At 37.7% G+C, this 72,089-nt stretch overlaps 1 protein-coding gene and 1 non-coding gene across 2 annotated transcripts; both read right to left on the reverse strand.

Annotated features, from left to right (window-relative positions):
* Nucleotides 1-26,831: 26,831 nt before the first annotated feature.
* Nucleotides 26,832-26,939, reverse strand: LOC112792936 (small nucleolar RNA R71). The gene has a single exon (XR_003197653.1). It is a non-coding gene; the product is annotated as a small nucleolar RNA R71 (small nucleolar RNA).
* Nucleotides 26,940-59,193: 32,254 nt separating this feature from the next.
* On the reverse strand, nt 59,194-66,659 carry LOC112790754 (DExH-box ATP-dependent RNA helicase DExH10). The gene is made up of 16 exons (XM_025833293.3): nt 65,049-66,659; nt 64,587-64,901; nt 64,384-64,488; nt 64,197-64,265; nt 63,783-63,950; nt 63,624-63,695; nt 63,405-63,521; nt 62,973-63,155; nt 62,712-62,870; nt 61,550-61,639; nt 61,361-61,453; nt 60,885-61,038; nt 60,623-60,771; nt 60,450-60,545; nt 60,046-60,138; nt 59,194-59,750 (listed from the first exon to the last, which is right to left on the reverse strand). Exons 1-16 carry the CDS (start codon nt 66,048-66,050, stop codon nt 59,640-59,642), a joined length of 2,976 nt encoding a protein of 991 aa, XP_025689078.1. The 5' UTR covers nt 66,051-66,659; the 3' UTR covers nt 59,194-59,639.
* Nucleotides 66,660-72,089: the final 5,430 nt, after the last annotated feature.

Raw genomic sequence — 72,089 nt, forward strand, 5'->3', positions numbered from 1 at the left:
CTAATTCAGGCTTAAGCTCAAAGTTGTTTGCTCCAATGGCAGGGATAGAGATGCTTCTCCCATAGAAGTCGGGAGTAGGTGCAGTAAAGTCACCCAGCACCTTCCTTGCATTGTTGGCATTGTTGTTGTTTTCGGCTGCCATGGGTTCTTCTTCTTTGAAGATTTCTGTTAGGTCCTCTACAAAGAGTTGTGCCTTGGCTTCTCTTAGCTTTCGCTTCAAGGTCCTTTCAGGTTCAGGATCAGCCTCAACAAGAATGCTTTTGTCCTTGCTCCTGCTCATAAGAAAGAGAAGAGAACAAGAAAATATGGAATCCTCTATGTCACAGTATAGAGATTCCTTGAGGTGTCAGAGGAAAAGAAAAATAGAAGGCAGAGGTAGAAAATTCGAACTTATCAAGAGAGATGGAGTTCGAATTGTACATTAAGGAATAGTGTTAGTCCATAAATAGAAGGAGGTGAGAAGAAGGGAAGTAACTTCGAAAATTAAGTAAAAGATTTTGAAAACATTTTGAAAAACACTAATTGATTTTCGAAAACCAAGAGTGAAAAAGAAATCAAGTGATTTTTGAAAAAGATTTTGAAATAAGAAATTAAAAAGATATGATTGAAAACTATTTTGAAAAAGATGTGGTTAAGAAGATATGATTGGTTTTAAAAAGATGTGATTGAGAAGATATGATTTGAAAAACATTTTAAAAAGATTTGATTTTAAAGTTAATAACTTGGCTAACAAGAAAAGATATGATTCAAACATTAAACCTTTCTCAACAGAAAAGGCAACATACTTGAAATGTTGAATCAATTCATTAATTGATACCAAGTATCCTTAAAAATGGAAAGAAATCAATTTGAAAACATATGATTGGAAAGATATGATTTGAAAAATATTTGAATTTGAAAAGTTTTGAAAACTTGAAAAAAATTTGCATTGAAAGCAAAATCTTCCCTCTTGTGCCATCCTGGCGTTAAACGCCCAGAATGGTGCACATTCTGGCATTTAACGCCCAAAACTCTACCTTTTTGGGCGTTAAACGCCCAGCCAGGCACCCTGGCTGGCGTTTAAACGCCAGTCTGTCTTCCTCACTGGGCGTTTTGAACGCCCAGCTTTTTTTGTGCAATTCCTCTGCTGAATGTTCTGAATCTTCAATTCTCTGTATTATTGACTTGAGAAGACACAAAAAAAATATTTTTGGATTTTTAATAGTGAGGAATAATCAAAATGCAACTAAAATCAAATAACAATGCATGCAAGACACCAAACTTAGCAGTTTGTATACTACTGACACTAATGAGAATGCATATGAGACACATAAACACTCAAGTCAAGAGAATTCAAAGATCAGAGTAAGAAATCATCAAGAACAACTTGAAGATTAATGAAGACACATGCATGAGTGCAAGAAGAACAAAAACATGCAATTGACACCAAACTTAAAATGAGACTCTAGACTCAAACAAGAAACATAAAATATTTTTGGTTTTTATGATTTTGTAATTTTTTTGTGTTTTTTTCGAAAATTAAGTGGAAAAAGAAAATAAAGGTATCAAAATTCTCAATGAGAATTCCAGGAATCATGCAATGTTTAGTCTAAGACTTCGGTCCAGGAATTAGACATGGCTTCACAGCCAGCCAAGCTTTCAAAGAAAGCTTCGATCCAAAACACTAGACATGGCCAAAGGCCAGCCAAGCCTTAGCAGATCACTGCTCCAATAGCAAGATTGATAGAAATCAACAAGCTCTTGTGATGATAAGTTGAAACCTCGGTCCAATAGAATTAGACATGGCTTCACAGCCAGCCAGACTTCAATAGATCATCATGAAACACTAGAATTCATTCTTAAGAACTCTGAAGAAAAAAATACCTAATCTAAGCAACAAGATGAACCGTCAGTTGTCCATACTCGAACAATCCCCGGCAACGGCGCCAAAAACTTGGTGCACGAAATTGTGATCATCAATGGCGCCATCAACATGGTACGCACAATTGTAATCTCACTTCTTTATCACAACTTCGCACAACTAACCAGCAAGTGTACTGGGTCGTCCAAGTAATAAACCTTACGCGAGTAAGGGTCGATCCCACAGAGATTGTTGGTATGAAGCAAGCTATGATCACCTTGTAAATCTTAGTCAGGCAAACTCAAATGGTTATGGGTGATATACGAATAAAACATAAAGATAAAGATAGAGATACTTATGTAATTCATTGGTGGGAATTTCAGATAAGCGTATGGAGATGCTTGGTCCCTTCCGTCTCTCTGCTTTCCTACTGTCTTCATCCAATCCTTCTTACTCCTTTCCATGGCAAGCTTATGCAAGGGTTTCACCGTTGTCAGTGGCTACCTCCCATCCTCTCAGTGAAAATGTTCAACGCACCCTGTCACGGCACGGCTATCCATCTGTCGGTTCTCAATCAGGCCGGAATAGAATCCAGTGATTCTTTTGCGTCTGTCACTAACGCCCCGCCTTCAGGAGTTTGAAGCTCGTCACAGTCATTCAATCATTGAATCCTACTCAGAGTACCACAGACAAGGTTAGACCTTCCGGATTTTCTTGAATGCCGCCATCAGTTCTAGCCTATACCACTAAGACTCTGATCTCACGGAATGGCTGGCTCGGTTGTCAGGCGAGCGCTCGGTTGTCAGGCGATCAACCATGCATCGTGTATCAGGAATCCAAGAGATATCCACCCAATCTAAGGTAGAACGGAGGTGGTTGTCAGGCACACGTTCATAGGTGAGAATGATGATGAGTGTCACGGATCATCACATTCATCAAGTTGAAGAACAAGTGATATCTTAGAACAAGAACAAGCGGAATTGAATAGAAGAACAATAGTAATTGCATTAATACTCGAGGTACAGCAGAGCTCCACACCTTAATCTATGGTGTGTAGAAACTCCACCGTTGAAAATACATAAGAACAAGGTCTAGGCATGGCTGAATGGCCAGCCTCCCAAAGTGATCAAAAGATCTAAAGAACAAAAGATTCCAAAGATCAGAAGATTCCAAAGATCCGAAGATTCAAATACAATAGTAAAAGGTCCTACTTATAGAGAACTAGTAGCCTAGGGTTTACAGAGATGAGTAAATGACATAAAAATCCACTTCCGGGCCCACTTGGTGTGTGCTTGGGCTGAGCATTGAAGCATTTTCGTGTAGAAACTCTTCTTGGAGTTAAACGCCAGCTTTTGTGCCAGTTTGGGCGTTTAACTCCCACTTTGGTGCCAGTTCCGGCGTTTAACGCTGGGAATTCTGAGGGTGACTTTGAACGCCGGTTTGGGCCATCAAATCTTGCGCAAAGTATGGACTATCATATATTTCTGGAAAGCCCAGGATGTCTACTTTCCAACGCCGTTGAGAGCGCGCCAATTGGGCTTCTGTAGTTCCAGAAAATCTACTTCGAGTGAAGGGAGGTCAAAATCCAACAGCATCTGCAGTCCTTTTTAGTCTCTGAATCAGATTTTTGCTCAGGTCCCTCAATTTCAGCCAGAAAATACCTGAAATCACAGAAAAACACACAAACTCATAGTAAAGTCCAGAAAAGTGAATTTTAACTAAAAACTAATAAAAATATACTAAAAACTAGCTAGATCATACTAAAAACATACTAAAAATAATGCCAAAAAGCGTACAAATTATCCGCTCATCACAACACCAAACTTAAATTGTTGCTTGTCCTCTGGTGGACGAAATTGTGATCACATACTCTTTGTATTTGTATGAAATTTAATAATTGGCTCTATTTGAAGTCACAACTCCGTTCAACTAACCAGCAAGTGCACTGGGTCGTCCAAGTAATACCTTACGTGAGTAAGGGTCGATCCCACGGAGATTGTTGGTATGAAGCAAGCTATGGTCATCTTGTAAATCCCAGTTAAGTGGACTCATAAAGTCAAATGTGATTAGATTAGATAAATAAAGATAAATAAAATAAAAAGGGATAGAAATACTTATGTAAATTAATAGTGGGAATTTCAGATAAGTGTATGAAGATGCTGTGCTCCTCTCGAATCTCTACTTTCTTATTGCATTCATCCAATCCTTCTTACTCCTTTCCATGGCAAGCTGTATGTAGGGCATCACCGTTGTCAATGGCTACATCCCATCCTCTCAGTGAAAACGTTCCTATGCTCTGTCACAGCACGGCTAATCATCTGTCGGTTCTCAATCAGGTTGGAATAGAATCCCTTGATTCTTTTGCGCTTGTCATCACGCCCAGCCTTCAGGAGTTTGAAGCTCGTCACAGTCATTCAATCCCAGAATCCTACTCGGAATACCATAGACAAGGTTTAGACTTTCCGGATCCTCATGAATGCCGCCATCTATCTAGCTTATACCACGAAGATTCTGTTGGGGAATCTAAGAGATACACATTCAAGCTCTGTTGCATGTAGAACGGAAGTGGTTGTCAATCACGTGCGTTCATGAGTGAGAATGATAATGAGGGTTACTTATCATCACATTCATCATGTTCTTGGGTACGAATGAATATCTTGGAATAAGAATAAGAGAGAATTGAATAAAAGAAAATAGAATTGCATTAATACTTGAGGTACAGCAGAGCTCCACACCCTTAATCTATGGTGTGCAGAAACTCTACCGTTGAAAATACATAAGTAAAGGGTTCAGGCATGGCCGAATGGCCAGCCCCCATGTGGTCACAAGACCGAATGATCAAAGACATCTAATACAATAGATAAATGTTCTATTTATAATAAACTAGCTCCTAGGGTTTACATGAGTAAGTAATTGATGCATAAATCCACTTCCGGGGCCTACTTGGTGTATGTTTGGGCTGAGCTTGATCAATCCACGAGCTGAGGCTTCTCTTGGAGTTGAACTCCGAGTTATGACGTGTTTTGGGCGTTCAACTCCGGATCATGACGTTTTTCTGGCGTTTAACTCCAGACAGCAGCATGTACTTGGCGTTCAACGCCAAGTTACGTCGTCATTCTTCGAATAAAGTATGGAGTATTATATATTGCTGGAAAGCTCTGGATGTCTACTTTCCAACGCCGTTGAGAGCGCGCCAATTGGAGTTCTGTAGCTCCAGAAAATCCATTTCGAGTGCAGGGAGGTCAGATTCCAACAGCATCAGCAGTCCTTTTGTCAGCCTTCTTCAGAGTTTTGCTCAAGTCCCTCAATTTCAGCCAGAAATTACCTGAAATCACAGAAAAACACACAAACTCATAGTAAAGTCCAGAAATGTGAATTTAACATAAAAACTAATGAAAACATCCCTAAAAGTAGCTCAAACTTACTAAAAACTATATAAAAACAATGCCAAAAAGCGTATAAATTATCCGCTCATCATCCTCAAGCAACTGAAAATCAAATAAGATAAAAAGAAGAGAATATGCAATGAATTCCAAAAACATCTATGAAGATCAGTATCAATTAGATGAGCGGGGCTTTTAGCTTTTTGCCTCTGAACAGTTTTGGCATCTCACTCTATCCTTTGAAATTCAGAATGATTGGCTTCTTTAGGAACTCAGAATCCAGATAGTGTCATTGATTCTCCTAGTTAAGTATGATGATTCTTGAACACAACTACTTATTGAGTCTTGGCCGTGGCCCAAAGCACTCTGTCTTCCAGTATTACCACCGGATACATACATGCCACAGACACATAATTGGGTGAACCTTTTCAGATTGTGACTCAGCTTTGCTAGAGTCCCCAATTAGAGGTGTCCAGGGTTCTTAAGCACACTCTTTTTGCCTTGGATCACAACTTTATTTCTTTCTTTTTCCCTCTCTTTTTTCGTTTTTTTTTTCGAAAATTCTTTTTTTTTGTATTCACTGCTTTTTCTTGCTTCAAGAATCATTTTTATGATTTTTCAGATCCTCAACGCCGGATTCATGCTTGTTTTTGGCGTTGAACACCAGGAATGAGCATGGTCTGGGCGTTTAGCGCCAGCATTATTCCTCTCTGGGCTCTGATTGTCCTCAGAGGGATTTTGAGTGGCTATTTGTTCATTTCTTGGCTTCCTGCTGCTTTGAAGTGAAGTATTTAATGTTTTCCCACTTCTTAATTGAACTGCTTGGCATTCTTCTGCTATTTGTTTTGACAGTTGCTTTTCTGTTTGCTTTAACTGTACTTCCATGTTCCTGTTAGCCATTCTTGTTTCCTGTAGTATTTCTTTGAATTCGGCTAGCTGCTGGGTTAGAAAGTCTAATTGCTGATTGAATTCATTAGCTTGATCCAGAGGACTGAGTTCAGCAATTACTGTTTTAGCTTCTTCTTTCATGGAAGATTCACTGCTTAGGTACAGATGCTGATTTCTGGCAACTGTATCAATAAGCTCTTGAGCTTCTTCAATTGTTTTTCTCATATGTATAGATCTACCAGCTGAGTGGTCTAGAGAAATCTGAGCTTTTTCTGTAAGCCCATAGTAGAAGATGTCTAATTGCACCCACTCTGAAAACATTTCAGAGGGGCATTTTCTTAGCATCTCTCTGTATCTCTCCCAGGCATCATAAAGGGATTCATTATCTCCTTGTTTGAAGCGTTGGATGCTTAGCCTTAGCTGTGTCATCCGTTTTGGAGGGAAATAGTGATTTAGGAATTTTTCTGATAGCTATTTCCATGTTTTTATGCTGTTCTTAGGCTGGTTATTTAACCATCTCTTAGCTTGATCTTTTACAGCAAATGGAAACAGTAATAATCTGTAGACATCCTGATCTACTTCCTTATCATGTACTGTGTCAGCAATTTGTAAAAATTGTGCTAGAAACTCTGTAGGTTCTTCATGTGGAAGACCGGAATACTGGCAATTTTGCTGCACCATGATAATGAGCTGAGGATTCAACTCAAAGCTACTAACTCCAATGGAGGGTATACAGATACTACTCCCATATGAGGCAGTAGTGGGGTTAGCATATGACCTCAGAGTCCTCCTGGACTGTTCATTTCCACTTAGTTCCATGATGGAATAAAGGAGATGATATGTATGTTGATATTATTTATTTTATAAAAATTTATTTTATAAAATAAAATAAAAACAAAATAAACAAAAGAAATTGAAAATACTTTGAAATTGAAATCTGAATTTTTATATAAAAATTTCGAAAATATAGTTTAAAATTAGTTAGAAAAGATATTTTTTTTTGAATTTTGAATTTTATGATGAAAGAGAAAAACACACAAAAGACACAAGACTTCAAATTTTTAGATCTAATGCTCCTTATTTTCGAAAATTTTGGAGGGAAAATACCAAGGAAACACCAAACTTAGAGTTTGGCACAAGATTCAATCAAGAAAAATTATTTTTGAAAAAGATTTTAAAGAAGATACCAAATTATCAAGAACAACTACTGATGCTCCAGCCAATTGGGCAGTAACTTCAGTGTTGATTTTAAAGATGTATTAAATTTATGGATAGAAGTATAAATTTTTGAAAGTTAATGTTTTGAAAACGCACAAGAAAAACAAGAAAAGACACAAAACAAGAAAAACTCAAGATCAAACAAGAAAAATAAACAAGAACAACTAAAAGATCAATGAAGAACAAAGAACACAAAGTTGAAAATTAAAGGAAAATATAAAATATGCAATTGACACCAAACTTAGAACAAAACACTAAACTCACGAAAAAAATTGAAAATTGATGGATAAAAATAATAATTTTGAAAAATTCTTTTTGAAAAGGGAATAAAGGATTAAAGATTTAATGACTCTGTAGCAACAAAAATAAATTATTCCTAATCTAAGAAATAAAATAAACCTTTAGTTTGTTCAAACTCGAACAATCCCCAGCAACGGCGCCAAAAACTTTGTGCACGAAATTGCAATAACACTTTTTGCAATCTGCACAACTAACCAGCAAGTGCACTGGGTCGTCCAAGTAATACCTTACGTGAGTAAGGGTCGATCCCACGGAGATTATTGGTTTGAAGCAAGCTATATTTATTTTATTAATCTTAGTCAGGATGCCAATAAGGTTATTTGGATTTAATTGTAAGAAGTAAAAGTATTTGGAATAAGGAAATTTTACTTTATTAATGGAGAATATGTTGGAGTCTTGGAGATGCTTTGTCTTGATTTATTCCTGTAATGTAATATTCCATCCATGGAAAAGTGCAAAGTTCCCTCCATGGCAAGCTGTATGTAGGGTGTCACCGTTGTCAATGGCTACTTCCCATCCTCTCAGTGAAAATGGTCCAAATGCTCTGTCACAGCACGGCTAATCATCTGTTGGTCCTCAATCAGGTTGGAATAGAATCCAATGATTCTTATGCATCTGTCACTAACGCCCAGCCTTCAGGAGTTTGAAGCTCGTCACAGTCATTCAATCCCGGAATCCTACTCGGAATACCATGGACAAGGTTTAGACTTTCCGGATTCTCATGAATGCCGCCATCAATCTACCTTATACCACGAAGATTCTGATTAAATAATCTAAGAGAAGCTCATTCAATCTGATGTAGAACGGAGGTGGTTGTCAGACACATGTTCATGGATTGAGGAAGGTGATGAGTGTCACGGATCATCACCTTCTTCATAATTAAGCGCGAATGAACATCTTAGATAGGAAGACACACGTTTGAATGGAGAAATAGAAACAATTGCATTAATTCATCGAGATGCTGCAGAGCTCCTCACCCCCAACAATGGAGTTTAGAGACTCATGCTGCCAAAGAGTGTATAATTCAGATCTAAAAATGTCATGAGGTACAAGATAAGTCTCTAAAAGTTGTTTAAATAGTAAACTAGTAACCTAGGTTTACAGAATATGAGTAAACTAAGATAATTGGTGCAGAAATCCACTTTTGGGGCCCACTTGGTGTGTGCTGGGGCTGAGACTAAAGCTATCCACGAGCTGAGGCTTTTCTTGGAGTTGAACTCCAAGTTATAACGTGTTTTGGGCGTTCAACTCCGGATCATGACGTGTTTCTGGCGTTTAACTCCAGACAGCAGCATGTACTTGGCGTTCAACGCCAAGTTACGTCATCTATCTTCGCGCAAAGTATGGACTATTATATATTGCTGGAAAGCCCTAGATGTCTACTTTCCAACGCCGTTGAGAGTGCATCAATTGGACTCCTGTAGCTCCAAAAAATCTATTCCGAGTACAGGGAGGTCAGGATCCAACAGCATCAGTAGTCCTTTTTCAGCCTAACTCAGATTTTTGCTCAACTCCCTCAATTTCAGCCAGAAAATATCTGAAATCACAGAAAAATGTACAAACTCATAGTAAAGTCCAGAAATATGATTTTTGCCTAAAAACTAATAATATTCTACTAAAAACTAATTAAAACATACTAAAATCTACATGAAATTACCCCCAAAAAGCGTATAAAATATCCGCTCATCAATATTCCAATGGTGCGCGCGGTTGGAACACACACACCGGCCGCACACAATGGCAATCACACTCTTAAGACAATTCAAAGTTCAAAACTTCGCAACTAAGTGCTTAAGTTGCACACATGAAACACAGAAATGGAAGCAACTTCAAGCAAGCACCAAAAAGGAATTGTCAATTGTTCATCCTCAACATGTGGTAATCACATATACAATGCTCTTAATCGGAAGCCAAAAGATGCTTGATCAAGACATCATCAAAAGTTGAACATTTATAAAGTGATTACTCATTATAATTTCCAAGATGAACAATGAAACTCATATTCTACCAACACAATGAATTTACTATTAAAGTCATCCATTAATGAGGTACACAATCTTGGAAAACATGGGTGGTTGAAATCAAAGTATACCAAAAATGAAATGCATTGGAAAAACAATGTGATCAACATCAAAACCCATAAATGAAGTTGCACAATTCATACAGTATGCCTAACCAAAGATAAATCAAAAACATATTATGGCCAAGTCATATGAATCAAACAAGATGTTCATTGAGGCATTTTATCAAACATGTGGTATGCAATGTGCAAGTGCATCACAATTAAGCCCAAAATTGATCAAAATCAACCCAATAAACAAGCAACAACACTTTGCAATACAAAGAAATAACTAAGAAAGCAACAAGTTTAATCTAAGCAAACATAAAGGAAAAGAAAATAATTACAAAAATATAAACATGAAAAGAAAGGAAAGACAAAAACCTTAGGTATAGAGGTTGAAAAGAACAAGAACTAGGGAGGAACAATGGCACTTCTTATAGCCACTCCGAAATCACGGTGGTCGGGTTCGCCAAAAAGAACACCGGAGGAGAAAACTCACCGGTGGTGAAAAGAGAAAAGATAAGAGAGGGAAAGAAAGAAAGAAAAGAGAAGAGAAGTAAGAGAAAGGGAGAGAGATAGTGGTCACTGGCGGTGGCCGGCGGAGCTGGGCGGAGAAGAGAGGGAGATAGCATCCACGGAGAAGAGAAGAAAAAGAGGTGACTACCTCTCAACAGGGCAACCTGCCCTGTTATTGCCCAGAACACGACCTGTGCGGACGCACAGAGACAAAAACTTGGACGGGTGTGAATGCACACAGTGTGCGAACACTGCGACCAGAGAGGTTGCAAAAGGATGTGCGGGCGCACAAAAGTGTGCGAGCGCACAGAGGGACTCTCTCTTCCTTTTCTTTTTTTTAACTTGTGGACGAAAGCAGGTGTGCATTCTCACACAGGTCCATGTGAACGCACAGAGGATGAGAATAGGGGAGGCTGTTCACACGCACAGGCTGTTCTCTCGCCCCCACTAGAGGGGCTTGCAAAAGGTGTGCGACTGCACAGATGAAGCGCAAAAGGGTACTTTTGCATATGCACACAAATGTGCGAACGCACAGATTAGAGAAAAGGGGGTAGCGCGCATGCACAGACTGTGCTGGTGCTGTGACCAGAGGGTATGTTAAGGTGTGTGCGGACGCACAGATTAGAAAAATGTCACCATAGTAGGGTGTCTCCCACCAAGCACTTTGGTTTAGAGTCATAAGTTGGACTTGCATAGCTTCATTGGTCACTTAGGAACTTCCCCAAGGAGGAAAATATCTAACTCCTTAGCTTGCTTTGGTTGAGCATGATAAAGCTTCACTCTATGACCATTAACCTTGAACTTGACTCCATTGGTAGGGTGAATCACCTCCACTACTCCATAAGGTTTGACATCCACCACTCTAAATGGCCCATCCCACCTACTTCTCAATTTACCAGGCATCAAACGCAACCTTGAATTGCACACAAGTACTTCATCACCGATCTTGAAGTTCTTCCTCCTAATATTTTGATCATGGACTGCCTTAGCTTTTTCCTTGTAGAACTGAGCATTTTCATATGCTTCCAACCTAAGGCATTCTAATTCATCCAATTGGAGCTTACGTTCCATTCCCGCCCCTTTTAAGTCTGGATTGCAATTCTTCACCGACCAATAGGCTCTATGTTGGATCTCAACCGGAAGATGGCAGGGTTTCCCAAAAACAATGCGTAAGGGGCTCATTCCGATTGGGGTCTTGTAAGCGGTCCTATAGGCCCACAATGCGTCTCCCAATCTTGAATTCCAGTTCTTCCTCTGTGGGTTAACCACTTTCCCTAGGATTCTTTTGATCTCCCTATTGGATACTTCCGCTTGCCAATTGGTTTGGGGGTGATAGGGTGTGAAAACCTTATGAATGACCCCATACTTTTTCATCAATGCCTCGATTTTCCTGTTGCAAAAATGGGTTCCTTGGTCACTCATGATTGCTCGTGGTGACCCAAATCTACAAATAATGTTATTTTTCAAAAATGAAGCAACAGTATTAGCGTCATCACAACGGGTAGGAATTACTTCCACCCATTTCGAGACGTAATCCACTGCTAACAAAATGTACACAAACCCGTTGGAATTTGGAAACGGCCCCATGAAATCCATGCTCCAAAAATCGAAAATCTCACAAAAATTCATCGGTTGTTGGGGCATCTCATCCCTTTTTGAGGTATTTCCAGATTTCTGGCATTGATGACAGGATTTGCAAAATTGGTTGGCATCCCTAAATAAAGTGGGTCACTAGAATCCACAGTCTAAAACCTTCCTCGCTGTTCGTTGCGTGCCAACGTGACCCCCACTCTCTGAGGAGTGGCAAAATTGCAGGATAGACTAGAACTCAGATTCTGGCACACACTTTCTAATTATTTGATCCGCCCCACGTCTCCACAGATGTGGATCATCCCAAAGATAGTATTTAGCATCACTTCTCAATTTATCTTTTTAATGCTTTGAAAATTGTGGGGGAAAAACACGAGCGACCAAATAATTAGCTATCGGGGCAAACCAAGGGGTGCTTTGGGATATTGTTGGTGCACGAAATTGTAAATCACACTATTCATAACTCGTACCAATAACCAGCAAGTGCACTGGGTCGTCCAAGTAATACCTTACGTGCGTAAGGGTCGAATCCCACGGAGATTGTCGGCTTGAAGCAAGCTATGGTTATCTTGTAACTCTTAGTCAGGATAATAATAAATCTCAGTTTTAATTGGTAGTAAATAAAAAGCATGTATTAAATGATACTTGTTATGTAGTAATGGAGAATATGTTGGAGTTTTGGAGATGCTTTGTCTTCTGAATCTCTGCTTTCCCCTGTCTTCTTCTTCACGCACGCAAGGTTCCTCCTATGGCAAGTTTTGTGTTGGTGGATCACCGTTGTCAATGGCTACCATCCGTCCTCTCAGTGAAAATGGTCCAGGTGCGCTGTCACCGCACGACTAATCATCTGTCGGTTCTCACTCATGCTGGAATAGGATCCATTGATCCTTTTACGTTTGTCACTATGCCCAACCCTTGTGAGTTTGAAGCTCGTCACAGTTATTCAATCCCTGAATCCTACTCAAAATACCACAGACAAGATTTAGACTTTCCGGATTCTCAAGAATGCTACCAATGGATTCTAGCTTATACCACGAAGACTCTAATTAAGGAATTCAAAAGATACTCATTCAATCTAAGGTAAAATGGAGGTGGTTGTCAGACACGTGTTCATAGATTGAGAATGGTGATGAGTTTCACGGATCATCACATTCATTATATTAAAGTGCGAATGAATATCTTAGATAGAAATAAGCGTGTTTGAATAGAAAATAGAAATAATTGCATTAATCCATCGAGACACAGCAGAGCTTCTCACCCCCAACAATGGAGTTTAGAGACTCATGCCATCAAAGAGTACAAAGTTCAAATCTAAAAATGTCATCAGGTACAAAATAAATCCCTAAAAGTTGTGTAAATACTAAACTAGTAAGCTAGGTTTACAGAAAATGAGTAAACTAAGATAGATAGTGCAAAAATCTACTTCTGGCACCTACTTGGTGTGTGCCGGGGCTGAGCTTTGAGCTTTACACGTGCATAGGCTGTTTCTGGAGTTAAACGCCAGGCTGTAACATGTTTTGGACGTTTAACTCCAACTTGTAACCTATTTCTGGCGTTTAACGCCAGAATGGAACATGGAACCGGCGTTAAATGCTAGTTTACGTCATTTATCTTCGAGAAAAGTATGAACCATTATATATTGCTTGAAAGCCCTGGATGTCTACTTTCCAACCCAATTGAGAGCGCGCCAATTGGACTCATGTAGCTCCAAAAAATCCATTCCGAGTGCAGGGAGGTCAGAATCTAACAGCATCAGCAGTCCTTTTTCAGCCTGAATCAGATTTTTGCTCAGCTCCCTCAAATACCTCAAATCACAGAAAAATACAAAAACTCATAGTAAAGTCAAAAAATATGAATTTTTCCTAAAAACTAATAAAAATATACTAAAAACTAACTAAAACATACTAAAAACTACATGAAATTACCCCCAAAAAGCGTATAAAATATCCGCTCATCACAACACCAAACTTAAACTATTGCTTGTCCCCAAGCAACTAGATAAATAAAATAGGATAAAAAGAAATCAAGAAGCAATAATATCTCATAGTTTTAAGTGAAGCTCAGATTCTAATTAGATGAGCGGGACTAATAGCTTTTTGCTTCCGAACAGTTTTGGCATCTCACTTTATCCTTTGAAATTCAGAATGATTGGCATCCATAGAAACTCAGAATTCAGAAAATGTTATTGCTTCTCCTATTTCAGTATGTTGATTCTTGAACACAGTTACTTATGAGTCTTGGTTGTGACCCTAAGCATTTTGTTTTCCCGTATTACCACCAGATACATAAATGCCACAGACACCTAACTGGGTGAACCTTTTCAGATTGTGACTCAACTTTGCTAAAGTCCCCAGTCAGAGGTGTCCAGAGTTCTTAGGCACACTCTTTTGCTTTGGATCACAATTTTAACCACTCAGTCTCAAGCTTTTCACCTGGACCTTCATGACACAAGCACATGGTTAGGGACAGCTTGACTTAGCCGCTTAGGCCAGGATTTTATTCCTTTTAGGCCCTCCTTTCCATTGATGCTCAAAGCCTTGGATCCTTTTTCCCTTTGCCTTTTGGTTTAAAGGGCTATTGGCTTTTTCTGCTTCTCTCTTTTTTTTTACTGCTTTTTCTTGCTTCAAGAATTAATTTCATGATTTTTCAGATCATCAACAACATTTCTCTTGTTCATCATTCCTTCAAAAGCCAACAGATTTAACATTCATAAACTCCACCATCAAAATTATGCACTGTTCAGGCATTCATTCAGAAGACAAAAAGTATTGCCACCACATATGAATAATTTGAATTTTTCTTATTAAAAACTCAAGAAAAATATTGCCTCCTTATTCTAAAAACCTGCTATTTTATTCATATTTGATGATGATGAGAAAAATAAATTATAGCTTAATTGGAGATAAAATCAAGATAAAGATACTAATTACTACTACTCATATATAACTTCTAAGGTAAATTCCTAATAAGAACAATTATCATAGAGTTAAGGCTAAGATTAGGACTCAACAATCTTTATTTTGGGAGGTGGATGCTCCTTTAGTTTGTGGGATGCTTGGCCCTTCAAGAGATAGCTTTTGACGCTTCAGTTCCTTCAGTTTACGCCCTTACTCTTCTTGTTCCCCAAGCAGTTTGCAAAGCATGCTATTTTGATTTTTCTGTTCTTCCTTTAGTTGGTCCATAGCTTCTTGCAACTTGGTAACAGATGCTTCAAGACGCTCCCAGTTTTCAATTTGAGGGATTTCTGGGAGGAACTCCTGTGCTTTCCTCTTGATGGGGTCATCATGCACTTGTTGTCCTTCCATTGATTTTTTTGTGATTGGTTGCTCAACTGAGATATACTCATTTACTCCCATCTTTACCCCAGCATCTTTACATAGCATAGAGATTAAGCTTGGATAAGCCAATTTGGCATTTTTGGAGTTCTTATTTGCAATTGTGTAAAGTTCACAAGAAATCAGTTGATGAACTTCCACTTCTTTTCCCAACATAATGCAATGGATCATTACTGCTCTTTTGATGGTGACTTCAGAGCGGTTGCTAGTATAGAACGCCCAATGAAATCCACCCAACATCTGGCGACTGGTTTGAATTCTCCTCTCTTGAGTTGGTTTGGGACACCCTTTGTGTTGGTTGTCCACTTGGTTCCAGGGAGGCATATGTCCTCTAGAATTTTGTCCAAGCTCTTATTTGTTCTCATCATTCTCCTATTAAAGGAGTCTGGGTCATCTTGCAGTTGAGGTAGCTTAAAGATCTCTCTTATTTTGTCAAGGTGGAGGTGAACAATCTTCCCTCTGACTAGAGTTCGATAGTCATAAAAGGCGGTTCCAGCTATTCTCTGCCTGTTTGTTTGCCACAGATTAGAGTAAAATTCCTAAACCATGTTTCTTCCCACCTTTGTTTCAGAATTAGCTAGGATTTCCCAGCTCCTGTTTTGGATTTACTCTTGGATCTCCGGATATTCGTCTTCTTTTAGAACGAATTTAACTTCCGGGATCACTGACTTTAGACCCATTATTTTGTAGTAATGGTCTGAATGTTCTTTGGTTAAGAACTTTCCTTGAATCCAAAGTGGTTTTGGAATATTCTCTTTCTTGCCTCTTGGAGTGGTTTGTTTTCCCTTAGGAGCCATGATCTTAGTGGGTATTAGCTTAGTGATCACGGATAAACACACCAAACTTAGAGGTTTGCTTGCCCTCAAACAAAAGAAAGGAAAGGAGAGTGATAGAGGGAGAGCCAAGTTCAAATTGTGGAGGAGAAGAGGGAGGCCGAACGTGGATTTAAAGGGAAAGGGGGTGGGTTTTTGAAAATTTTTGAAAAAGATAGGATAGAAGATATGATTTGTAAAAGATAAGTATGATGGGAAAAAGATGTAATTTAGAATTGAAAAGATATGAAAGATATTTGAAAAAGATAAATCTGAATTTTGAAAAGAAGATATGATGAGTTTAAAAAGATTTGAGAGGAATTTAAAAGAGATTTAAAAAGAATTCAAAAAGATAAGTGAGTTTTGAAAAAGGTTTGAAAATATATTGATGAAAAATTAAGAAATATGTTTAGGATTAAAAATTTTTCGAAATTGAAGTTGAAAGATGAGAGTTTATAAAATGTTTACGCAAGAAATCATGAATTGAAACATGAAAAATGGAAAAAAATTTGAAGTGAAAATGAAGTTACCTTCTCCCCACAATCCTGGCGTTAAACGCCCAACTGCTGCATATTTTGGGTGTTTAACGCCCAGCTGTAGCTTCTGGCTGGCGTTAAACACCAGAAAATCCTTTATCACTGGGCATTTTTCTGAACGCCCAGGATGCTGCAAATCTAGCGTTTAACGCCCAAATGGCTATCCCTACTGGCGTTAAACGCCCAGTAGATGCTTCTTTTGGGCGTTTAACGCCCAAAATAGCTTTTACTGGTATTTTCGCACCAGTGAGCTTCTTTTTGCTATTTTATCCTCTGAATCCTTCTGTAACTCTGTGAATTCATGCAATTGCTATTTTACCTTGAAGATAATTTTATGTACCTGTAAAATTATCATTTAATTAACAAATAAGCTTTGTTAATGGCTGGGTTGCCTCCCAGCAAGCGGTTCTTTATTGTCTTTAGCTGGACTATTACTGAGCTTTTAATCAAGTCTCATTTTTTAGCATTCTTGCTCAAAATTGCTTTCAAGATAATGTTTGACTTTCTGTCCATTAACAATGAATGTTTTATTAGAGTCATTATCCTGAAGCTCTACATATCCATATGGTGACACACCTGTAATCACATATGTTCCTCTCCACCGGGATTTTAACTTTCCAGGAAATAATCTGAGCCTAGAGTTAAATAGCAGAACTTTTTGCCCTGGCTCAAAGACTCTGGATGACAGCTTCTTATCATGCCATCTTTTTGCTTCCTCTTTGTAAATTTTTGAATTTTCGAAAGCATTGAGTCTGAATTCCTCTAGCTCATTTAACTGGAGCAATCATTTTTCTCCAGCTAACTTGGTATCAAGGTTTAGGAATCTGGTTGCCTAGTAGGCCTTGTGTTCCAGTTTCACTGGAAAGTGATAGGCTTTTCCATACACAAGCTGGTATGGAGTGGTCCCTATAGGAGTCTTGAATGCTGTTCTGTATGCCTACAGAGCATCATCCAAGCTTCTTGCCCAATCCCTTCTACATTTAATCACAGTCTATTCCAGGAATCTTTTAAGTTCTCTATTAGAGACTTCAGCTTGCCCATTTGTCTGTGGATGATATGGAGTTGACACCCTGTGGCTAACTCTATATCGAACCATAGTAGAGTAAAGTTGTTTATTGCAAAAATGAGCGCCCCCATCACTGACTAGTACTCTGTGGACACCAAATCTGTTGAAGATGTGTTTCTGGAGGAATTTCAGCATTGTCTTAGTATCATTAGTGGGTGTTGCAATAGCCTCCATCCATTTGGATACATAATCCACTGCCAACAGAATATAAGTGTTTGAGTATGATGGTGGGAAAGGCCCATGAAGTCAATACCCCATACATCAAACAACTCAATCCCCAAGATCCCTTGTTGAGGCATGGCATAACCGTGAGGCAGATTGCTAGATCTTTGGCAACTGTCACAATTACGTACAAACTCTCGGGAGTCTTTATAGAGAATAGGCCAGTAGAAGCCACATTGGAGGACTCTTGTGGCTATTCGCTCACTTCTAAAATGTCCTCCATACTGTGATCCATGGCAATGCCAGAGGATCTTCTGTGCTACTTCTTTAGGCACATATCTACAGATTACTCCGTCTGCACATCTCTTGAAGAGATATGGTTCATCCCACAGATAGTACTTTGCATCTGAGATCAACTTCTTTTATTGCTGCCTACTATACTCTTTGGGTATGAATCTCATAGCCTTGTAGTTTGCAATGTCTGAAAACCATGGTACTTCCTGGATGGCAAAGAGTTGCTCATCCAAAAAGTTTTCAAAGATTTCAGTAAGAGGGAGGGATGCCCCTTCTATTGGTTCTATTCGGGACAGGTGATCTGCTACTTGGTTCTTTGTCCCTTTTCTGTCTCTTATTTCTATATCAAACTCTTGCAGAGGCAACACCCATCTTATGAGTCTGGGTTTTGAATCCTGCTTTGTGAGTAGATATTTAAGAGCAGCATGGTCAGTATACACAATCACTTTATACTACTAAATAAGATCTGAACTTCTCAATAGCGTAAACCACTGCAAGCAACTCTTTTTCTGTGGTTGTGTAGTTCTTCTGTGCATCATTTAAAACACAACTGGCATAATAAATGACGTGCAGAAGCTTGTCATGCCTTTGTCCCAACACTGCACCAATGGCATAGTCACTGGCATCACACATTAGTTCAAATGGTAATGTCCAGTCTGGTGCAGAGATGACTGGGGTTGTGACCAGCTTAGCTTTCAGAGTTTCAAACGCCTGGAGACACTCCTTATCAAAGATAAATGGCGTGTCAGCAGCTAGCAGATTACTCAGAGGTTTTGCAATTTTTGAAAAATCTTTTGTAAACCTCCTATAGAATCCTACATGCCCCAGAAAGCTTCTGATTGCCTTAACATTGGCAGGTGGTGGTAATTTTTCAATTACCTCTACCTTAGCTTGATCCACCTCTATTCCAATGTTCGAAATTTTGTGCCCAAGGACAATTCCTTCAGTCACCATAAAGTCACATTTCTCCCAGTTTAAAACCAGGTTAGTTTATTGGCACCTCTTTAGAACAAGTGCTAGATGGTCAAGACAAGAGCTGAATGAGTCTCCAAATACTGAAAAGTCATCCATGAAGACTTCCAGAAATTTTTTCACCATATCAGAGAAAATAGAGAGCATGCACCTTTGAAAGGTTGCAGGTGCATTGCTCAGACCAAATGGCATCCGTCTGTACGCAAATACTCTAGATGGACATGTGAATGCTGTTTTCTCTTGATCCTACGATCTACTGCAATTTGGTTATAACTTGAATATCCATCCAGAATGTAGTAGTAATCATGACTTACTAGTCTTTCTAGCATCTGGTCTATGAATGGTAAAGGAAAATGATCCTTTCTGGTAGCTATATTGAGCCTTCTTGTAGGAACCAGTTCATTTTTTCATTATGAACTACTGTCATGCCACCCTTCTTAGGGACGACTTGGACAGGGCTTACCCAGAGGCTATCAAAAATAGGATAAATAATCCTAGTCTCTAGTAATTTAGTGACCTCCTTCTGCACTACCACCTTCATGGCTGGATTCAGCCGCCTCTGTGGTTGAACCACTGGCTTAGCGTCATCCTCCAATAGGATCTTGTGCATGCATCTGGCTGGGCTAATGCCCTTAAGATCACTGATGGACCACCCAAGAGCTGTCTTGTGTGTCCTCAGCACTTGAATTAGTGCTTTCTCTTCCTGTGGCTCTAAGGTAGAGCTTATGATTACAGGAAAGGTGTCACCTTCTCCCAGAAATACATATTTCAGGGATGGTGATAACGGTTTGAGCTCGGGTTTAAGAGGTTTCTCCTCTTCCTGAAGGATTTTCAGAGGTTCTATTATTCTCTCTGGTTCCTCCAGATCAGGCTGAACATCTTTAAAGATATCCTCTAACTTTGATTCGACACTCTCAGTCATATTGACCTCTTCCACCAGAGAGTCAATAATATCAATGCTCATGCAGTCGTTTGGGGTGTCTGGATGCTGCATAGCTTTGACAACATTCAACTTAAACTCGTACTCATTGACTCTTAGGGTTAATTTCCCTTTTTGGATGTCAATGAAGGTTCGTCCAGTTGCTAGGAAAGGTCTTCCTAGAATGAGAGTTGCACTCTTGTGCTCCTCCATTTCCAGCACCACAAAGTCAGTGGGAAAGGAAAATGGCCTAACCTTAACAATCATGTCTTCAATCACGCCTGATGGGTATTTAATAGAGCCATCAGCAAGTTGGAGACATATCCTGCTTGGTTTGACTTCTTCAGTCAAACCAAGCATTTTGATAGTGGATGCAGGTATTAGGTTGATACTTGCTCCAAGATCACATAGAGCTTTCTTGGTACAAGTACCCTCTAATGTGCATGGTATCATGAAGCTTTCAAGATCTTTAAGCTTCTCTGGTAAGCTTTTCAGAATGACTGCGCTGCATTCTTCAGTGAGGTAAACTTTTTCAGTTTCTCTCCAATCCTACTTAAGATCTCTTTCATGAACTTAGCATAAGAGGGTATTTGCTCAAGTGCCTCTGCAAACGTAATCTTTATTTCAAGCGTCCTGAGATAGTCTGCAAAGTGGGCAAATTGCTTATCCTGTTCTGCTTGGCGGAGTTTCTGAGGATAAGGCATTTTGGCTTTGTATTCCTAACCTTAGTTGCTGTAGGTTTATTTCCTACAGATGTGGTTGGAGAAGCCTTTTTAGAGGGGTTGCTATCAGCACTTGTATGTGTCTGATCCCTCACTGGCATTTAAATGCCAAGGTTGGAAGATGGATTGGCATTGGACACCAACTCCTTACCTGTTTCTGCGTTTGAACGCCAGAACTGAGCTTCCCATGGGCGTTTAATGTCAACTCCTTGCCTGTTTGTGGCGTTTGAACGCCAGAACTGAGCATGGGTTGGGCATTTAATGCCAGCTCTCCACCCTTTTCTGGCGTTTGAATGCCAGAATTATTCCTCTCTGGGCTCTTACTGTCCTCATAGGGATTTTGGGTAGCAGTTTGTTCATTTCTTGGCTTCCTGCTACCTTGAAGTGAGGTATTTAATGTTTTTCCACTTCTTAATTGAACTGCTTGGCACTCTTCTGTTATTTGTTTTGATAACTACTATTCTGTTTGCTTCAACTGTGCTTCCATATTCATATTAGCCATTCTTGTGTCTTGTAGTATCTCCTTGAATTTGGCTAGCTTTCTTGTTAGAAAATCTAATTGCTGATTGAATTCAGTAACTTGTTCTGCAGGACTGAGTTCAGTAGTTATTATTTTAACCTCTTCTTTCATGGAAGGGTCACTACTTAGGTACAGATGCTGATTTCTAGCAACTATATCATTGAGCTCTTGAGCTTCTTCAATTGTCTTTCTCATGTGTATAGATCCACCAGCTGAGGGGTCCAAAGACATCTGAGCTTTCACTATAAGCCCATAATAGAAGATGTCTAACTGCACCCACTTTGAAAATATTTCAGAGGGGCATTTTCTTAGCATCTCTCTGTATCTCTCCCAGACATGATAAAGAGATTCATTATCTCCTTGTTTAAAGCCTTGGATGTTCAGCCTTAGCTGTGTCATCCGTTTTGGAGGGAAATATTGATTCAGGAATTTTTTTGACAGCTGTTTCCATGTCCTTATGCTAGCCTTAGGTTGGTTATTTAACCACCTCTTAGCTTGGTCTTTTACAGCAAATGAAAATAGTAACAATCTGTAGACATCCTGATCTACTTCCTTATCATGTACTGTGTCAGCAATTTGTAAAAACTGTGTCAGAAACTCTGTAGGTTCCTCTTGTGGAAGATCGAAATACTGGCAACTTTGCTGCCCCATGATAATGAGCTGAGGATTCAACTCAAAACTACTGACTCTGATGTAGGGTATACAGATACTACCCCCATATGAAGCAGTAGTGGGGTTAGCATATGACCCCAGAGTCCTTCTGGACTGTTCATTTCCACTTAGATCCATGATGAAGAAAGGGAGATGACGTGGATTTATTTTTTATTTTATTATATTTATAAAAGAAATTTTCGAAATAATAAAATAAAATAAAATAATAACTACACTAAAAAGAAAAAAAAGATTTGAAACTATTTTATGAGGATATTCGAAAAATTGAGGAAAGAGAAAGTGGTTAGGATATTTTTGAAAAAGATATGATTTTAAAAATCTTAAAAGGATATGATTTGAAAAATTTTGACAAAGTCAACCCAAGGAATTCGAAAATTATGAGAAATTAAGGGAAAAGATATCTTTTATTTTTGAATTTTATTATGAAAGAGAAAAACACACAAAAGACACAAGACTTAAAATTTTTAGATCCAATGCTCCTTGTTTTCGAAAATTTTGGAGGGAAAACACCAAGGCACACCAAAATTAAAAATTTTAAGATCAAAACATAAAGAAGACTCAAGAACACCTTGAAGACTCACAAGAACAGCACAAACAAAAGAAAGAACACCAAACTTAAAATTTTTAGAAAACCAAAATAAAAATTTTCGAAAATTAAAGAAAAATTAACAAGAGAACACCAAACTTAAAGTTTGGCACAAGATTTAAACAAAGAAAAATTATTTTTGAAAAAGTTTTAAAAGGAAGATACCCAATTACGAAGAACACAAGCACAACGCTTTAACCAATTGAGCTATAAATGTAACGTGTTTTAAAAAGGTATTTTTAATAAATAAATTTTTTTTTTTTGAAAACTAAAAATTTAAGAATGCACAAGAAAAACAAGAAAAGACACAAAACAAAACAAACCAAAGATCAAACAAGGAAAATAGACAAGAACAACTTGAAGATCAAGGATGAACAAAGAACATGTAATTCGAAAATTGAAAGACAAAGAAAAGCATGCAATTGACACCAAACTTAAGATATAAAACTAAACTCAAACAAAAGACTCAAAGAAAAATTTAAAACTAATGAAGAAAAATAATATTTTTGAAAGATTTCTAAAAGGAATAATAAAAGATGCAATCCTAGTGACTCTAAACCAAAAAGACAAATTTTTCCTAATCTAAGTAAAAAGATAAACCGTCAGTTGTTCAAACTCGAACAATCCCCGACAACGGCACCAAAAACTTGGTGCACGAAATTGTAAATCACACTTTTCACAACTCGTACCACTAACCAGCAAGTGCACTGGGTCATTGATGAGCGGATAATTTATACGCTTTTTGGCATTGTTTTTAAGTAGTTTCTAGTAGGATCTAGCTACTTTTAGGGATATTTTCATTAGTTTTTATGAAAAATTCACATTTCTGGACTTTACTATGAGTATGTGTGTTTTTCTATGATTTCAGGTATTTTCTTGCTGAAATTGAGGGACCTGAGCAAAAATCTGATTCAGGCTGACAAAGGACTGCTGATGTTGTTGGATTCTGATCTCCCTGCACTCAAAATGGATTTTCTGGAGCTACAAAACTTCAAATGGCACGCTCTCAACGGCGTTGGAAAGTAGACATCCAGCGGTTTCCAGCAATATATAATAGTTTATACATTGTTCGAGTTTAGATGACGCAAACTGGTGTTCAACGCCAGTTCCATGCTGCATTCTCGAGTAAAATGCCAGAAACACGTCACAAACCAGAGTTAAACACCGAAAACACATTACAACTTGGCGTTTAACTCCAAGAGAAGCCTCTACACGTGTAAAGCTCAAGCTCAGCCCAAGCACACACCAAAGTGGGCCACGAAAGTGGATTTCTGCACTAAGACTTATTTCTGTAAACCCTAGTAGCTAGTTTAGTATAAATAGAACTTTTTACTATTGTACTAAGGGTCCTTTTCCCTATTTTTCGAATTCATATGTCTTTTGTGGAGGCTGGCCATTAGGCCATGCCTGGACCATCACTTATGTATTTTCAACGGTGGAGTTTCTACACACCATAAATTAAGGGTGTGGAGCTCTGTTGTACCTCGAGTTTTAATGCAATTACTACTATTTTCTATTCAATTCAGCGTATTCTTGTTCTAAGATATTCACTTCTTGTTCTAAGATATTCACTGCACTTCAACATGATGGATGTGATGATCCGTGACACTCATCATCATTCTCACCTATGAACGCATGACTGACAACCACTTCCATTCTACCTTAGAACGAGTGAATATCTCTTAGATTCCTTAATCAGAATCTTCGTGGTATAAGCTAGAAACCTTTGGCAGCCATTCTTGAGAATCCGAAAAGTCTAAACCTTGTCTGTGGTATTCTGAGTAGGATTCAGGGATTGAATAACTATGACGAGCTTCAAACTCACGATTGTTGGGCGTAGTGACAGACGCAAAAGAATCATTGGATTCTATTCTGACATGATCGAGAACCGACAGATGATTAGCCGTGTTGTGACAAAAGCATTTGGACCATTTTTACTGAGAGGATGAGAAGTAGCCATTGACAATGGTGACACCCTACATACAGCTTGCCATGGAAAGGAGTATGAAGGATTGAAGGAAGGCAGTAGGAAAGCAGAGATTCAACAGGAACAAAGCATCTCCATACACTTATGTGAAATTCCCACCAATGATTTACATAAGTATCTTTATCTTTATTTTATGCTTTATTTATTATTATTTTCGAAAACCATTATAATCATTTGAATCAGCCTAACTGAGATTTACAAGATGACCATAGCTTGCTTCATACCAACAATCTCCGTGGGATCGACCCTTACTCACGTAAGGTTTATTACTTGGACGACCCAGTGCACTTGCTGGTTAGTTGTGTGAAGTTGTGAAGAATGTGAGTGAACCATAGTAGTGTGCACCAAGTTTTTGGAGCCATTGCTAAGAATTATTCAAGTTATGAAAAGAGTAAATCACAATTTTGCCTATCAAGTTTTTGGCGCTGTTGCCGGGGATTGTTCGAGTTTGGACAACTGACGGTTCATCTTGTTGCTCAGATTAGGTAATTTTCTTTTCAAAAATTTTCTTCTTTTTCGTTTTTCTAAAAATAGTTTTCAAAAAAATCCCAAAATTTTCATAAAATCATAAAAATCAAAAATATTTTTGTGTTTATTGTTTGAGTCTAGTGTCAATTTTTAAGTTTGGTGTCAATTGCATGTTTTAGAAATTTTTGCATTTTTTCGAAAATTTCATGCATGGTGTTCTTCATGATCTTCAAGTTGTTCTTGATAAGTCCTCTTGTTTGATCTTTATGTTTTATTGTTTTGTGTCTTTTGTTGTTTTTCATATGCATTTTTGCATTCATAGTGTCTAAGCATTAAAAATTTCTAAGTTTGGTATCTTGCATGTTTTTCTTTTCTTGAAAATTTTCAAAAATAAGTCTTGATGTTCATCTTGATCTTCAAAGTGTTCTTGGTGTTCATCTTGACATTCATAGAGTTCTTGCCTGCATCATGTGTTTTGATTCATAATTTTCATGTTGTGAGTCATTTTTGTGTTTTTCTCTCTCATCATTAAAAATTCAAAAAATATCTTTCCCTTATTTTTCTCATAAATTTCGAAATCTTGGGTTGACTTAGTCAAAAAATTTTAAAATTAGTTGTTTCTTGTTAGTCCAGTCAAGATTTCAATTTTTAAAAATCCTATCATTTCAAAATCTTTTTCAAAAATCAAATCTTTTTCATTTTTTATTATTTTCAAAAATTTTTAAAATTTATTTTCAAAATCTTTTTCTTATCTTTATTTCAAAATTTCGAAAACTTTACTAACAATTAATGTGATTGATTCAAAAATTTGAAATTTGTTACTTTCTTGTTAAGAAAGGTTCAATCTTTAAATTCTAGAGTCATATCTTTTAGTTTCTTGTTAGTCAAGTAATCAATTTTAATTTTAAAATCAAATCTTTGCCAAAATATCTTTTTCAAAATATCATTTTCAAATTATATCTTTTTCAAAATCAATTTCAAAATCTTTTCTAACTTCTTATCTTTTCAAAATTGATTTTCAAATCTTTTTCAACTAACTAATTGACTTTTTGTTTGTTTTACTATTTCTTATCTTTTTCAAGACCACCTAACTACTTTCCTCTCTCTAATTTTCGAAAATTACCTCCCTCTTTTTCAAAATTCTTTTTTAACTAATTGTTTCAAATTTTAATTTTTATTTTATTCTTTTTCTTAATTTTTGAATTTTAACTTTAATATTTTTCTTTTATTTTAGTTAATTTTTGAAATTATTCCCTCTCATCGCTTTTTATTTATTTATTCATTTACTAACACTTCTCTTCATCTCAAAATTTGAACCCCATCTTCCTCTCTGAGTTCGAATTTTCCTCTTTTCCTTCTTCTATTCTTTTCTTCTTCTACTAACATAAAGGAATCTCTCTACTGTGGTAAAGAGGATCCCTATTATTATTTTTTGTTCCCTTCTTTTTTATATGAGCAGGAGCAAGGACAAGGACATTCTTATTGAAGTAGATCCTGAACCTGAAAGGACCCTAAGGAGGAAGCTAAGGGAAGCTAAAGCACAACCCTCTGGAGAGGACTTGACAAAAATTTTTGAAAAGGAAGAGGAGATGGCAGCCAAAAATAATAATGCAAGGAGGATGCTTGGTGATTATACTACACCTACTTCCAAATTTGATGGAAGAAGCATCTCAATCCCTGCCATTGGAGCAAACAATTTTGAGCTAAAACCTCAACTAGCTACTCTAATGCAACAGAACTACAAGTTCCATGGACTTTCATCAGAAGATCCCTACCAGTTTTTAACTGAGTTCTTGCAGATCTGTGAGACTGTTAAGACTAATAGAGTATATCTTGAAGTCCTACAGGCTCATGCTTTTTCCTTTTGCTGTAAGAGACAGAGCTAGAACACGGTTAGACTCACAACCTAAAGATAGCCTGGACTGTTGGGATAAGCTGGTCACGGCCTTCTTGGCTAAGTTCTTTCCTCCTCAAAAGCTGAGCAAGCTTAGAGTAGATGTTCAGACCTTCAAACAAAAAGATGGTGAATCCATCTATGAAGCTTGAGAAAGATACAAGCAGATGACCAAAAGGTGTCCTTCTGACAAGCTTTCAGAGTGGACCATTTTAGATATATTATATTATGGTCTATCTGAGTTCTTTAAGATGTCATTGGACCATTATGCAGGTGGATCCATTTACCTAAAGAAAATGCCTGTAGAAGCTCAAGAACTCATTGACATGGTTGCAAATAACCAATTCATGTACACTTCTGAGAGGAATTCTGTGAATAATGGGACGCCTCAGAGGAAGGGAGTTCTTGAAATTGATGCTCTGAATGCCATATTGGCTCAGAACAAAATATTGACTCAGCAAGTCAACATGATTTCTCAAAGTCTGAATGGATAGCAAAATGCATCCAACAGTACTAAAGAGGCATCTTCTGAAGAAGAAGCTTATGATTCTAAGAACCCTGCAATGGCAGAGGTAAATTATATGGGTGAACCTTATGGGAACACCTATAATTCTTCATGGAGAAATCATCCAAATTTCTCATGGAATGATCAACAAAAGCCTCAACAAGGCTTTAATAATGATAGAAGAAACAGGCTTAGCAATAGCAAGCCTTTTCCATCATCTTCTCTGTAACAGACAGAGAATTCTGAGCAGAGCTCCTCTAGCTTAGCAAACATAGTCTCTAATCTGTCTAAGGCAACTTTAAGTTTCATGACTGAAACAAGGTCCTCCATTAGAAATTTGGAGGCACAAGTGGGCCAGCTGAGTAAGAAAATCACTGAAACTCCTCCTAGAACTCTCCCAAGCAATACTGAAGAGAATCCAAAAAGAGAGTGCAAGGCCATTGACATAATCAAAATGGCCGAACCTAGAGAGGAAGGGGAGCACGTGAATCCCAATGAGGAAAACCTCATGGGACGTCTCCCATACAAGAACGAGTTCCCTATTGACAACCTAAAAGAATCTGAGACTCATATAGAAACCATAGAGATCCCTTTAAACCTCCTTCTGCCATTCATGAGCTCTGAAAACTATTCTTCCTCTGAAGAGGATGAAGATGTAACTGGAGAGCAAGTTGCTCAATATCTAGGAGCTATCATGAAGCTAAATGCCTAGTTGTTTGGTAATGAGACTTGGGAAGATGCACCTTCCTTGCTCATTAGTGAACTAGATACATGGGTTCAGCAAACTTTACCTCAAAATAAATAAGATTCTGGTAAATTCTTAATACCCTATACCATAAGCACCATGACCTTTGAGAAGGCTTTGTGTGACCTAGGGTCAGGCATAAATCTTATGCCACTCTCTGTAATGGAGAAACTATGGATCTTTGAGGTACAGGCTGCCACATTCTCATTAGAGATGGCAGACAAGTCAATAAGACAAGCTTATGGATTGGTAGAGGATGTGTTAGTGAAGGTTAAAGGCCTTTACATCCCTGCTGATTTTATAATCTTAGACACTAGGAAGGATAAGGATGAATCCATCATCCTTAGAAGACCCTTCCTAGCCACAGCAGGAGCTGTGATTGATGTTGACAGAGGAGAGCTAGTCCTTCAATTGAATGGGGACTACCTGGTGTTTAAAGCTGAAGAATCTTCCTCTGCAACCATGGAGAGGAAGCATGAAAAGCTTCTCTCAATACAGAGTCAAACAAAGCCCCCACAATCAAACTCTAAGTTTTGTGTTGAACCCCCACATTCAAACTCTAAGTTTGGTGTTGGGAGGTCCCAACAATGCTCTGATGATCTGTAAAGCTCCATGAGAGCTCACTGTCAAGCTATTGACATTAAAGAAGCGCTTATTGGGAGGCAACCCAATTTTTATTTATCTATATTTTTATTATTCTTTTATGTTTTATTAGGTTCATGATCATGTGGAGTCACAAAACAATTGCAAAAATTAAAAACAGAATCAAAAACAGCAGAAGAAACAGCAAACCCTGGAGGAAGAGCTGTCTGGCGTTTAAACACCAGAAACGTGAATCTATCTGGCGTTTAACGCCAGAAACAAGCACCAAGCTGGCGTTCAACGCCAGAAACAAGCATCAGGCTGGCGTTGAACGCCAGAAACAAGCTACATTTGGGCGTTTAATGCCAGAACCAAGCATCAGTCTGGCGTTAAACGCCAGGATTGCATATAGAGGGCATTTTACATGCCTAAAAGGTGCAGGGATGAGAAATCCTTGACACCTCAAGATCTGTGGATCCCACAGGATCCCCACCTACCCTACTTCTCTCTTCTCCACACAATCACCTCAATCTCTCTTCCCCATTATCCCTTCACCAATCACATCCATCCACTCTTCAAAATCTCTTTCCCACCCAAACCCACCCTTGGCCGAAACACACACCTCTCTCCCTCTCCTCCATATTTTCTTCTTCTTCTTCTATTCTTTCTTCTTTTGCTCAAGCGCGAGAAACATTCTAAGTTTGGTGTGGTAAAAGCATACCTTTTTTATTTTTCCATAACTATTTATCGCACCTAAGGCCGGAGAAACCTCTAGAAAGAGGAAAGGGAAGACAAAAGCTTCCACCTCCGAGTCATGGGAGATGGAGAGATTCATCTCAAGGGTCCGTAGCTCAGTAATAGAGCATTTGACTGCACATCAAGAGAGCCCACTCATGGACCTCAACAAGAGCATGAGGAATCCCCTCATCAAGACATCCCTGAGATGCCTCAAGGGATACATTTTCCTCCACAAAACTATTAGGAGCAACTAAGGATAGGAGCACCAAAATCACTAGGGATGAAGCAACAAAGGCAAGGAAGAGACATAGAGGAGCTCAAAAGCACCACTGGTTCTTCAAGAGGAAGACGCCACCCATACTAAGGTGGACTCATTCCTTAATCTCCTTTTCTATTTACTCTCTATTTTTCGATTTTATGCTATATGTTTGTCTATGTTTTGAGTCTTTACTACATGATCGTTAGTGTCTAGTGACTCTGTCTTAAGGCTATGAATAATTCCATGAATCCTTCACCTTTCTTAAACAAAAAATGTTTTTAATACAAAAGAACAAAAAGTACATGAGTTTCAAATTCATCCTTGAAATTAGTATAATTAAATTGATGTGGTGGCAATACTTTTTGTTTTCTAAATGAATGCTTGAACGATGCATATTTTTTATCTTGTTGTTTATGAATATTAAAATTGTTAGCTCTTGAAAGAATGATGAACAAAGAGAAATGTTATTGATGATCTAAAAATCATGAAATTGATTCTTAAAGCAAGAAAAAGCAGTGAAGAACAAAGCTTGTGGAAAAAAACTGGCGAAAAAAAAAGAGAAAAAGCAAGCAGAAAAAGCCAATAGCCCTTAAAACCAAAAGGCAAGGGTAAAAAGGATCCAAGGCTTTGAGCATTAATGGATAGGAGGGCCCAAGGAAATAAATCCAGGCCTAAGCGGCTAAATCAAGCTGTCCCTAACCATGTGCTTATGGCATAAAGGTCCAAGTGAAAAGCTTGAGACTGAGTGGTTAAAGTCGTGATCCAAAGCAAAAAGAGTATGCTTAAGAGCTCTAGACACCTCTAACTGTGGACTTTAGCAAAGCTGAGTCACAATCTGAAAAGGTTCACCCAGTCATGTGTCTGTGGCATTTATGTATCCGGTGGTAATACTAGAAAACAAAGTGCTTAGGGCCACAGCCAAGACTCATAAAAGTAGCTGTGTTCAAGAATCAACATACTTAACTAGGAGAATCAATAACATTATCTGAACTCTGAGTTTCTATAGATGCCAATCATTCTAAACTTCAAAGGATAAAGTGAGATGCCAAACCTGTTCAGAAGCAAAAAGCTACAAGTCCCACTCATCTAATTAAGATTGATATTCATTGATATTTTTGGATTTATAGTATATTCTCTTCTTTTTATCCTATTTTATTTTCAGTTGCTTGGGGACAAGCAACAATTTAAGTTTGGTGTTGTGATGAGCGGATAATTTATACGCTTTTTGGCATTATTTTTAGGTAGTTTCTAGTAGGATCTAGCTACTTTTAGGGATATTTTCATTAGTTTTTATGAAAAATTCACATTTCTAGACTTTACTATGAGTTTGTATTTTTTTCTGTGATTTCAGGTATTTTCTGGCTGAAATTGAGGGACCTGAGCCAAAATCTGATTCAGGCTGACAAAGGACTGCTGATGTTGTTAGATTCTGTCCTCCCTGCACTCGAAATGGATTTTCTAGAGCTGCAGAACTCCAAATGATGCATTTTTAACGTCGTTTGAAAGTAGACATCCAGAGCTTTCCAGAAATATATAATAGTCCATACTTTGTTCGCGTTTAGATGATGCAAACTGGCATTCAACGCCAGTTCCATGCTGCATTCTGGAGTAAAACGCCAGAAACACGTCACAAACCAGAGTTAAACGCCAAAAACACGTTACAACTTGGCGTTTAACTCCAAGAGAAGCCTCTGCACGTGTAAAGCTCAAGCTCAGCCTAAGCACACACCAAAGTGGCCCCGGAAGTGGATTTCTGCACTAAGAATTATTTCTGTAAACCCTAGTAGCTAGTTTAGTATAAATAGAACTTTTTACTGTGGTACTAAGGGTCCTTTTCCCTATTTTTTGAATTCATATGTCTTTTGTGGAGGCTGGCCATTCGGCCATGCCTGGACCATCACTTACGTATTTTCAACGGTGGAGTTTCTACACACCATAGTTTAAGGATGTGGAGCTTGTGCTATACCTCGTGTTTTAATGCAATTACTATTATTTTCTATCCAATTCAGCTTATTCTTGTTCTAAGATATTCACTGCACTTCAACATGATAGATGTGATGATCCGTGACACTCATCATCATTCTTACCTATGAACACGTGACTGACAACCACTTCCATTCTACCTTAGAACGAGTGAATATCTCTTAGTAAGCTAGAACCCTTTGACGGCCATTCTTGAGAATCCGGAAAGTCTAAACCTTTTCTATGGTATTCCGAGTAGGATTTAGGGATTGAATGACTGTGACGAGCTTCAAACTCGCAATTGTTGGGTGTAGTGATAGACGCAAAAGAATCAATTAATTCTATTCCGATATGATCGAGAACCGACAGATGATTAGCTGTGCTGTGACGAGCATTTGGACCATTTTCACTGAGAGGATGGGAAGTAGCCATTGACAACGGTGACGCCCTACATACAGCTTGACATGGAAAGGAGTATGAAGGATTGAAGGAAGGCAGTAGGAAAGCAGAGATTCAACAAGAACAAAGCATCTCCATACACTTATTTGAAATTCTCACCAATGATTTACATAAGTATCTCTATCTTTATTTTATGCTTTATTTATTATTATTTTCGAAAACCATTATAATCATTTGAATCAGCCTAACTAAGATTTACAAGATGACCATAGCTTGCTTCATACCTACAATCTCTGTGGGATCGACCCTTACTCACGTAAGGTTTATTATTTGGACGACCCAGTGCACTTGCTGGTTAGTTGTACGAAGTTGTGAAGAATGTGAGTGAACCATAGTAGTGTGCACCAAGTTTTTGGAGCCATTGCTAAGAATTGTTCAAGTTATGAAAAGAGTAAATCACAATTTTGCCTATCAGTCGTCCAAGTAATACCTTACGTGAGTAAGGGTCGAATCCCACGGAGATTGTCGGTTTGAAGCAAGCTATGGTTATCTTGTAACTCTTAGTCAGGATAATAATAAATCTCAGTTTTGATTGGTAGTAAATAAAAAGCATGGATTAAATGATACTTGTTATGCAGTAATGGAGAATATGTTGGAGTTTTGGAGATGCTTTGTCTTCTGAATCTCTGTTTTCCACCTGTCTTCTTCTTCACGCACGCAATGTTCCTCCTATGGCAAGCTGTGTGTTGGTGGATCACTGTTGTTAATGGCTACCATCCGTCCTCTCAGTGAAAATGGTCCAGGTGCGCTGTCACCGCACGGCTAATCATCTGTCGATTCTCACTCATGCTGAAATAGGATCCATTGATCCTTTTGCGTCTGTCACTACGCCCAACCCTTTTGAGTTTCAAGCTTGTCACAGTCATTCAATCCCTGAATCCTACTTGGAATACCACAGGCAAGGTTTAGACTTTCTGGATTCTCAAGAATGCTACCAATGGATTCTAGCTTATACCACGAAGACTCTGATTAAGGAATCCAAGAAATACTCATTCAATTTAAGGTAGAATGGAGGTGGTTGTCAGGCACGTGTTCATAGATTGAGAATGGTGATGAGTGTCACGAATCATCACATTCATCATATTGAAGTGCGAATGAATATCTTAGATAGAAACAAGCGTGTTTGAATAGAAAACAGAAATAATTGCATTAATCCATCGAGACACAGCAGAGCTCCTCACCCCCAACAATGGAGTTTAGAGACTCATGCCGTCAAAGAGTACAAAGTTTAGATCTAAAAATGTCATCAGGTAAAAAATAAATCTCTAAAAGTTGTTTAAATACTAAACTAGTAACCTAGGTTTACAGAAAATGAGTAAACTAAGATAGATAGTGCAAAAATCCACTTCTGGGGCCCATTTGGTGTGTGTTGGGGCTGAGCTTTGAGCTTTACACGTGCATACACTATTTTTGGAGTTAAACGCCAAGCTGTAACCTGTTTTGGGCGTTTAACTCCAACTTGTAACCTGTTTCTGGCGTTTAACGCCAGAATGGAACATGGAACTGGCGTTAAACGCCAGTTTACATCATTTATCTTCAAGCAAAAGATGAACCATTATATATTTCTGGAAAGCCCTAGATGTCTACTTTCCAACACAATTGAGAGCGTGCCAATTGGACTCCTATAGCTCCAAAAAATCCATTCCGAGTGCAGGGAGGTAAGAATCCAACAGCATCAGCAGTCCTTTTTCAGCCTGAATCAGATTTTTGCTCCGCTCTTTCAATTTCAGCCAGAAAATACTTGAAATCACAGAAAAACACACAAACTCATAGTAAAATCCAGAAATATGAATTTTTCCTAAAAACTAATAAAAATATACTAAAACTATCTAAAACATACTAAAAACTACATGAAATTACACCCAAAAAACGTATAAAATATCCGCTCATCAATTGCTTGCAAGGTATCTAATGGAAATGAGTCATTGATAGGAGTGGGATCCGGAGTTAAATGTTCAATCTGACTTAAATGGTACACTACTAAATTTTGGGACCCACTTCTATCTTTGATCTCCAAGTCAAATTCTTGCAAAAGCAATATCCACCTAATGAGCCTAGGCTTTGACTCCTTCTTTTTTTAGCAAATATTTCAAAGCGGCATGGTCCGAATACACCACTACTTTAGAGCCTAGCAAATAAGGTTGAAACTTGTCTAGAGTAAAAATAATGGCTAAAATCTCTTTTTCGGTGGTGGTGTAATTCGACTGAGCTGAATCCAAAGTTTTGGATGCATATGCTATCGTGTAAGTAGCATTACCATCATGCTGTTCTAGCGCGGCACCTACGGCGTGATTCGAGGCGTAACACATGATCTCAAAAGGTTGATTCCAATTTGGGCATCGCACAATAGGGGCTGTTGTTAGCGTTTCCTTCAAATTGTCAAAAGCCATTTTGTAATCTTCATTGAAACAAAATTCCACGTCCTTTTGAAGTAGGCGGGAGAGGGGTAAGGTGACTTTGCTAAAATCCTTGATGAACCACGATAAAACCTGCATGACCAAGAAAGAAAGAATCTCCCTCACCGAGGAGGGGTAAGGTAAACTCGAAATGACAACGATTTTAGCCGGGTCGACGGAGATTCCGTCCTTGGAGACAATATGACCCAATACTATGTTTCACTATGAGGTGGCACTTTTTAAAATTCAAGACAAGGTTAGTATTGGTGCATCACTCTAGTACCCTAGCTAAGTTACCTAAACAAGAATCAAAGGAGCTACCATACACACTGAAATCGTCCATAAAAACTTCCATGCAATCTTCCAAAAGCTCCGAGAAAACACTTGCCATGCACCTTTGAAATGTTGTCGGTGCATTGCATAAGCCAAATGGCATTCTCTTATACGCAAACATTCCAAAGGGACAAGTAAAAGTTGTTTTCTCCTGATCCTCAGGAGCTATGTGAATCTGAAAGTACCCTATGTATCCATCTAAAAAGTAGTAATGGGATTTACCTGCCAAGCGATCCAACATTTGGTCAATAAACGGCAACGAGTAGTGGTCCTTCCGTGTTGCTTGATTCAGCCGGCGGTAATCAATGCATACTCGCCAAGTATTTTGGACTCGGGTGGCCACTAGCTCTCCACTCTCCGTCTTCACCATTGTTACTCCGGACTTCTTCAGCACTACTTGGACCGGACTTACCCATTCACTGTCTGAAATGGGGTAAATGATGTCCGCTTCCAAGAGGCGAGTTACTTCCTTCTTGACTATGTCAAGGATTGTGGGATTTAACCGTCTTTGCAGTTGTCGGACCAGCTTAGCACCTTCTTCCAAGAAAATCCTATGGAGGCACACTTAAGGGCTTATTCCCACAATATCACTTAAGCTCCATCCAATCGCCTTCTTATACTTCCAAATAACCTCAAGGAGTTGCCGCTCTTCTTGATCAAAGAGAACGGTCGCCACTATCACCGGGAATTTATGTTCCTCATCAAGGAACGCATATTTAACATGGGGTGGTAGTGGTTTCAAATCTTCCCTTACTTTTTCTCGAGGTAGCTTATCTTATCGATTGTGGGGACTTGGTGGAACAATTTCATCTTATTCATCTCCAAGGTCCACCTCTTGTGAACCTTCTTCATCACTTAGACCTCTTTGAAGCTCATGGTTGCTACCTACCCCAAGTTCCTCCTCTTTTCCATCTTCAACGAAATTCTTGCCCCCATCAATAGGTTCCTCCTTCGGAAGAGTGGGTTGAGAATAAATCTCATCAAGCGGCTCACTTCTTCTCAGGGTTATAGCATCAATGCTAGACTTTGGGGTTGATGGGTGTGGCAAGAGTGGAGGGGGTAAGGTTGCTAAGGGTGGTGCGAGAGGGTGCTAGACGTGACAAAGCCTCAGCAAGAGTTGCCATACAATTTTCTTGCTTTCGTTGAAATTCCCTCTGCTCTTGGATGAGGACTTGAAGGCTAAGCCCTCCATAAGGGGAGTTAAGAGGGATAGGATGATGATGGAAACTAGGTTGTCCCAACTGTGACGGTAAGTAGGTGGAAGGAGAGAATATTGGTGGTGAAAAAGGTAAAGGGGCTTGAGGGTATGATGGTTGTGTCTTATGTTGAAGGCATGGAGCATGAACATAGGAATAGGCAACATTGTAGTGTGGGCATGTTCCACTAGGTGTGAGAGGTTGACAGACATTAAGATCATAGGACCCTCGCAACGGTCCTTGTTGCCAAGAATTGATTGCTTGTGACCCTTCCTCGGGTTGACCTCCCACACCTTGTGGTGAGCCAACGTTGGAATTGCTACCCCCTACAACATGATAACAACTAGACTCCAGGCCAAAGGGGTGATAATTCATGATGAATAGAAAAAAATAAAATGCAATGATATGAATAAAAGCAATAGACAAATGAGTATATATATTCCAAATATATCTATTTACCTAGGACTAGACAAACAAAAAGTGTTAATTGCTATCAAAATTAAGATAGAGGCGCCTCCTACCAACTAAAACCTAATAGCAAACCAAAAATCAAGTATTCACACTACTCACATATTTACACAACCAAAATCATGGCACTCATTGCTCTTAAAGTGAAATTCCCCAGCAACGGCACCAAAAATTTGACGACGCCCAATTGTACGAGTTGGGATTTCTCAAAATAGGATTAACATTGCAAGTATAGACCCAAACCCAAAAATCGGTCGCCGACCAATTTTGAAATTCACAAGATGTGTCACAACTCAAAACCAATTTAAAAACCGAGAGTAATTGACTCCCGGGTCGTCTCCCAAGGAATCCCTTAAGGGGCAATAAGTGTGCAAATTCCGATTGTAGTGCTCAAGGGGTTGTAAATGAAAAATAAACATATAAAGCAATAAAAGAACATGCAAAATTGTAATGATTGAACTAATAAAGAAATCAAAGAACCGACTATGTAATATGAACAAGTAAAATATAAAAGAGATTAACTTAGCAATGTATGGAAAATTGAAACATAAAAAGGGGTCTTGGCTTGGAGTGAGCTAAGGGTCCTTTCCTTGTTGGAACCACAACTATGACACTTATGTTGGATTAGTCTCACTTGATCAACCCTCACATCGGAAGATAAGTTAAATGAGCATAAGTGTTCTTAACCCACAATTCCTAATTTGCTTGCTAATTGCCTTAGCAACAACATAGCATTAGTAGGAACAAGAACAATTAACAACCCAAGAGTTGACACTAAATGTTGGACATTCCAACTCTAGGCACCCAAGTGCTCACTTTACCCAAGCCAAGAGACAAAAATTTAGCCTAAAACCATGTTTGACAATTTGTCAAACACTTGGTGGGTAAAAAGCTTAAACATGAGAAAAATAAGAAAAGACTTGAAATTAAAAGCAACAATTGATCTCAATCAACAAGAATAGCATAAGAAAGCATAGAACAAACACGAAACACATCAAACTCATCAACAAGAAAGTGAAATTGCAAAAGAGAAGCAAAATTAAACTATAACTTGAATGAGAAGAAAGAGTAAAGACAATATAACTATAAAGAGTAATAATAAGAGAATACTTTCAATGAGCTTAGCAAAATCCAGTGATCAAAAATGGAAATGGCACTTGGAATGTAAAACCCTAATGAAACCCTAATGGAGAAGATGAGAAAAACTTAGAGAAAACTAAAACTAAAAACCTTCTATTCTACTCCTAAAACTATACTAATGCTATGCTATGTTCCCTCTTTTATTTCTCCTCCAATATGAGCTAAAAGACTTTAGAAATGGGCCTCCAAAGCCCCCAAATTGTGAGTCACGTGCCTTTCTAATGAAGTCATGCGCGGACACCTGTGCGGACACACAGGCGTGTGCGTTCGCACACTCTATGAAAATTCTCTCATATGCGTACGCACAAGTATCTGCGCACGCACACTAGGCGATGCTTGGCAGGATGCGCGACGCACTCGAATTGATCCACACGCTCTGCTTGGACTCCTGTGCAGACGAACAAGAGGTTGTGCGCATGCACACGTCTCTGAGCTCACCTCCTTTGATTCTTCATGTTTCCTCCACTTTGCAAGCTCTTCTTCCATTTTCTCCAACCCATTCCTACCTTATACACTTGAAATCACTCACAAACACATCAAGGCATCGAATGGAAGGCAAATGAAATAAAACTAGATCAAACTAAGCACAAAAGAGCATATTTTTATAATCAAGCACAATTTAGGAGGAAAGTTCAAAAGCATACTATTCAAGCGAATAAGTGCGAGTGTATGTGATAAAATCCATTCAATTCTAACCAAAAATCATCATCAAATATGAATTCATCGGCTTTCTAAGCATAATGATCATGTATCTTGGAATGTATACTCATTCATTCTCTTGAAGTATATAACCAAACCTTAAGTTTGGTGTTGTGACATATGCTATAAGTTCAAGGAAGGTCAAACTTGTTTTAACGCTAAAAATTTCATCAAAGGTGAACCGTGTCATGCATTGGTTTGAGTTATTTTTTAATTCTGTAGCTTAGAAGAGGTGCTCCTTTTGAGGCATGAATCAAAGGTCACAAGAAGCTTCATTGATTCTCACATAAATCACTTGGTGGAAGTAATTCTTTGAGCCACATTTCCAAACACTAAGTTTGGTGCCACCAAGGCTATATAAGTGCATAAAAAGAGTCACGGTTGATTGATGTGTCATAAGGAATACTTAGAAATTTTTTTAGTCATAGCTTTCCATTTATTTTACTGCCATTTTTTTAATTCAATTTTGTCTTGTTTAGGCATAGGAAAGAGAAGATGGATGGAATCGACAAAAAGGGACAGGAAACGGCTAGCATGAAGAAGAAAAGTGGGTCACATGACTTTGGAAGCTACTCCTTGGGAAGTACAAATCTGCACATTTTTGGAGGATACACCTAGAAGACCAAACATACATGCCCAATGAGGAGGCAATCCTTGTCCTCACTCAACTCTACATGCACACCATTCATTCATATCATCTCAAAGAGCATCTTCACCATTCATTTTTCATCAATGTTTGCTATAAATGGCCTTACTTGGACTGTGCCTCATATCTAAATTTTTCACCCTCTTGCACTCATAAATTCGGTGTTGCGTTCCTTAAAGTTCAAATTCACAACCGTATTCTCTTTTGCTTCAAACCATTCTTGTCCCATTTGATTTCATAACCTTACTTCACCATCAAGCCACATTTTCACCCTACATTGCACTACACTAGCCACTTTTCATCACCATTCTTCATTCTTCTATTCGGCCAATATTACGGCAGTTATGGCATCCTCATCAAGCTTTAAAAGAATGAGAGGGAAAGAGCATGTTGTTGAAGAGGAAGAAAATGACTATGATAAATGAAATTCAAATCACTGTTCTACCAAATTCAACTTGAATGGATAAGACCCAAGGGGATACTGCCAGAAATCCCTTTTCAGCTTCCTGAAGATGAATGCCCAGATATTAGAGAGAAGATCAGGAAAAGAAAATGGGAGGTCCTTACCACACCAATCACCAGAATCAATGCTAGCATTGTGAGAGAGTTTTATGCCAATACAGTGAGGCCGGATACAACCATTGACCCAACTTACAAAAATTATATAAGGGGTGTGGAGGTTGACTTTAGTCCGAAGACCATCATGAAGGTCTTAGGCCTGAGAGCAGCACACTTTGATAAACCTAGTTACCAGGAGAGAATAAATGGCAATCCGGACTGTGGTGAGATTGCTAGATATCTGTGTAATTCATACTGACTGGGTGAGGAACTCCCATGGAATGCCAAAGTTTATAAGAAGAGGGGATCTCACCCCAGAAGCACAAGGGTGGTATGAACTTATAAGAAAATCAATCCTAGGCACTGCAAATACTTCAGAAGTTAACATCAAAAGAGACACCATGTTGCACTATATTATGGTAGGAGGGGAGATAAAAGTCCACAAGCTCATTACAAAGGACATTCAAAAGATCTCTGAGAAAATTTCTGCTGAAGCTTGGCTCCACTACCCAAGCACTATCATTCGGTTATGCATAAAAGCTAGGTTGCCACTAGAGGATGCAAATCCTATTTGGCTGAACCCGGGCATGCCAAGGACTATGGAGAGAATAATGAATGTCACAGTTGCCCAGTGATAAAGAGATTTTTTGATTGGTATAGAATTTCACAAATAAATTCTCATTGCAGGTATAGTTTCTAAACCAACAAATAATCCTCAATCAAACATTTTTTTGTCACAAGTACAAACCCCAATAAAAAAAATAACCGAAGTATTTAAACATCGGGTCATTCTCCCTAGGAATTACAATGAAGTGCTTTGTTATTGGCTATGAAGGAATGTTTTGGGGTCTTTGTAATAAGAGACAAGGAACGTAAATAACAAGAGAAACAAGCTAATAACTAAGAAGGTTCTTAGAAAGGAATGAGAATTAGAAGTCCTATCCTCATTATCATCATCAATTGTGACAAGAATTGTCCTTTGCTCCCACTTAGTTAACCTCTAACTATGAAGGAAAGTCAAGTGGATATAATCAACTTGAGTCCACAAGTCCTAGTCAAATCCCAAGGAAAGACTAGCTTTAGTTGCATACAAGTTGGTGGACGAAATTGTGATCATCAACAATGGCTCCAAAGACTTGGTGCTCTCAAACATGAATCACACTTTGTCACAATTTCGCACAACTAACCAGCAAGTGCACTGGGTTGTCCAAGTAATACCTTACGTGAGTAAGGGTCGATCCCACGGAGATTGTTGGTATGAAGCAAGCTATGGTCATCTTGTAAATCTCAGTCAGGCACATAATAATTGATTATGGGAAATATAAAGAGATACTTGCTTAAATAATAAAGGATAGAAATACTTATGTAAATTAATGGTGGGAATTTCAGATAAGCGTATGGAGATGCTTGTCCCTGTTGAATCTCTGCTTTCCTACTGCTTTTATCCAATTTTATCACTCCCTTCTATGGCAAGCTGTATGTAGGGCATCACTATTGTCAATGGCTACATCCCATCCTCTTAGTGAAAATGGTTCAAATGCTCTGTCACAGCACGGCTAATCATCTGTCGGTTCTCAATCAGGTTGGAGTAGAATCCAGTGATTCTTTTGCGTCTGTCACTAACGCCCAGCCTTCAGGAGTTTGAAGCTCGTCACAGTCATTCAATCCCGGAATCCTACTCGGAATACAACAGACAAGGTTAGACTTTCCAGATTCCCATGAATGTCGCCATCAATTCTAGCTTATACCATGAAGATTCTGATTAAGGAATCCAAGAGATATCCGCCCGGCCTAAGGTAGAACGGAAGTGGTTGTCAATCACACGCGTTCATAGGTGAGAATGTTGATGAGTGTCACGGATCATCATATTCATCAAGTTGAAGTGCAACGAATATCTTAGAACAGGAATAAATCAAATTGGATAGAAAATAATAGTAATTGCATTGAAACTTGAGGTACAGCAGAGCTCCATACCCTTAATCTATAGTGTGTAGAAACTCCACCGTTGAAAATACATAAGCGAAAGGTCCAGGCATGGCCGAATGGCCAGCCCCCAAAACGTGATCAATAGTCTCCTAAGATGAATAATAAAATAAAACTGAGACCAAAGATATCTAATACAATAGTAGATTATCCTATTTATACTAGACTAGCTACTAGGGTTTACAGGAGTAAGTAATTGATGCATAAATCCACTTCCGGGGCCCATTTGGTGTATGTTTGGGCTGAGCTTGATCTATCCACGAGCTGAGGCTTCTTTTGGAGTTGAACACCAAGTAGTAACGTGTTTTGGGCATTCAACTCCGATTCGTGACGTGTTTCTGGCGTTTGACTCCAGACAACAACATGGAACTGGCGTTGAGCGCCAGTTTACGTCATCTAATCACGAATAAAGTATGAACTATTATATATTGCTGGAAAGCTCTGGATATCTACTTTCCAACGCCGTTAAAAGCGCGTCATTTGGAGTTCTGTAGCTCCAGAAAATCCATTTCGAGTGCAGGGAGGTCAGATTCCAACAGCATCAGCAGTCCTTTGTCAGCCTCCTATCAGAGTTTTGCTCAGGTCCCTCAATTTCAGCCAAAAAATATCTGAAATCACAAAAAAACACACAAACTCATAGTAATGTTCAGAAATGTGAATTTAGCATAAAAACTAATGAAAACATCCCTAAAAGTAACTAGAACGTATTAAAAACTACCTAAAAACAATGCCAAAAAGCGTATAAATTATCCGCTCATCACAACACCAAACTTAAATTGTTGCTTGTCCCCAAGCAACTGAAAATCAATTAGGATAAAAAGAAGAGAATATACTATAAATTTCAAAATATCAATGAATATTAATTCTAATTAGATGAGCGGGACTTGTAGCTTTTTGCTTCTGAACAGTTTTGGCATCTCATTTTTTCCTTTGAAGTTCAGAATGATTGGCTTCTCTAGGAACTTAGAATTTTGGATAGTGTTATTGATTCTCCTAGTTAAGTATGTTAATTCTTGAACACAGCTACTTTTACGAGTCTTGGCCGTGGCCCTAAGCATTTTGTTTTCCAGTATCACCACCGGATACATAAATGCCACAGACACATGACTGGGTCAACCTTTTAAGCACACTCTTTTTGCTTTGGATCACGACTTTAACCACTCAGTCTCAAGCTTTTCACTTGGACCTGCATGCCACAAGCACATGGTTAGGGACAGCTTGATTAGCCGCTTAGGCCTGGATTTTATTTCCTTGGCCCTCCTATCCACTGATGCTCAAAGCCTTGGATCCTTTTACCCTTGCCTTTTGGTTTTAAGGGCTATTGGCTTTTTCTGCTTGTTTTTTCTTTTTCTTTCTATTTTTTCGCCATTTTTTTTCGCAAGCTTTTGCTTTTTCACTGCTTTTTCTTGCTTCAAGAATCAATTTCATGATTTTTCATATCATCAATAACATTTCTCTTGGTTCATCATTCTTTTAAGAGCCAACAATTTTAACATTCATCAACAACAAGATCAAAAATATGCACTGTTCAAGCATTCATTCAGAAAACAAAAGTATTGTCACCACATCAATATAATTAAATTAAATTCAAGGATAAACTCGAAATTCATGTACTTCTTGTTCTTTTGAGTTAAAAACATTTTTTTATTTAAGAGAGGTGAAGGATTAATGGAGTTATTCATAACTTTAAGACATAGTTACTAACTACTAATGATCATGAAGTAGAGACAGAAAACATAAATAAACATATAACATAAAAACCAAAAAGCAGAGAAAATAAGAACAAGGAATGAGTCCACCTTAGTGGCGTCTTCTTCTTGAAGGACCAACAATGTCCTTAAGCTCTTCTATGTCCCTTCCTGGCCTTTGTTGCTCCTCCCTCATTGCTCTTTGATCTTCTCTTATTTCATGGAGAATGACGGAGTGCTCTTGATGTTCCACCCTTAATTGTTCCACATTATAACTCAAATCTTCTAAGGAAGTGTTGAGTTGTTCCCAATAGTTGTTGGGAGGAAAGTGCATCCCTTGAGGCATCTCCGGGATTTCTTGGTGATGAGCTCCCCCATGCGTCCCTTGGGCTCCATGAGTGGGCTCTCTTGTTTGCTCCATTCTTTTCTTAGTGATGGGCTTGTCCTCCTCAATGAGGATGTCTCCTTCTATGATAACTCCAGCTGAGTAACATAGATGGAAAATAAGATGAGGAAAAGCTAGCCTTGCCAAAGTAGAGGACTTATCGGCTATTTTGTAGAATTCATGGGAGATGACTTCATGAACTTCTACTTCCTCTCCAATCAGGATGCTATGAATCATGATGGCCCGATCCACAGTAACTTCAGATCGGTTGCTAGTTGGGATGATGGAGCGTTGAATGAACTCCAACCATCCTCTAGCCACAGGCTTGAGGTCCAGTCTTCTTAGTTGAACCAGCTTGCCTTTGGAGTCTCTTTTCCATTGAGCTCCTTCCACACATATGTCCATAAGGACTTGGTCCAACCTTTAATTAAAGTTGACCCTTCTAGTGTAAGGGCGTGCATCTCCTTGCATCATGGGCAAGTTGAATGCCAACCTCACATTTTCCAGACTAAAATCTAAGTATTTCCCCCAAACCATTGTGAGATAATTCTTTGGACTCGGGTTCACACTTTGATCATGGTTCCTAGTGATCCATGCATTGGCATAGAACTCTTGAACCATTAAGATTTCGACTTGTTGAATGGGGTTGGTTAGAACTTCCCAACCTCTTCTTTGGATCTCATGTCGGATCTCCGGGTACTCATTTTTCTTGAGCTTGAAAGGGACCTCAGGGATCACCTTCTTCTTGGCCACAATATCATAGAAGTGGTCTTGATGGGCTTTGGAGATGAATCTTTCCATCTCCCATGACTCGGAGGTGGAAGCTTTTGTCTTCCCTTTTCCTTTTCTAGAGGATTCTCCGGCCTTGGGTGCCATCAATGGTTATGGAAAAACAAAAAGCTTATGCTTTTACCACACCAAACTTAAAATATTGCTCGCCCTCGAGCAAGAGAAGAAAGAAAAGAAGAAGAAGAAGAAGAAAATATGGAGGAGAAGGGGAAGTGTAGGTTTTGGCCAAGGTATAGAAGAGGGGGTTGTGTTGTGTAAAAATGAAGTAGAATGGAGGGGTATATATAGGGAGGGGGGAGAGGGTAGGTTCGGCCATTTAGGGTGGGTTTGGGTGGGAAAGATTTTTGAATTTTGAAGGTAGGTGGGGTTTATGGGGAAGAGTGGATAGATGTGAGTGGTGAAGGGGGTAATTGGGAAGAGAGATTGAGGTGATTGGTGAAGGGTTTTGGGAAAGAGTGTTTATTGGAAAGAGAGAATGAATGTTGAGAAAAGGGGAGAATATGTTAGGTGGGGATCCTGTGGGGTCTACAGATCCTGAGATGATTCTGTGGGGTCCACAGATCCTGAGGTGTCAAGGATTTACATCCCTACACCAATTAGGCATGCAAAAAGCCTTAGCATACCGTTCTGGCGTTTAAACGCCGAAGTGGTGCACGTTCTGGGCGTTCAACGCCCATGTGTAGCATGTTTCTGGCGCTGAACGCCAGTTCCGTGCTTGTTACTGGTGTTCAGCACCAGCTTTCCTCAGGGCACATTCCTGGCGTTCTGGCATTCAGCGCCAGATCCATGCTCTGTTCTGGCATTGAACGCCAGCCAGATGCACCTTACTGGCGTTTAAACGCCAGTAAGTCCTTCCTTCAGGGTGTGATTTTTCTTTTGCTATTTTTGATTCTGTTTTTAATTTTAATAATTTTTTTCGTGACTCCACATGATCATGAACCTAATAAGACACAAAATAAAAAATTAAATTAAATTAAAATTAGAAAAAATAAAAATTGGGTTGCCTCCCAACAAGCGCTCTTTTAATGTCACTAGCTTGATAATGGGCTCTCATGGAGCCTTAGAGAAGTTCAGAGCATGATGAAGGTTTCCCAACACCAAACTTAGAGCTTGAATGTGGGGTCTTCTCAACACCAAACTTAGAGTTTGGTTGTGGCCTCTCAACACCAAACTTAGAGTTTGATTGTGGGGCCTCTTTTTGACTCTGTATTGAGAGAAGCTCTGCATGCTTACTCTCTTTTGTTACAGAGGGATGGCTGTGTGCCTTAAACACAAGGTAGTCCCCATTCAATTGAAGGACTAATTCTCCTCTGTTAACATCTATTACAGCACCTGCTGTGGCTAGGAAAGGTCTTCCAAGGATGATGCATTCATCCTCTTCCTTCCTAGTGTCTAGGATTATGAAATCAGTAGGGATGTAAAGGCCTTCAACCTTTACTAACATGTCCTCTACTAATCCATAAGCTTGTCTTACTAACTTGTCTGCCAATTGTAATGAGAATAAGGCAGGCTGTACCTCAATGATCCTTAGTTTCTCGATTACAGAGAGTGGCATAAGATTTATACCTGACCCTAGGTCACACAGAGCTTTTTCAAAGGTCATGGTGCCTATGGTACAGGGTATTAAGACTTTGCCAGGATTTGTTTCTTTTGAGGTAAGGTTTGCTGAATCCATGTATCAAGTTCACTAATGAGCAAGGGAGGTTCACCTTTCCAAGTCTCATTACCAAATAACTTGGCATTCAGCTTCATGATAGCTCCTAGATATTGAGCAATTTGCTCTCCAGTTACATCTTCATCTTCTTCAGAGGAAGAATAATCTTCAGAGCTCATGAATGGTAGAAGGAGATTTAATGGAATCTCTATGGTCTCTATATGAGCCTCAGATTCCTTTAGGTCCTCAATAAGGAACTCCTTCTTGTTTGAGAGACGTCCCAGGAGGTCTTCCTCACTAGGATTTTCGTCCTTCTCCTCCCTTGTGCATTCGGCCATATTGATTACATCAATGGCCTTGCACTCTCCTCTTGGATTCTCTTCTGTATTGCTTGGGAGAATACTGGGAGGAGTTTCAATAATTTTCTTACTCAGCTGGCCCACTTGTGCCTCCAAATTTCTAACGGAGGATCTTGTTTCACTCATGAAACTTAAAGTGGCCTTAGATAGATCAGAGACTAAATTTGCTAAGTTAGAGGGGCTTTGTTCAGAATTCTCTATCTGTTGCTGAGAAGATGATGGAAAAGGCTTGTTATTACTTAGCCTGTTTCTTCCACCATTATTAAAGCCTTGTTGAGGCTTTTGTTGATCCTTCTATGAGAAATTTGGATGATTTTTCCATGATGAATTATAGGTGTTTCCATAAGGTTCACCCATGTAATTTACCTCTACCATTGCAGGGTTCTCAGGATCATAAGCTTCTTCAGAAGCTGCCTCTTTAGTATTGTTGGATGCATTTTGCCATCCATTCAGACTTTAAGAGATCATGTTGACTTGCTGAGTCAACACTTTATTCTGAGCCAATATGGCATTCAGAGTATCAATTTCAAGAACTCCCTTCCTCTGAGGCTCCCATTATCCACGGAATTCCTCTCAGAAGTGTACATAAATTGGTTATTTGCAACCATGTCAATAAGTTCTTGAGCTTCTGCAGGCGTTTTCTTTAAGTGAATGGATCCACCTGCAGAATTGTCCAATGACATTTTGGAAAACTCATATAGACCATAATAGAATATATCTAATATGGTCCATTCTGAAAACATGTCAGAAGGTCACTTTTTGGTCATCTGCTTGTATCTTTCCCAAGCTTCATAGAGGGATTCACCATCTTTTTGCTTGAAGGTCTGAACATCCACTGTAAGCTTGCTCAACTTTTGAGGAGGAAAGAATTTATCCAAGAAGGTCGTGACCAGCTTATCCCAGGAGTCCAGGCTATCTTTAAGTTGTGAGTCCAACCATGTTCTAGCTCTGTCTCTTACAGCAAAAGGGAAAAGCATGAGCCTGTAGACTTCAGGATCTACTCTATTCGTCTTTACAGTCTCACAAATCTGCAAGAACTCAGTTAAAAACTGGTAAGGATCTTCAGATGGAACTCCATGAAACTTACAGTTCTGTTGCATTAGAGCAACTAATTGAGGTTTCAGCTCAAAATTGTTTGCTCCAATGGCCGGAATAGAGATGCTTCTTCCATCAAATTTAGAAGTTGGTTTAGTGAAATCACCAAGCATCCTCCTTGCATTATTGTTGTTGGGTTCGGCTGCCATCTCCTTTTCTTGTTCGAAAATTTCAGAAAGGTTGTCTCTGGATTGTTGTAATTTAGCTTCTCTTAATTTCCTCTTCAGAGTCCTTTCATGTTCAGGATCAGCTTCAACAAGAATGCCTTTTTCCTTGTTCCTACTCATATAGGGAGGAAGAGAACAAGAAAAGAAAGAGAAATCCTCTATGTCATAGTATAGAGATTCCTTTATGTTAGTAGAAGAAGAAAGGGAATAGGAGTGAAGAAGAATGAATAGGTAGGGGCAGTGATTTGTGATGAAGAGAGGTGAAGAGAAGTGTTAGTAGATAAATAAATAAATAGAAGATGAGAAGAGAGGGAGAATTCAAAAATAATTTTGAAAAAGTAGTTAATGATTTTCGAAAATTAAAGATAAGATATAATTAAAATTAAAATTTAAAATAATTAATTAATTAAAAAGAATTTTTGAAAAAGGGATGAGATATTTTCGAAAATTAGAGAGGGAAAAGTAGTTAGGTGGTTTTGAAAAAGATAAGAAACAAACAAAAAGTTAAATAGTTAGTTGAAAAAGATATTAAAATCAAATTTGAAAAGATAAGAAGATAAGAAGTTAGATAAGATATTTTGAAATTAAATTTTTGAAAAACATAAAATTTTGAAAAAGATATGATATAAAAGATAAGATAAGATAGATTTAATTTTTAAAATTAAAATTAATTACTTAACTAACAAGAAATTAAAAGATAAGATTCTAGAATTTAAAGATTGAACCTTTCTTAACAAGAAAGTAACAAACTTCAAATTTTTGAATCAATCATATTAATTGTTAGCATAATTTTCAAAAATTTGAAACAAAATTTTCGAAAAAATAGAAAAAATGAAAAAGATTTGATTTTTGAAAAAGATTTTGAAAAGATAAGATTTTTAAAATTGAAAATTTGACTTGACTTACAAGAAATAACTAATTTTAAAAATTTTTTGACTAAGTCAACTCAAATTTTCGAAAATTTGGAGAGAGATAAGGAAAAGATATTTTTTATTTTTGAATTTTTTTATGATGAGAGAGAAAAACACAAAAATGACCCAAAACATGAAAATTTTGGATCAAAACACAAGATGCATGCAAGAACACTATGAATGTCAAGATGAACACCAAGAACACTTTGAAGATCATGATGAACACCAAGAACATATTTTTGAAAAAAATTTTATGCAAAGAAAACATGCAAGACACCAAACTTAGAAATCTTTAATGCATGGACTCTAACAAACGAAAAATGCATATAAAAAACAATAGAAAATGCAAAACAAGAAAACATCAAGATCAAACAAGAAGACTTACCAAGAACAACTTGAAGATCATAAAGAACACCATGAATGCATGAATTTTCAACAAATGCAAGAAAAATTTTTTAAAGCATGCAATTGACACCAAACTTAAAAATTGACTCAAGACTCAAACAAAAAACACAAAATATTTTTGATTTTTATGATTTTATGATTTTTTTGTATTTTCTTTTATTTTTTCAAAAATGATCTTTGAAAAAAAAAACGAAAATAAAGAAAAATTTTGAAAAATTTTTGAAAACTTTTTCAAAACAAAATTACCTAATCTGAGCAACAAGATGAACCGTCAGTTGTCCATACTCGAACAATCCCCGGCAACGGCGCCAAAAACTTGGTGGACGAAATTGTGATCATCAACAATGGCTCCAAAGACTTGGTGCTCTCAAACATGAATCACACTTTGTCACAATTCCGCACAACTAACCAGCAAGTGCACTGGGTCGTCCAAGTAATACCTTACGTGAGTAAGGGTCGATCCCACGGAGATTGTTGGTATGAAGCAAGCTATGGTCATCTTGTAAATCTCTGTCAGGCAGATAATAATTGATTATGGGAAATATAAAGAGATACTTGCTTAAATAATAAAGGATAGAAATACTTATGTAAATTAATGGTGGGAATTTCAGATAAGCATATGGAGATGCTTGTCCCTGTTGAATCTCTGCTTTCCCACTGCTTTTATCCAATTTTACCACTCCCTTCTATGGAAAGCTGTATGTAGGGCATCACCGTTGTCAATGGCTACATCCCATCCTCTCAGTGAAAATGGTCCAAATGCTCTGTCACAGCACGACTAATCATCTGTCGGTTCTCAATCGGGTTGGAGTAGAATCCAGTGATTCTTTTGCGTCTGTCACTAACGCCCAGCCTTCAGGAGTTTGAAGCTCGTCACAGTCATTCAATCCCAGAATCCTACTTGAAATACAACAGACAAGGTTAGACTTTCCGGATTCCCATGAATGCCGCCATCAATTCTAGCTTAAACCACGAAGATTCTAATTAAGGAATCCAAGAGATATGCGCCTGGCCTAAGGTAGAACGGAAGTGGTTGTCAGTCACGCGCGTTCATATGTGAGAATGTTGATGAGTGTCACGGATCATCACATTCATCAAGTTGAAGTGCAATGAATATCTTAGAACAGGAATAAATCGAATTGGATAGAAAATAATAGTAATTGCATTGAAACTTGAGGTACAGCAAAGCTCCACACCCTTAATCTATGGTGTGTAGAAACTCCACCGTTGAAAATACATAAGTGAAAGGTCCAGGCATGGCCGAATGGCCAGCCCCCAAAACGTGATCAATAGTCTCCTAAGATGAATAATAAAATAAAACTGAGACCAAAGATATCTAATACAATAGTAGACTATCCTATTTATACTAGACTAGCTACTAGGGTTTACAAGAGTAAGTAATTGATGCATAAATCCACTTCTGGGGCCCACTTGGTGTATGTTTGGGCTGAGCTTGATCTATCCACGAGCTGAGGCTTCTTTTGGAGTTGAACGCCAAGTTCTAACGTGTTTTGGGCGTTCACTCCGGTTCGTGACGTGTTTTTGGCGTTTGATTCCAGACAGCAACATGGAACTGGCGTTGAGCGCCAGTTTACGTCATCTAATCACGAATAAAGTATGAACTATTATATATTGCTGGAAAGCTCTGGATGTCTACTTTCCAACTCCGTTGAGAGCGCGCCATTTGGAGTTCTGTAGCTCCAGAAAATCTATTTCGAGTGCAGGGAGGTCAAATTCCAACAGCATCAGCAGTCCTTTGTTAGCCTCCTATCAGTGTTTTGCTCAGGTCCCTCAATTTCAGCCAGAAAATACCTGAAATCACAAAAAAACACACAAACTCATAGTAAAGTTCAAAAATGTGAATTTAGCATAAAAACTAATGAAAACATTCATAAAAGTAACTAGAACCTATTAAAAACTACATAAAAAAAATGCCAAAAAGCGTATAAATTATCCGCTCATCACAAGTCAATTAGCAACATTCAGTTATCAATCAACAAAAGAGTTTGATAATTCAAGAGTCTCCAATTACTCAACCCAAGCCAAGAACATAAAAATCTACTCTAACATCCTTCCAAGCATTTTATCAAACACTTGGAAGGCATAAAATAAAATCATAGTAAATGACAAGAAATATAAAATCTAACACTACCAAATGCAAGGAAATAACAAGAACAAAGCAATTAAACAATAAAGGAACATAAAACATAAATTGCATTAATTGAAATCAAAGGGAACAAAAGTGCATGAACATAAAAATGACTAGAATAAGAAATTAACAAAAGGAACTAATAGAGTAAAGATTTAGCAATAAGAAATTGAAAGGAAGAGTATATGAAAACAAGAATTAAAATCTAGATCTAAGAAGAGATTTGAATCTAATCTAATCCTCATTCTAGAGAGAAGAGAGAGCTTCTCTCTCTAGAATTCTAACCTAAAGCATGGTAAAAACTAAACTATGACTACTTGATTCATCCCCCTTCAATCCTTGGGTTCAATAGTATCAGAAATGGGTTGGATTGGGCCCAAATGCTTCAGACATCGCTGGCCACGAGTTGCCTTTAGTGAGTCACGCTAATCCTGTGACGTGCACGCATAGGCCACGTGTGCATGTCATCTAAATGCAAAGCAACCATGGCAAATTTTATATCATTTTGAAGCTCCGGATGTTAGCTTTCCAACACAACTAGAACCACCTCATTTGGATCTCTGTAGCTCAAGTTATGATTGATTAAGTGCGAAGAGGTCAAGATTGACAGCTTTGCGATTCCTTCATTTCTTCGTGAGTTCTCCATTTTTACATGTTTTTTCTTCATTCCCTCAATCCAATCTTTGCCTTATAAACCTGAAATCACTTAACAAACGTATCAAGGCATCGAATGGAATCAAGGTGAATTAAATTTAGCTATTTTATGACCTAAAAAGTATGGTTTCACACTTAAGCACAAATAAAGGAGAATTTACAAAACCATGCTATTTCATTGAATAAATGTGAGAAAAATTGATAAAATTCCCTAAATTAAGCACAAGATAAACCACAAAATTTGGGTTTATCACCCAGGAACGGATAAGACTACAAAGGAGGCAATGGAGGGAGGAACCACAAGGAGAAGATCAACAGGAGGAACCACAAGGAGAAGAGCAACAGGAAGAAGAACAAGAAGAAGAGCAATAAATTCAAGCACAAACCACCATGGGCATGAGCCAAATGTAAGAAGCTATTGAAAGGCTATCCCAACAACACATTAGAGCTCAAGAAAAATAAGAAGAGTTCCAATCACAATACATGAGAGCTCAAGAAAGACAAGAGGATCTCCAGTTAAGGATGATGGACCAGCAAAATGATTTTCAATCAAGATTCTTGGATATGCAAAGAGAACAATCTGCTCAATTCCAAGAATCCTTCAACAAGCTATCCAAACAATAAGCTGAACAACAAAATTACATCCTAAAAATGTATAACTGGAATAATGTATACCATACGGTTGGAAAAGCTAGGCATGTAGATAGGATGGAATATGACATAGACACTCAAGCACAGCTTAGCTATCTAGTGGCCAGCATACCTGTCATGAATCAAGAAATCCCACCATAAGAAATGGTCACTCAACTAAAGGATGCACAAATGGCAAGAGGTAGAAGAAACGAAGAAAGGTTGAAGCAAAGTTTGAAGGATGCTGGACTGTAGGATGAGGAGAAGTTTGGGACTGAAAAACAACTAGAAGAAAGAAGAAGCAAAAAGAAGTAAGAGCCGAAGAAAAAAGGGGAATCAAGCAAAGGAAAGCAACCAAAGAATTGAAAGGTGGTGTTGCTCTTTATTCATCAATAAGAAAGAACATGCTTTCATGCTTAGTTATCAGTTTACTTTTAAGTCATTTGAATTCTGTTTGCTTTCTTTAAATTTCAATCAAGTATTCTAGTCTAAGTGCCTGGTTTAACTTCATTTTGCTAAAATGTATGTCTTGTCTCCTTGTTTTTAAATAAAAGAAAATGTTTGAAACAGAGAGTGAAATTGTTCCAATTGGTAGGAAATAGAATGAGGTTGAGTGGTGGTATATGTTTGATTGTGTAGCTAGCTCATTAATAAAAGTGAAAGGTAGGGTGTCTCTTTTAGTTTGAACTGAGCTGCTGTCTATATGGAACCTCAGTGAATAAACATCCTTGGAAGAAAGAAAACAAATAAGAAGGAAAGGAAGAAAAGCCAAAAGTTGGCAACAAAAATGAAAGAAACAAAGAATAAGCTAGACACTATTAGCTTGAACCTTAAGATACATGCCTGTTGTGTTTTTGTACTAGGATCTGCTTGGATGATTAGGTTCTAAGGAGTGTTTCAACACTTGGTAACTTGGGTTAACTAACTCGGGATTATCAACCAAAAGTCCACTATCAATAGCAACCTAGTTACAAGGTATTTAGTAACCCAAAAAGGTGCTGGGCACCAATGTCTTAAGATGAAGAGCCAAGTGTCTGTGGTGTGTATGTGTTGACTGAAAAATAAGCTAAAAAGTTGCTGCAACACATAGCACTAAGCTGCAATTGCAGAATAAGTTTCTCAGCAAAAGAAAAACAAATAAATCAAATACCAAGGATTAGTAAATTACAAGAATTCATAGCAGTACCTTAGTTAACACTAAAAGGGACATTTCTCACCTAGAAACTAATAAAAAGTTGAGCTGCAACATTTCCTGCATAAAACCCCAAGAATTAAATTCAATTACTTTCTGATAAGGACATATATTGCCTTTTAATTTCATTCATTCTTCTCATGATTCACTACTTGCTTGAGGACAAGATAGTTTTAAGTTTGGTGTTGTGATGCCAATGCATCTTAGGCTAGTTTCACTAGGCTTTTTCTTTTGTTTTTATTAGGTTTTATGCACTTTCTTGAGCAATAAGTAAGTGTTTGGATGAAAAGTTTATGCATACCATTGATTCATTCATTTGATGCATTTTCATGAGATTTATGCTCTATTTACTTGTGTGTTAAGATTGATGCAAACTCTTGTGAATCTAGCAAATCTTTGATGCATGTATTGGTTGATGAGAGGTGAAAGGAAGCAAGGAAAAAGCATGGAAAGCAAGGAAGAATGGACATGGAAGGAAGAAGAGGAAGCAATGTTGATGGCCAAAGTTGGCTTACCAACGTTGCCTCAAACATTGGAGGAAGGGCAATGCAAAACTCTGAAAAGTTCTGGTGCCAACGTTGGAAAGAACATTGGTACACCAATGTTACCCCCAACGTTTTACTATCTGGAAATTGAAAAAAACAATCCACGTGTACGCGTGGGTGACGCGCACGCGTGGATAGGCCAACATTGGAGGGAACGTTGCCAAGCCAACGCTGAGTCCAACGCTCACGATACAAGGTTCAATTTTGGAGTTGAGAAAATCGCATCGACGTGCACACGTAGGTGACGCACATGCGTAGGTGACGCGCATGCGTAGGTGACGCACACGCCTGGGCAGACCAACGTTGGAGGGAGCGTTGCCAAGCCAACACTGAGTCCAACATTTGCGACAATTATTCAAAACCTAGAAGTTGGGGGATTTGCAGTGACGCGTACGCATTGATGATGCGTACGCGTGGATGTGCATTTTCGTTCCAACCTCGCGCACGTATATGGAACGCATACGCGTGGAATGGCAAAATCGACCATTCACGCGTACGCGTGAATAGACTAATGTTGGTACCTCAACATTGATTCAAACGTTGCTTGAAACACCCAGAATCCATTTTCTTTAAAAGAACGTTTGACCCAACGTTTGCTTAAAAACGTTGACCCCAACGTTGATACCAGAACTATGCAATTGAGTACCTCTCTCCTCTACATCACCGAAATCCACTTCAATCTGCTTCAACAAAAGGCCAAGGCCCACGTCCAAGACTTGAAGACCAATTGAAGAAAGTGTATAAATAATAGAGAGTTTAAGTTAGAAGGAGCTTTTTGGCAAACTGGGATCTAGATCTAGAATTAGACTCTGCAATCATTTCTTTTGTATTTTCTGCACTTTTTCTGTACTTTTCTTTCATTTTTATTTGAATTGAGCTATGAACAACTAAACCCATCTTCATTGGGTTAGGGAGCTCTGTTGTAATTCAATGGATCAATACTAATTTTCATTCTTCTTCTATCTTTTCTCTTGATCTACTACAAAGATTTCGTTCTTCATTCAATCATTCAATTATCTTGGAAAAGAAATTGAATGTAATTAAGTTCTATGATAGGCTTGGAAGAGAAATCCCAGAATTATGCTTGAATTCTTTCTCACATTGGATTAGGTTAGGAGTTGGATGGATATAGTGACATGTAATCCTACCAATACTTTGATCTATGAATGTGTGTGGTATAATCAGTGACCATACTTCATCTCTTCCCATGAGCATTTAAATCAAATAATTGGGCAATTGTTCAAGCTTAGAGAGAGTGGATTGCCAAGGGATTGGGATCCATTCACCTAAGATTGCCAAGGAGATCAATGAATGCATTGATTGAGGAAGAGATGAAAATGAACTTGATCCAGAGGATTATAACATGTCCTGACCCCAATGAACTTCCCATTTCTGATCTCACCCATCCTCTTAATTCTGTTGTTACATTTATGCTTAACAAACCCCATTCCCATTTAATTTCTTGCAATTTAGGCTTCTGTACTTTAATTCCCTGCAATTTCCCTTCTGTCATTTAATTTCTGTTATTTACATTCAGTTATTTATATTTCTTACACTTTAAGTTTTTCGCCAATTTACATTCTGCAACCTAAATTCAAAATCTGATTCAGTTCAACTAGAACAATTCTCTAATTAAAGTTTATCAACTAACCAATCCCTATGGGATTCGACCTCACTCTACTGTGAGTTTTTACTTGACGACAATCCGGTGCACTTACCGGTGGAAATCTATTGAGAGACAAGTTTTCCTGTATCAGTTACCAATCACATTGGACATCAATGATATCAAGGAACCTAAGTCCCCAATCATAAGCCAAGAGTATAAAAATCTACTCTAAAATCAAACCAAGCATTTTATCAAACACTTGGAAGGCATAAAATAAAAGCATAGTAAAATTGCAATAATAAAATCTATGTCTACCAAATGCAAGATAACAATAACAATCACTAAAAGAAGCAACAATAACATGAAAACATAAATTGCATTAATAGAAATCAAAATTAACAAGAGTTTATAAACATAAAATTGACAAAATAAAACGAATAACATGTAAACTAAGAGAGAGCAAGAAAGTGCAAGAAAAACTAAATTAAGACAAGATCCAAACCTAAATCTAGGAGAAAATTAACTAAATCTACCTTGATTCTAAAGAGAAGAGATAGCTTTTCTCTAGAATATAACCTAAAACATGTTTCTAACTAAACTTAATTGCTATCCCCTTAATCCTTCTTGAATTTGGCATCAAATACGTTAGAAACGAGTTGGAATTGGGCTTGAAAAGGTCCAGAAATTGCCAGGTACATTTTTCTTAAGTAAGTCAAGTGATTGCATTCGTATATACGCATGCATGACCATGCATACGCATGGTTGTACAGAATCACAAACGTGCGTACGCATGAATTCTTGTGCATACGCATGGTCGTGAAATATTGCAATCGTGTGTAGACATGAATGATTGTACATACGCATGGTCGTAAAATACTCTAAACTTCATTTCTTCATAAATTGTTCACTTTTGTATGCTTTCTCCTCACTCCTTCAATCCATAATTGCCTTGTAAACATAAAATCAGTTCATCAGACACATCAAGGCATTGAATGGTATTAAAGTAAATTAAAATTAGCAAATTAAGGACCTAAAAAGCATGTTTTCACTTTTAGACAGAATTTAGGAAGAATCCATAAAACCATGCTATTTTAGTGATTAAATACAAGAGAAGTCAATAAAGTTCACCCAATTAAAGCAAATAAATACCATAAAATGTGGATTTATCAATCCACATCACTTAGCCATTTGAACTATCGAGCATGGCAAAAGATGACCTCATCAGCACTCCGATGCTGAGTTAGCACTGGAAAGGACACCAAGGACCATTATGGTGCCTGGAATTCTATCGGGGGGACCATTATAGTGAAATTGAAATTTCGATGACCAAATCAGGTAATTGCGTATGTTACAGTGACTATGCAAGTTTTGTTAAAATTAAAATTGTATTTTTCATATTTTGGTAATACTTTTTTAAGCAATACTTTTTAAAAGCATTATTTAACAATAAAAGAATATTACTTTAATTTTAATAATACTTTTTGAAAACACCAACTAATACCTGAACCAATTAAGGTCGAATTTGATAGGTCCAATCCGATTGCACCCGATTATCTGTTGGATACAAAACCAATATAATCAAGTTGGTTTTGGTCTGATAATTGAATTACCCATACCCATAAACATTCATATCTTACACTCTCTTTACTTAACTCTTTTTACAATTTTTTTTAATTAACTAAACAAAATCAAAGAACCATTTTTAAAGCTTAATAAAACAAATTGTGTAGAACATTGAATTTGGGATATTATTTTTAATTTTGTCTCGTCCTGTAGTGCAGAACAGACCAAATTTAAAATTGTAGAAAATCGAAAAGGAGAAGAGTGAGACCACAATATATCCTAGTTCAACCAACAATGGTAGAATTTTTATTATAATCAATTTGGATTACAAACACCAATTCCAAGAGACTGACACTCTTGTAACTTTACCTAAGCTGTCCCAAGCTTATTAACTCACCTCGGTGTTCATCCAACCTAGTTAAGAGGAACCAAATAAACTCTAAACCAACACACTTTTTGAACTCAAAACACTCAAACAAAATTATTAAAACGTGTTTTTGTGTACACTACTCTCTTAGCCTTTTGAATCTCTCAAAGTAAACTTGAATCTAAACTAAACTAAAGAAAAATAATAACACACTCAATAAACAAGGAATAAGAGCAATGTATATAAGATCAGATTATGTTCCAATGGCTCGCTTCTTCTTTGGATCAATCCTTCTTTTATAAAACTTGATGTCTCCTCTTCAATATTGGAATACTTTTCCTTTTTCATCTATTAGCCGTTACACACTTCAATAGTCTTAGCCGTTGGCTTTGAATGAGAATCCTTTTCTTGTTTAGCTTGATTGTAAAGTGCAGCAGCTGTCCAATTACTCAAGAACGTGATTCTTGGGGCGTATATCTTGCTATCTTAATTTTGGCATCTTTCTAAACTTAGCTTGATATCTTCTTAATGATATCTCATTAAATTTGTTGTTTTGCACAATTCTAACTTGTTTGATTGGTCATCTTTAATTGATTCTTACGTTGCTCATCATAATGGTTAGTTATTATAGAAAATAATCAATTATATTTGTCATCATAGAGTACCAAAACAAATCTTGACTCAACACAAATATTAACAATTATTTTATTAAATTTTATATAAATGATTAAAATTAATAAGTATATATTGTAACTTCTATTTTAATAATATCACTTTATTATTTTATAAATTTTTACAAATGTTGCAAAAAATTTTCATATAGGCTAACCATTTTATTTTAAATTCTTAAATATATTTTTTACCAAAAGAAACCGCACTATTTTAATATTTGCCCATTCTTATCATGGAATTAACTAATGCGAACATCACCGAAAACATAAATTCAACCAATAGTAAAACTCCTAATAAATTAAACACAAAGATACGTATTATTAGAGGGAAAAAACCCCTCTAAAATTTACTAATCTTATTCCCCAAAACCCAAATTGAGTGATTTTACGAAATGGGTGAAGCTATGCACACACCCAAATTTACTAATGACACTATTTTGTACGGATAAAAATATCTTTTCATTTTTTTTGTCCACCAACTATTTCTCTCTCAGAATCCTTTTGAGAAGAAGGAAGACACTGATCAGAACTAAGACGCCGCCGCTGCCATCTCCACCCTTGTCCTGGTCATCACCACCCCTCCATATTGTCATTGCAGATCTCTCTCCTTCTCAGTAGCCTTCTCCCTCTCTTACTCACTGGCTACATCTGCCTCTCCATCCTCATCACAGCCCTTTCACTCCCCTTCTCTCTCACTAGCTCGCCATTCCGACTTCTCGTGCTCCCAATCACCTAACCTAGCTTCTACTGTGATCAGCAAGATCTCATACCTGAACGGGCTAATTTTAGACTTAGCTGTTGATGGAGACACGGAATATATAGATTTTTCCTTTCTCCAAATTTTTCATCGAAGAAAAGATTTCACAGTTTTAAATCAAAGTTTTAAACAAAAAAGAAAGAAAAAAGAAAAAAGAATCAAGGTCTTCAGTCTTCATCTTTTCCAGTTTCTCTGTTTTTCTAAGCCAAACCATAACCTTAGATCAAATGAAAATGAAGGAGCATGGCATACAACTTACAGTAAATCCAAAATTTCTTTCTAAAAATTCTCAAAAATTACAAGTCAACATGACTCCCCTCGGTCCTCTGCAAGTTAATGATTGAATCTCGTATTCTTCTCCGCTACAAGCTTCTGACGGGTGAAATATGCTACCAATCTGAACCTTCTAAGTGGATACAAAATTTCATAACCCTACATGATCCCACACTAGGACTTCTACTGACGGGAATTTTCTGATTCTACAATCACTTCCCTTCACTAATGGTGACTGTATATGATGTGAATTAAGAATTGCATATTTACAAGGAAAAGATTAGTGCACCCAGAAAAATGGAATGCAACCCAAAAACTGTAGCGGCCATAATTAAGGAATGGAGCCAATGAACTCTGCAGGCGACAAATCATAGGTACAGAGAATTTGCAAACATAATTCCTCGTCGAAGGCTTTCACCTGCTGCTGTAAATTTCTTCTCCAAATCGACCTCCCCAACTGCATTAGCAGCAGCACGCAACTGGAAGGAGGCAGGATTGTCAGATCATACAAAATTTATAATTTCATTATATTGTTCACCTTTGGTTCCAACATCGAATCAAACCATGATTAATAGCAATAAACAATCAATTCACATTCATAACCTCATTATGTTGAGCATTTATTGTATAAGCCTCAGGAAGCAAGTTTTGAATATTTTGTTAGGCAAATTACCCTGACGTCCCTTATGGTTAGTTTACATTACCCATTGTTATTAAATCAACTTATACATTGAAGCCACACAATTATTATTTGCAAGAGGAATGACAATTCACCTGATTCAAAAACTCATCAAGCCTTCTAGCACTCCTGATGATACTTCCCTCAAAGACGTCAGTCATTTGTATAACATCCGCAAAATTTGCACCCTTGAGAGAAAAATTCAAATGGAAAGACAATAGATTAGTATAACTTTATAACAAGCAAGAAATTCCCTTCTCTTGTTTCTGTTCCTTACTTTATTTTTCCAATCCCTAAAGCAAAAAGCTGACAAACAACAGTTCATAACCACCCATTCCTAACTATGAATATACCCAAAAAAATGTACAACAAATATTACTTAATCCAGCATTTTTCAAACAAGCAGTAATGCAGTTTCTACTTCTAAACTAGTCAGCCAAATCAAGGAAACAGAAAATAAAATAAATTCTCAATATAGCTGAAAGTGTGTATAACTAACCTTTGACCAAGAGTATATTACATCCATCAAGTATGGCCTCACTGTTGACTCTACGTACTCATTCACATTTATATCCAATTTGCATTCATGTTGTATCTGTGACAAAAAAGTGATACTGTTTATACTTAGATTCATAAACTCTTTAAGGAAAAAAATATGCCAAATTGTAAAACCTCTGCTATCCTTCTTGCACTATCTTGAAGCTGTTGAAGAGGTCTAGCAAGCTCAGTTCTCAGTTGTATCTGCTCAGTTGATTTATCTCCTGGTATAAAACAACTTGCAAGGGCAGCAACTTGATGATGGTCAAGATCATTAAAGGTACCTAAACAAGAAGGAAAAATGAACAAACGAAAAGGAAAATTAGATTATGTACCGTAATGAACTGCAGAGAGAAGGGAACTATTATGGCCTAAAGTAATTTATATATTGGTTCACCATTAAACATTAATTCAGTGACAAGGAGTTCATCGCCCGTGTCAATCAAGCAGGCTGCCCGTCCCTTCAACTGAACTACACCATCAGCATCAATGTGACCAAGCTTCTTCAAGACCCGTGAGCGATTCTTTAATTCTTCACGAAATTTTTGTAGCTAAAAATGAATAAATTTTTATTTCAGTAACTAGAAAATCAGTCAAAACTCCCAACACAGAAATGAACATGCAACAAAGTTCAGGCAAGAAATAAAGGAGCACAGTTATCCATAGTCCACCATAGAGCACCGTGAACTTGATTATAAAAATATAAAAACAAACATAACCTTCAACTGTTAATTGGCAATTAACAAGGTGTAACTACATCAGCATGTATATGAATCCATAGCATCTACAGACTTGATTGCTATCTAGTTCCAAACCTCCCAAACATGATCAAAATAAATACATAGCCTAGAAATAAGTCAGCAAACTCAGTACCTGAGAATCACGCATTTTCGTCTTCAGTTGCTGAATTTCATGATTTACTTCTGCTTTCCTCTGAAAGCACTTAATTTGATCCACATCTTGGTGCTAACTTTCAGCAAAACATCAAGAAAGATCAAACTAAAGAACTTCAGACACATAATAAATATAATAATGAGGACCATAGAACTCTCATTAACGAACCTTATGCATAGGATGAGAAAATAATTTTTTCTCAAGTTCCTCGATTTGAGTTACAAGCTCAACTATCACAGAATCACGTATGTCCATGTCCTGAAAATTAACATTAACCAAGCTCCAAAATCACATGCTAGAAGAACCTCAGTCAATAACATGAGAACAAGAAAGTTAAGTAATTAAGTTCAAATATGAAAAACAAGAATAGAAAAAAGATACACGAAGCCACTCAATGTTTTAGTTATCCAATGCGAAGAGTGGAAATATTTTCATTTAGAAAACGTGTGGCAGTGTAGCAAATTTTAAAATTGTAATTTCCGCGTTCAAGTTCAATTCCTTACCAACGAAACAGATGACTTCAGTAACATTGATAATACAACTTCGACTAAAAGAAAAGATAAGAGAAAACATTGGTACTCTACATGCCTCTGGGAACCTTTTTCTTAATATTTCTTTTTTCTTTCTATCCAGCTCGGTTAGTTGTTAGTACAAAGAACAGCACAATAACCACCATCCCATAAGAAACAAGTTTTAATAATACAAAAAACACTTAATTTACTAGCAATTCAACACCCCTCCTTTGAAAAATTTATCCAAGAAGCTGACGGCAGAGGTAGGTGCTCGTTGAAGGTGTGGTGGTGAAAGGGAGATGGAAGCAACATGGTGGTTGAGGACGATGGCAGCAGCGGGGGGCAGTGAAAGGAGAAAATCCACTGGGTGAGGGAAGGTGGAATGGTTTTTGTTCCAGTTTGGAATTATAAAAAATAAAAAATAAGAGAAATGATTTTTGTGATGTGAACGTATGCGAAGATCAAGAGTTGATGCCAAGGGGGAGGCTGGAATTGGGAAAGGGGGAATGGTATTGTATGTTAAATAATTATATTTTTAATCTAATAAAAGGTAATACGTCAAGCACTTTTGCTTCTTGAAAACTAAGAAACCAAACATGTTTTTAATATTTTCATTCTTTGAAAACAAAAGATAGAAGCAAATCAATCATGTTCTCTAAAATTGAAAATTTGAAAATGAATAGTGATTTTAGAAATGAAAACATAAATGTTTTCTTAAACCAAATGCACCATTATTTACCCTCGTTCTTTTTGATAGAGATGAAACGATGAAATCAACAATTCCAGATAGTTGAGCAATGAGTAAGGAGAATAATTACCTTCACAGGGTTAAGCTTTGGAAGACCTTGAGGAAAACGGTTGCCCAGCTCCTGTACAGCAAGCAATATGCTCTGCCTTGCTTCCAAGGGCCGAAGGTCAGGAGGTATGGAGACCCTCAATTTACTAAGAGCAGCAATTAATGGTAATTGAACAGGGACCTATAGCAAAATTAACACAACTTTTTCAGATACATAACATTTGTTTGATACAGATTATGACATTTCAAAACAATGACATAATTGTTTAAAACACAAACTTACCACATGCATTTCACCTTTCTCTCCAGGGCGAGGCGGACATGGCTTTGGCCGTGAGCTATTTTCATTTGAACTAGGTGAACAATGAAGCAAAGTATCAACTATATAACCACCACCAGCAGGTTTCTTAACAACATTGACAACAACACCCCAGCCCCAATCAGTTCCACCTTCTCTCACTCTGATCTGCAAAGTTAGAAAATCCATATCAGTAAAATATGATATATGGAGAAGCAACAGAATATATAGTGAACAGATGAATGATAAAATGTTCTTTTTATTATATATATATATAAAAAAAAAAGCAGAGACAGGGACTTAATGGAAAAAGAAACAAACAAAATGCCATAAATTCAGTTCCACACTGATGCTAAAAATTACTGAGAGAATACAAGAATACGAACTCATTTCAAACTAATGCTAAATATCACTTACCAATCGACCAGGGACAAGAAAATAAAGAATCATTTCAGGTCTTATTATTTGTGCCATCATCTTCTTTTCAAGCTGTGCAATTTCCAGTTTCAGCTTATGATATTCAGATACTTCAGCCTACATAAATTATATATAATATATAATAAATCAATCGATATACTAATAAAAGACAACACATAATTAAGAAAACAAAGCTGAACACATTCAAACAAAGATTACCTCCCCTGAAGCATCAAGCAAAGCTACTTCTTCCTCTAGCTTTGACACCCTTTTCCCTATACCAGGTAAGGCCTGAAAAGGAGCTAAGAGTCCATAAATAATCGATCATAGTGAATAAAATGCTGATGTGATGTTTAAATAAAATGGTTCAGTAGAAACCTTTTCATATTGAAATTGATGAAATGAATTTTTTATCACGTGTTCCGCGGTGAACTGGCCTTCAGCACGGCTCATCAAATTTAAAATTGAGTAGTAGCTTAACCTGAAAGTACTAACTAAAGGCGCAGGTTTACCCAAAACCATTTCCTTGAGGTTATTCATTTCCATCTGCACAAAATAATTGGATACATATAAAATTCAATAACGTAAAACCATTTGGCAGGTTATCAAGATTCCTGTCCACAGTAAAACTAGAGACTGTGATTCAAACACATGTACATAAACAGCTCAAAACTAAACAAAGAATGAAGGGTTCACAAGGTTATTGGAAAGATAGTGTTCCAATTGCAGACAACGAAAAGACATAAAGACACAAACTAACAAAATACAGAAAACAGTGACAAGTAGACTTACTTGCTCATCAATCATTATGATACAAATTCCGCGCTCATCCTTGCCACGACGCCCAGCTCTTCCACTCATCTAATTGTACCAAATGAATTGTATGATAATGTCTTCATAGCATGGATAAACAACCCAAACCACACCTCCACCACAAGAGCCCAGAAATACAAGAATAAAATAATAATATATCACTCACCTGTATATATTCACCGGATCCAATATATCGGTGACTATCACCATCCCACTTTTTAACGGCAGTGAACACAACAGTTTTTGCTGGCATATTCAAACCCATTGCAAACTGTAGAAAAGTATATCTAAGACTCCTGTCCTATCAAAAGTAAATCTTTTACAAAATAATAGTACACAATAGAAGCTGGAATCTGGAAAAAATCTCACTGTCTCAGTAGCAAAGAGGGCCTTTACAAGGCCTTCCTGGAAGAGAAGCTCAACCAATTCTTTGATGACAGGAAGAAGGCCAGAATGATGGACAGCAATCCCTCGCTGAAGGAGTGGCAACATCAACTCAATTGCCGGTAAGCTCCTGTCATCTTCATTCAAACAGAGCACTGCACTGCGAAAAACATCTTCCACTGTGTCCTTCTCCTCTTGGGTATTGAAGTCAAGCTTAGACATCGACATTGCATGCTGTTCACACTCTCTTCTGCTGAAGCTAAATATGATAACAGGTTGGAATTTCCGTTCCATTATCATCTGAAAAAAAATATCAACTAACAATGAAATTCTTCGTAATCATACTATGTCCATCCACTAAAAAATTCTATTAAATACCTTTTTATATCGGCTTTGCATGTAAACAACAAGATGAGCCTGGCAATAATACAAAGAAGGACAACTGACCTTGACAATCTTGTATATGTCTGACCCGCCAGAACCTCCTTTTCCATGTTTGCCATTGGATTTAGCACCCCTGCCTCTGTCGACCACTTTCTGCTTTGAAAAAGTATCCTGCAGCTTCAAGAAATTCTCCTCCCTGAACTGCTCATTTTCATCAACAACCAAATACAATCCACTGCCCCCCACGGGGAAAACATAGTGCTGCAAAGGAGTAGGCCTAAAGTCAGTGTACACAACATGGCAAGGCTGCTTGTGAATATTACAAATCCACTCTGCAAACTCGGTTGCATTCGACATAGTTGCAGACAAAAAAACCATCTTAATAGCGGGCGGCAAAAAGATTATACTCTCTTCCCAAACAACACCCCTCTCACGATCCTTCATATAATGAATCTCATCAAAGATAACCCAAGCAACTTCCTTCAAAACCTCAGAGCCCCTGTAAAGCATACCCCTAAGAATCTCAGTAGTCATAACAAGGCAAGTGGCGTTAGGCGAAAGGGTAACATCACCGGTCATAAGGCCAACATCTTTGAACTCCTGATAGAGCTCCCGGTACTTCTGGTTGCTGAGAGCCTTCAGGGGCGAAGTGTAGATGACTCTCTGCTTGTCCCTGAACGACATTGCAATGGCGTATTCGGCGACGGCGGTTTTTCCAGCTGAGGTGTGGGCGGAGACAAGCACTGACTCATTGCGCTCGAGGCACGCAACAGAGACACTCTGGAAGGGGTCGAGGGTGAAAGGGTAGGTTTTGGCCATGGGACCATTATAGACAGGGTTGGAGAGTGTGCCATGGAGGGATTCGTCCTTGGTGGAGTTGTAACCGCTGGGAACAGCGACTTCGTGGACGCAGGTTCGTGCTGAGCTTCGAGGCTTCTTCGGAGTTGGTTTCTGGGGTTCTGGTGTTTTGGTTTGGGTTGGGATTTCGGTGGTGCGTTCTGATTGTGAATCGTATTCAGGTTCCTTCCGTTTTCCCAGTGTTGGAGATTCCTTCAGTTCCTCCATTGTTTAGCTCAGTTCAGTGCTTAGCTGCTGCTACCTGCAACGGTTTCGGACAACCAGAAACCCTAATTGGGATTCGGACGTTAGAATTTTGACTTCGAAGCCGAAATGGAAATAACTTTTTTTCTTTTGGGTGTACGGAAAACCCTATACGTTTTTTTTTGGGTCATGGAAGAACCCTACATATAGTTTTCCTCCTTGCCTATGCTTCCTTCATTGCGTCCTCAGGCCCAAACCTACATCTTCCCCACATACCTTTCAAATCTTTATGTTTATTTTTATCTTTATCTATATTTTTATAATAAATTTTATCTTTTATCTTTATAATCTTTATGTTCATAATCATCTTTATAATCATATAAACAAAGAGCTTTTATGCTAACATAACATTCATACATTAAAATAATTATTTGCATAGATATTATCACTAAAATTTTTTATAAATTATAAATTATTATTTACTTAGGTTATTATTTTTTAAATTTTAAGTTATTTATTTAGGTTGTTATTTTTTATTTTTTAATTTATTTGTATATTACTCTTTTAAATTTTTAAAATTTTATTTATAAATTATCTTTATTTTTATCTTTATCTTTATCTTTATATAGTAATCTTTATAGTAATACAAATAAGGAGCTTTTATCTTTATCTTTATCTTTATCTTTATAGATTATAGATTATAGATTATAGTAATACAAATAGGAAGCTCTTATCTTGACATGGCGCTCATACGTTGAGTCTGTGAGTTTATTTGCTTAGGTGTCGTCATTAGAAAATTGTGTTAAAAATTTTATGAATTTTTATTTTTAAATTTTAAAATATAAAATATATATGTATATAGTTTGTATAATATTTTTTGTTGTTATTTTTTAAGTTATAATTAGTGTTCTTTTAATATAAATACTTACACATATTAGATGAATAAAATGAAATCTAGAAATTTTAATATTGACTTCAATATAAATTTATTTATTTAGATTTGTTTCAAAATTTTATTCTATAAATTTAAATTTATTTATTTTAGTATTTTTTATTTAGATTGTTATTTTAACTTTATTTTGTTACAAATATTTTTGTAATATTAAACATTTTTGTGCTTGAAGGATTTTAATTTGTTGAGAAAAAATTGTTTTTCGTAAATAAATATTTGTCTATCTTTTAATTTAAAATGTTATTATTGGTATGTTAGTATTAAAAATATAAAAGATAAGCTATACTAAAAGAATATATTATGAGATCAAATAATTTTATAATTATGGGTATTTCTCTACACGGGAGGTTGTATGGAGAACTTTGGCTTATGATATTCATCGAAGATGGCCTTTAGTGATGAGATTAACCTTTTATGTACCTGAAAAGCAAAATATCATCTTTAAAGATGATGACAATCTTAAAAAAATAATGGATTAAGAGAAAGAAAAAGGTACGATGTTCTTAGCATAGATAGAGGCCAACAAAGAATTTGAAACAAGTCAAAATTTAACGTATGCTGAGTTTCCAAATCAATTTATTTATGATAGAGAAGAAATGGAATGATATCCATGCAAGAGAGAGTATTCTATCGGGAGTTTAAATTAAGTTTCACCGGGTACATGTAATATGTAAAACTCGATTAATTAATAAATAATTAACTAATAAATTAATATTTATTCAGGAAAATTGAAAAATAAAATTTTATACTTCAATGAAGTAGATCTAATTAAAACAAGAATTTTGACACTAATTTTAAAAAATTTGGCCCAAAATTAGACCGAACAGGTCGAACCGAGCGAACTGGACCCGTATTGGGCCCAAGGCCCAACCCACAAGTCACACCCACTTAATGAACACCCTTTCTTCTTTCCTCATTCAGCAAGAACACTGAAGCAAGTTGATGAAGGGAAGAACTTGAGAAATAACCTAACCTTCCACTAGATTTTACATATCTTCTAACTCCGAGCTCTGATCACTGTATCGTTTGCGGCCACGCGACCACAGCGTCGATTTCTACAAAGCCCAGTACGTTGTAAGGTAAGGAAGTCACATTTTCTTCCTCAATTTCTTCCTTTCCAATTTCAAAATTTATGAACAATTATGTTGAAAATGATTTAATTTCGATGTTTAGGTTCGAATTAGCTTACAGATTTTGTCAGGTTTAGCTCACTTAAATTGTGGGAAAAGTAAGTTCTTTCAACCTCTTTGTGTGATGTTGAGTTAATGATCACTATGTTGATTATAGTGGTAATTATGATGTTAGATTGAAAATTGGTTGTGGGTTGTAATCAATTTGAGAAAATGGAAGCTTGAGATCAATTTTGTAAGCAAGGTTCGTTGGTGAGGGGTTGAGGTTGATAAGCTTGTGGTGCGGTGAACGCTCGAGGTGTTCCGGGTTTATCGGAGAATCAACCAAGGTATGATTTCGGTTTTTCGTATCTAAAATATAATGCATTGTAAAAACTTAGGCTAGTGATCCTAGGATAGGAATTGAATTGTTAACGTTGTTGATTGATTGAGATGGATTGTATTGATTATGTGACTAATATTTTTGGAGTTTGTGATTGATGCTCTTGTTAATGATTTACGTAATTTGTATAGGATATTGATTTGTGTGCATAATGGTTTATGAATTTGAGTATTGTTGGAATTAGAAATATTGAATTTGAGATTGATGAAAATGAAGAATTGGTAAGTTGTGGATTGAATGAGGAAGTTGAAAATATGAGTTGAGAATGTTTGATGCTGAATTGGTAAGGTTTAGATTGGTTTTAAAAGGGTTCGAAATTGGTATGTTTGAAAATGGAGGTTTTGTAAAGTTTTATAAAAACTATGATTTTAACCCAACTTTGGCGGAGCATAGCTTGATCTCCGGACCTCCATTTTTATTAAACTTGTTTAGACAAAAAATTTGGTTCGAGATGTTTACACCGTTCGAAGAACGGAGGGAAAATATTTTAAAACAAGAAAGTTATGCGCAATCAAAGTTTGGGTGCAAAATTGAGATTTTAGGACTTATCAGCTTTTTAGACCTTCTACTAAGCCCGTGTACGCGAGATACACGCAACACGACCAATTGTTACTGCCTCGAGTAAGTGGGCGAGATGTGCGTCGCGTACGCAAACCTCTCGGTTTCTTTGGTTGTATAAGAATCATGTTTTGTTGAACTGTTCTGAGAGGACACTGCATTTTATGTCGGTAGGGTCGAAAGGGCCAGTTATGGCAAAGGATTATTATCTGAACTCTGTAGTTGTGAACTGCAGTGGGTGTGAATGCGAGGGGGTTGTACTATTAGCGGCAAATGTGTCGGGTGAGGAACAAAACTTAGAGCGAATTTCGGTTGTATGTGAATTTTCTGATGTGTTTCTAGAAGACATTTTCGAATTCCCTCCTGCTTGAGAGATTGAGTTTATGATTGAGTTGGTGCCTGGAGCCGGGCCAATCTCAGTTGCTCCTTATCAAAGGTTGTTGTTGTAGTTAACTGAACTCAAGTCTCAGTTAGAAGAGCTAATGAGTAAAAGTTTCATCCAGCCAAGTGTTTCTTTGTGGGAGCTCCAGTGTTACTGGTAAAGAAGAACGATGGGAGTATGCGTCTGTGTGTTGACTATCGGCAGCTGAACAAAGTTACTGTGAAGAATAAGTATCCGTTACCAAGAATCGATGATCTAATGGATCACCTACAAGGTGCTGGGGTTTTCTCTAAGATTGACTTGTGATCCGGTTACCATCAGATAGGGTTAGAGACGAGGACATTCTGAAGACTACTTTCAGAATGCGTTATGGTCACTATGAATACACAATAATGTTTTTCGGGTTAACCAATGCCCCGACGATATTCATGGACTACATAAACCGAATCTTCCGTCCGTTTCTGGATAAGTTTGTAGTCGTCTTCATTGATGACATACTAATTTATTCTAAGGATAATGAAGAGCATTCTGATCACTTGCGAACTATGCTCCAAATCTTGAAGGAGAGGAAATTATATGCTAAGTTATCTAAATGCGAGTTCTGGAAGAGCGAGGTGAAGTTTCTTGGCCATATTGTAAGTCAACAAGGGATTGTTGTGGATCATGCGAAAGTTGAGGTGGTAATGGATTGGGAGCGACCAACTTCTGTGACGGAGATTAGCAGTTTTCTTGGTCTGGCGGGTTATTACCGAAGGTTCATCAAAGGGTTTTCGCAACTTGCTTTACCCTTGACTAAGCTGACTAGAAAGGATGCACCATTTGTTTGGATGTCTCAATGTGAAGAGAGCTTTCAAAATCTAAAGTAGAAATTGACTACAATGCATGTGCTCGTACTACCTGAACGAACGAACCATTTGAAGTGTACTATGATGCTTCATTGAAGGTTCTGGGGTGTGTGTTGATGCAATACCAGAATGTGGTGGTGTATGCCTCACGACAGTTGAGACCTTATGAAGTTAATTACCCGATGCACGACTTAGAACTTGCTGCAGTTCCAATTTTCTCTAATCACAAGAGCTTGAAATATCTCTTTGATTAGAAAGAGCTTAATATGCGACAGAGGAGGTGGATGGAATTACTGAAAGACTACGACTTTGAGCTGAATTACCATCCAGGAAAAGCAAATGTTGTGGCGGATGCCTTAAGCCGAAAATCGTTGTGTGCTGCTTGGTTGATGCTTCGAGAAGAGGAATTGTTCAAAGCATTCAAGAGCCTGAAGTTGGGTGTTCAAGAAGTATCTAGAACTCTATGCTTGAGTCAATTACAAATTTCGAGTGACTTTAAGTCCAAGATTGAAAAAGCTTAACAAGACGAGAAGGAATTGTAGAAGGTATGGTCGGCAATTGAGCACGAAAAGTGATGGAGAGTTTCATGGAACGATGATGGATTGTGGAGATTCAAGGGCAGAATCTTTGTACCAGATGGTGGGACCTTACGGCAAGATATCTTGAGGGAGGCGCATAAAAGCGAATTTTCTATTCATTCGAGAAGCACTAAGATGTACAACGATCTAAAAGCAATGTTCTGGTGGTCAGGAATGAAGCACGACGTAGCATTACATGTATCTAAGTGCATGACTTGTCAGAAAGTCAAATTGAACATTAGAAAGCATCTGGAACCCTTCAGCCATTAGAGATTCCGCAATGGAAATGGGAGAGCATTGCGATGGACATTGTGTCAGGATTGTCAAGAACTAGAGGCGATTTCGATGCTGTCTGGGTGGTTGTGGATCGATTGACAAAGTTGGCTCACTTTTTACCTATTTGGATGAACTATACCCTTGAGGAGCTAGCACGTTTATACATAAAGGAGATTTTGAGACTTCACAGTGTGCCTATCACTATAATTTCTAATAGAGATCCCCATTTCACTTCAGGGTTCTAAAGGACATTTCAGAGAGCTTTTGGAACCCGGTTAAGCTTGAGTACAGCTTACCATCCTCAAACTGATGGTCAATCAAAGAGGACGATCCAAACCCTAGAAGATATGTTGAGGGTTGTGTTTTGGACCAGCCAGCGAGTTGGGATCGGTATATGCTGCTAGTGGAGTTTGCATATAGTAACAGCTACCATGCGAGCATCGGAATGGCTCTGTGTGAGGCTCTATATGAGAAAAAGTGTCAATCTCCGCTATGCTGGTATGAAGCTGGGGAGAAAAGCTTGTTAGGGCTTGAAATGATAGTTGAAACCACTAAATAGGTCAAGAAAATCCAAAACCAGATGCTCCTTGCTCAAAGTCGTCAGATGAGTTACACCGATTAGAGGCGAAACCCTTAGAATTTGAGGAAGGAGATCATGTTTTTCTTAAGGTTCCAACAACAGGAGTAGGTAGAGCGATTAAAACAAAGAAGCGGAATCCTCGATATGTTGGTCAGTTTCAGATTCTAGAAAGGATTGGACTGGTGGCGTATCGGATAGCTCTGCCGCCACATCCTTCGAACTTGCACGACGTATTTCACATATCGCAGCTTCGGAAGTATGCTCCTGATGCTAGCCATGTGTTATATCTTGAATCGGTCCAATTAAAAGAAGATTTGACACTTCAAGTGACTCCGGTCAGAATCGACGACACTAGTATTAAACGGTTGCGCAGGAAGGAA

The sequence above is a fragment of the Arachis hypogaea genome, chromosome 3 (assembly GCF_003086295.3).
Source record: "Arachis hypogaea cultivar Tifrunner chromosome 3, arahy.Tifrunner.gnm2.J5K5, whole genome shotgun sequence".
Classification (NCBI taxonomy): Eukaryota; Viridiplantae; Streptophyta; class Magnoliopsida; order Fabales; family Fabaceae; genus Arachis; species Arachis hypogaea.

What these genes read in the sequence shown, in the direction of transcription:
- LOC112790754 (XM_025833293.3), bottom strand. Translation starts at nt 66,050, where the DNA reads ATGGAGGAACTGAAGGAATCTCCAACACTGGGAAAACGGAAGGAACCT. An exon ending in TGCTTGATGCTTCAGGGGAG is followed by an intron (nt 63,522 to 63,623) that starts GTAATCTTTGTT and finishes TAATTTATGTAG; the next exon opens with GCTGAAGTATCTGAATATCA. An exon ending in TTGATGAGTTTTTGAATCAG is followed by an intron (nt 59,751 to 60,045) that starts GTGAATTGTCAT and finishes GCCTCCTTCCAG; the next exon opens with TTGCGTGCTGCTGCTAATGC.